Source organism: Chrysoperla carnea, chromosome 1 (genome assembly GCF_905475395.1).
Source record: "Chrysoperla carnea chromosome 1, inChrCarn1.1, whole genome shotgun sequence".
Lineage (NCBI taxonomy): Eukaryota > Metazoa > Arthropoda > Insecta > Neuroptera > Chrysopidae > Chrysoperla > Chrysoperla carnea.
This window is the reverse complement of record NC_058337.1, coordinates 51,064,996-51,137,084: the sequence shown is the minus strand read 5'-3', so window position 1 is coordinate 51,137,084 and position 72,089 is coordinate 51,064,996. Positions and strand designations below refer to the sequence as shown.

Genomic DNA, 72,089 nt, shown 5'->3' with positions numbered 1-72,089 from the left:
AAAAAACGTCCTACAATATTCTAGTTAGTTTTTAGTAAAAAATTGACTCCTTTTTCTGTTCAAAATAGTTTGAAGATATGCATAAAAGAAATAAACATGACATTTTATTATGCGAACTGTAAGTCAATTATTTTTTAATTTTGTAAGCTACAATTTTTGCCATTGCTATTTCCCTCTAAAATATGATCATTTCCAAGAAATTAATTAATTATCGATTTTCATGTAAATTCTCGTCTTAAGTTGGTTTACAGTATTTAGTACACTAGTATGTAGCCCGAATAATGAGTCAAAACTCATCAATTTTTGAAATTTCTAAAAAAAATCAAGCCTACTCCAACAGTTTTTGAAAATCTAAAAATAATTTATAGTTAAATTAATAATTATTAGATATTTAAAAATTCGTATCGATATCGAAAAAAATGTATATATTAAAAATTTAATCTAATCTAATTTAAGGCCCGAATCCGGGCCTTCTTAACAAACCACGTATCGGGCCATCGTACGAAGTCTTATTCAATTATAATAAATTTATGGTAAAAAAGTAATTATCAAATAAAAAAAAGAAACTTTCCGTTCATTCAATGTCCAAATGTTTTGATAATTAAATGTTCTGCTTTTAACCAAATAATTTTAATTATTTTTATTTAATTTTATTTCACATTTGAAGTTATAATAAACATTCACTCACTTTGTTATGTCACTGGAAACTAAAACCCGAGGTTAAATTGGTGGCGTATTTCTGTCCAGGTAGGGTAGTCTTTTTGTCTGTGATAGTTTTTACGCAGGCCTACGAAACATGACATAAATTGATAATTGAAAACTTTTTTTACATGTGGGCTATGGTAGGACCCGGACCATCTTTGGTCGAACTACCTTACAAAGAATTTTGTTTGACCCTAAAATAAATAAAAATTTAATGTTGATATAAACAGCGATCAGAACCAATTTGCGGAAAAATAAAATCATTAAATCGTTATGGCTCGAGATAAACGCGAATGAGAATTGTCGGAGTAGGCTAGAAACGCCTTCTGAAAAAATTACAACAATTTATATGGATTTGCGTCAATACCGACCTATTTTTCTGATTAAATATCGATCTATACCCAATCCTTTATTTATTTAATCGTATAGATAGGTAGTTCTTCACTAATGTTAATAAGGAAATATTAAATAAAAAAAATTAGTAAATAATCAAAATTAAGATATGTTAAAAAATTTCTTACAACATCTAGACAAATTTTTATTATTCATGCATAAAGTAGACACGAGAATAATTGAAAGTTATGATCAAAATCGAAAAGCAAGCAATGAATGATTGAACAAAGGAGGTAAGTAAAATTCAACTGTTTTTCGAACACCATTTTCATGAAAATAAGAAAGTGTTGATTATGTTCAATTTATTTTTATTCGGCTTTTCATTCCTTATTCAAGCACACAGCTTTAAAATTAAGTAGATATGTATTTATCATCAATAATTTTCTAAAAATTTTGTAAATAAAATATCTATCATAACAATCAATTTTGCCGGTTTAGAAAATTTTTTCGAAATAATTTCTATAGTTTTCACGATTTCATTAGGAATACTTCTAAATAAAATAGCGCTTAATAAAACCTTCATTATTAAATACTATTTATTTTGAGAAAAAAAGCGGGCGCATCATAATTGAAAGTCATGAAAATGAGTAAAAACTAATACATTAAATGGAAACTTTATTTTAATAACATTTAAAAAAAATTAATAGTAGGCATTTTCATAACAGTCGGTAATATTTTTCACAGGAAACATTGTAGTTTTGAAAAGTTACCTACAATATCTTACAAAAGTTACGTAAAAGAAAAATTTTGCTTTTTAGTCGAAAAACGGTTCAATTTTTTACCTACCTTTTTTCCACAGTTTATTCACAAATTGCAATCATTAAATAAAATTAATTAAATTACAAAACTTTAAAAAAATTTGAAAAAACTATGATTTGTTAATACTTTACATTTTTTATATTAAAATAAATATTCAAATAACATTATTCACTGTTTTTTTTTTTTTTTAAGTTATGTGTTTGAGTGTACAATTTTGATAAAACTGTACTAAGCATTGTGGAATTTGTCTATTTCTAGGGCTCCAGTTGTTTGTCTAGAGTTCATCTATGCAGTAAATAGTGTAGAGGGTGATGGTAGTCCCCTTTCTCCCTTCTTACACATAAACATCGATCGTTTCCTTTATTTCTAGAATTAATACCTACAACCGTAGAAATTATGTATAACTATAAAAAATATTTATACTGTATTCATTTATGTAGACCTTTACGTCATTTTACCATTTTTGTAGAAATCTGAGGACAAACCTAGATGAAAACTTCTCTAAATACTGTTCAAAAATTGGACTCATGTATTTTTTCAGGTTTTTAAAAGGATAAAATTAATGCATCTTTGAAATTTTTGTAAAAACTTTGTAAAAATAGTCGACCTCTGAGGGGCGTACCTAACTCCCATTTTTGGGGGATCATTAGGGACTATAATCAGTTTTACAAATATAAAAAACCATGCATTAAATAAAAACAAGTTCAAATAAAAGTTCTAGCTGTAGTGTTTGTGCACATTTTCGAATTTTTTGACTTTCTAGCTTCAAAAACCGAGATATGAAAATGTTAAAATGAAATTTTTTGCTCATTCAATCAAACCATATCTCGGTCAATTTTGAAGCTAGAAAGTCGAAAAAAACGAAAATGTGCAAAAATACTTCAGCTAGAACTTTTATTTAAACTTTTTTTGTATTTAATGCATATTTTTTTGTCATTTGTTAAAACCCCTTAACTACCCCCCTTGATTGGAAAGTCCCTAGCTATTGGTGTAAAAAATTGAAGGAAAAATTTTCAAAATTCGTATGCTTGATTTTACATTCTTAAATTATGTATAAGTTATGTTTATGTATAATTTGATTGATCTAGGTCATGTAGCTCTCTGAAAAGTATCTGAATCGTCTCGTATGCATGTAGCTGCAGCCATAATATACCAAAGATGAGCTAACTAAAATATAAAGGCTGAAGATGCATTCTTACGAGAATAATGTGTTGTGAGGCAGCGTGGAGACATATTGAACCAAAATTTTAATTACATTTTTGGGCTAATACATAACTACTTATAGCCATAGGGCTTAGAAAAATGAAACTGTATTTTATGCAGAAAGCAAACCACTTTACCCAGTGATACTTTAAGTGATTGGGGTGTCAATCAATTCTTATTGATACCTCTAATCAAAAGAAAACATACGATTTAAAAAATTAAAGACGGCGGCTGAACATTAACAAAGGTGTGTAATTTTTCAATTAATATTTCATTCTAGTGAAAATAACAACTAAATATCCTACGATATGGTTGTGATTTGGAAAATATATTTTGAAAAAGGTCCGCTATCTTGAATTTCAGTGGATGAAATTTTCGTTTCCTCGGATGAAATCATTCATATTGGTACCTACCTAGTATCACTGGGTAAAGTGGCTTGCATTCTGGATGAAATGCAGCTTCCGATGAAAATACCGCCTTAAGCCCTAAGAATATTAACTATTTGGTCCTGCACAAATGTATATATGGCGCTTTCGACTTAAAATTGCCCAAAGAATACACTCTTAAGAGCTAATTAGGCCAGAAGTCCATCGAGTTAAGGGACATCATGTATATACATATAATAAACATAAAATCTGAAATCTGAAATTATAGCATTACCCAGAAACACCCTTAATTTAACTACAATTTATTAACATTTAAATTCCATTTTGGTTTCGGGATTTTTTCTATTTAATTTTGAAACTAGAGTATTAGGTTTTTATAGAATATTATTGTATGAAATGTATAATATATATGTAATATTTATCTACACTTTACAGATAGAATGAGAATTTTTTTTCTTTTTATGAAGACTGGCTACGCAAAGGTCTTAATCTTACAACTACACTTTAAAAATAATTTTGTTGTAGCTATAACAGCATTTGTTACATTTAATATTATTGTGTACTCCCATTATTATTGTACCAATAGTGAGTTCAAACTGAGTTCCAGATTCCAATGTGTTTGTTGTAAACATAAAGTTTTATAAGGACTTGTAAAATTAAAATTTTATCAGTTAAGTATTTTTGTTTTATTCATGGTTAATTATATTATAATAAATATAAAAAAAGTTAGCTTTGTAAAACGTAAAGTGTCGTATTAAAACTTAAATGTTTTTAAACGATTAAGGATGATCAAAAGTCTTTTAGGGGACCTTATTTAAATAAATAAATGACTTTAAAAGTAGCTTTATTTAACATTAGTCTAATGGGAAAACGGTAGAGTGATAATATGTTTTCATAGATTTCTCCAAAACTAGTAAGTAGAAATTAAAAAAAAACTATTTATTGAAAGCAAAAAAAAACCGTTTGTGCCCGATTAATTAAAGATGTAAAAGCACGGTAGTGGGAACACAAATTTTTAAAAAAAAATATTTTTTTCAATTTTTATTGGTGAATTATATTATAGCTTCATAATATAAGACGAAAAGTAGGAGTAAAATTTTTCGATATCTGGGGTAATTTTCAAAAATCGAAAATTGAATTTTTTTCTTATCTAATTATTTAGCTTTCGATATTTCGTAAACCGAGGCAGATAGTGTAAAATTGTATTATTATTTTTCGTCTACATTCATGAAGTTATAACAAAATTCATCTTCAAAGTTGAAAATAAGGGACAAATAATTTCAATCACAAGTCTAAACTTACTTGGCGCTCGCTACAATCTTAATAATTATTTTTATACTTTGATAATATCTATTAGCAATACTAAAAAAATAAATCCAAAAAAATTGAGAGCTTGGAATTAGAAATGAAAATTGGTATGTTTTAATATTATATGGCGTTCCTCTTTAATGTTCCCCTAATTCCTGTAGTTTTTTTAGGCGACAGCCTAAAACCGATGTTCGGAGTTTTTTGCATTTTATAGCGAAACGATCAAGAATAACAAATATTAGCTTATAAAACAAAATTTTAAAAGATTTAGAAGGCTCAATAATCAATATTCATTTACTTGACATCTTGTCTTTCATTCGTAAAGATCTGTCCAACGATACCTATCCCATAGATCTGTACAAATGGAATATACGTATAAAATTATAATCAGTCCTTCCCCTGCAATTAACAATTTAACCAAAAATATTTTCTGTTGGAAGTATTTAAAATGTAGATACAAGTGTACCCTTGTATCAATTTTTCCTTCGCATGACTGCTACGTCATAAACTGACTAAAATTTTGATTGCTTTTGAGAGTCATATCTGCCGCGATCAAAAGAGAAAATGTCTTTTCTTAAATCATTGATTGACATTATGAAACAATAACAGTTTCATTTTTGCTATTATGATAACGGAACTCAAAAAACTTGATTGCACATTAGTCTGCAAAATTTTATTTTATTTTATTTACCAAAGCTTATGTAACAAAATATATTTATTTATATTTTTATAAATATAAGAAAAACAATATTTGTGGTATCCGACAATATGGCGTCTCAAATGTGTGACTTACTTTTTCTAGATCCCTCACAATTACTGTTCATCATTCAAGGAGATAGGGAACTACCCCAAAAAAAGTATTTTGGCATAATTTGTACATGTGTCTAAAAAAAACTATATAAAATTCGAAGTTGAAGGCTTTAAAATTACGCGGATTGTTTAGAAAGAATTGTGTATTAAATATTCTACAACATATCTGCATATGGGTGCTTCTACGTTAAAATAGGATTATTAAATTATTATATTGGTAGCATATATTTTTGAAAAATAAATCTTATAAGTTATGTTTAATATTTTATAATAATACAGTCGAACCTGAATAAGCGAAAGTTCAAGTGGCCACAATCTCTTTTTCGCATATAGCGGTTTCTCAATTAAACAAGTTAATGGCTTATAGGTACATATGGTACAGGAGTGGTGCACTTATAAAGGTTTAAAAAACATAGCAAATACCTACGCGGTGATAAATATATCTAGTTTAGCAATAAAACTTGAAAGATCCAAGAGAGAAAAACGGCTTTAGCTTTTAAAGGTTCCTATTTATCACTTAGAGATATTTTAGAGCGTTACTAGAATGAGACCTGGCAATTATACTTGTAGAGTTTTCTCGCTGACGCAGGTTTGACTGTATATGAAACACTTTTAGCTAGCCATACAGAACTGATATTCCCATATAATACATACAATATAATTTGCGCCTGATTTACGCCTTCAATGTAAAAAGCGATTTTTATAAAAATTGTTTCAAAAAAAAGTTGTTTATTTTTTATAAGGAACATTTTTTACATTTAATTTTGACAGACAACCAAAAATGGACTTATTAGGTTATTTTATGAACACCTATACCAAAATTTTGCTTGTAACATCAATATTTTCCAGTGTTACAAACTTGGGACTAAACTTTGTATATTTTGATATATATTACGTATATATAAATACATGGATATAATAACAAGTATTTGGACGATAGTTTTTGTTTCTTTGAAATCTGATTTAACAAACGCATCATACAATTTTGTTATTAGAATAGACCGATGTATTGGCAAATACTTAGGTACACGGACATACACAGCCTCTGGACTATAAATTTCATAATTTCAAAGCATTTTGGCATAAACAAATAAATCAAAAGTATGTTAAGGTCCGTGGGGCTGCCTTGAATTACCTCATCTCCGAGCTTAAATTTTGCAATATACTGCAACGGCAATCAATCACAAAGTTCAAAATATTCTAAGAATATTATATTATATTATTTTCTTTATTATGCTTCCCGTCTTAATTTATTTCTTTTGAAAGTAGCCTACTATCCCATGAAGGTAATCCAGAATCCTGGTCGTTATCAACAACTTATCAGTTATAAAAACTAAAACATTAAAATCGTCAAATCTTTTATGTATCTACCATATCTCTTATTATACGTTCGCTCACAGGATTTTACAAATTATTCATCGATAAACACTTTTCTAAATCACCAGAATACATCATTACTACCATACTCGATTTTGAACTTCTTCAGTGATCAAATTGCTTAAAAACGAAAATTTATAGTAAAAATTGCTGTACAATTCTCGCCTCTTTTGAAGTTCAACCACAAATCTGTCTATAGTTACTAAATATACTGTCACCCTGAATATTTCCCGAGCAGATAATGAATTGTAATATCTTTGGCAGATTCATCTGCTATGAGCTTTCTTTTCCGTATCCTCTTTATGTCCTTATATTCTTTTGACTATTGAAAGTTCCAAGGCTTGCTGTTCATTTTTTATTAAAACTTTTCCTTTCCTCAGAAATTGTCTAATTCATATAATTTCTGCGGAAAGGAACGGACTGTAATTTTTTGCATACTTATTTACACAATAGCTTATTCCACTATTTTTGAAAAAGTACTTCAAAATGTTGATTTTGCCAATAAAAAGCCACCAAAAATTTATTTCAGAAAAATACACACGCTTTTTTGCCAAAAACTTAAATTAAATTTTAAACCTTTTTTAAACTATCAAAAACGCGGGCATCCAATTTGATGACGTAATATGGGGGGTATCACTATACGAAATAACACAAATAAGTATGATAGATATATTCATAGACATCTGATTATAGTAAATATAAATACTTATTATCTATGTATATATTATACCCAGCTGTATACACTGAACTAACTCATGGTCTATGACTCATACCGCTATGACATCACAGCAGGGCTTACTCGCGTTTTAGATCACGTGATATACAGTTTAAAAATTACGATTTTTAATTTTAATATTTTAAAAGAAAAAAGTGTTTTTATGACTCGAAATCAGAATATTTAAGTATAATCCCCCGCGCCAGTAGGTGCGTACCTATTTGGCTTTATATAAGTATAACAAATTTACTCCAAAAAAAAGATTTACGCCATGAACATAAAAAATATCTCCTTGCAGCGTAGAATCACCCATATATCAAAAATTAAAACTGTAGTAGTTTTGCAAATATAATTTTTAAATACAAATAGTATGTACAACGTGCAAAATGTTACTTATTAATATGAACGTATTGTAAAATGATTTGCGTGTAAACTAGCCAATGCAATTGCAGAGTACATACATTCTATTATATTATAAGGCGGGGCGCGGTATTCTAATTGCGCATCCATTATTCCCCGTCGCGTCCGTTTACAAATAGTGTACGTACGTAGCGTAGGTATTTAATGTATATTTGCAAAATCATAGTGGAATCATTTTGGTGTAGTGGGGAGATAGTTAGCGGTCTGTCGATAGTTTTGGTGAGCGGACGCACGGACGTATGCTTTTTGTTTAGATCGAGACTAATTTAAACCAATATCACTGACACTAGCTAGTAATTACTAGTTGGCGATAATTTTAATTTCGGTTATTGTTAAATATGTTTTTAATAATTACATAAAACTAAAATTTTGAATTTAAAAAAAATAATATAAAAAGACTAAAATGTAAAGCAAAATTTTTTTAACATCAGACTTACACGGAACAGCTGAATTTTGTTTGAAAAAAACACCTGCATTTTATTTTTAATGTCATAACTCATAACCTATATTTTATCTTGAAATTTATTTTAAAATCAAATTCAGTTTCCAAAATGTTTCAACAATTTTAAAAGTAAAAGTGTCAGGTAATTTAAATATTAAAGATTCAAACTTAAAATTTTTTTGTAAAATATTCAAATTAACAGAATCTTTATATTATACTGGGTTTTCACGTTAATAAAAACCCGAAGGCTAAAGAGCGTATTTCTTAGACGGTTATAAATAAAAAGTGTCTTACACACGTTGTTTGCTTAAAACTCAATAGTCAATAGGAGCAATAAGCAAATTGATTAATGGAATAATGGAATAGTAAATAAATCCGGTAGAAGCTCATGCTACTTTGCTGTTTGTAATTATTTTATCATGAAAAAAAAATGTTAAGAATCTGTTTGAGGCTGGTACCGTGTTCGGAATTAAACGAAATTCATACCTTTGACACACAGTACACATTATCAGTCACAAATACACTGCGCAATCTTATAAGACCAGGCAATAGACCTTTTCATTTCAATTACGATTCAAAGACAACTTCTTGCTATTCATTTTATCATATTGGTTTTTTAACAAACTGTCCGAAACAAAAGGTAACCACTTTTTAAAATGAAATGGTCTATTGAGACTTAAGTCAATAGGACTTTTTATTTCAATTACGATTCATTATTATTTCGGAGAGATAGTAATAAGTTGGACATTTTATCACATTATTTTTTGACATATTGTCCGAAATAAAAGGTAATCACTTTTTAAAATGAAAAGGTCTATTTAATTGTCTTGATTCAACTCCGAAGTAGGTATACTGAGCATACTCTGAAGTTTAGCGGAGTCAACTCCTATGTACATCGAGACCGAACTATAAAAGCCGTGTTAGCAGACGAACGCAGAATGCTCTATATTTTGTTCTGCATACTTTTTTGGCATTTTCAATTTAAAGTTGACCAAAAAATTTATTTAATACGTATCAAGTTGCATGACACAATTATGTTTTTGAGAAAATTTTAAATAGCCATAATAATTTGAAGGTTAAGTATCTCTTTCGTTTTGACAAAACTGAAATAGGTACATAATTTTGCCAGCCACACTCATGCATATCTTATGTGTGGCTCAAATTCCAAACCAGTGAATTAAATTTGAATTATCGACATCTTTTATAATTTACATTACAATTATAGACTAAAAGGAGTTTGATTGTTCTACAGACTACGGTCAACGAAACTTCGCATGTTAAGTCTCACTTCCTTTTAGATCTAAAAGCTTATTTTTACATACCTGTATTAAGTTTAACTTACCTTTAAGTGAAATTTGAAAGATCCAATCCTTCTTTGGGAGTAAATTGACTACATCCATCTCTTCACCTATTATATGTTATAACACTTGTTACACAATGTTCCAAAATGAATTATGAGAAAAATATATGATGTCGGTATTAAGTGATGTTCATTAAATAAGTTGAAATAATCTTTTTAAGACTAGCTTATTAAGATGAACATAACAAATTATACATTGCGGAAAGCTTCAAAAAGGACGATATACTTGAATGAATATGGGTTTTAATTTCTATGTCGTGCATCGTAATTGTGAATTTTATATACAAATCGCTAAGTTTACCTTTCTTTTTGTCCTCAGTAGTCGAGTGTTTGTTTGTTATCTTTAAAAAAATTTATATTGCATAAAATATACCTTAAACGTAATCGAGGGTTTCCTACAAAACCGGTGGCATTATGTAGAGGCCGTAATCTGCCTTGACCAGTTCTTATTAGGACTTAACACTATATCATAAGTTCAAGCGCTGAGTTGATTTTTACGAACTGACAGCAATAAGTTGGACGAAGATAAAGATATTTGTTATTCATTTTATCACATTGGTTATTATCATTTAGTCCGAAACAAAAGTGAATCGTGATTTTAAAATGAAAAGGTCTATTAGGATGCAATGTCACTGTACTTCCGAATATTTCTGACTAAACGAATTATTCAAGTAAATCTTCTTCTAATAGCTCTAATGGATTTTCTATTGAAATCACCGGAATGAATTAGAAATTCAGTTTCTGATTCAATCCTATTCTCAGTCATCCAAAATTTTGAAACAGAAAATATTAATTGTATTTGTCTCTGTATTCTGATTAAAAACTATTCAAAATTTTGAAGCCAAATAATTTCTTCATCAATCCGATTCATAATTTTCCGATTTATTTCAATATGAAATCTATTGGATTATTACTAGGGTCATTCTGAATCAAATAATAAATGTAAATTAAATTTTATTATTATGCAATGTATTGTTTTTGTTGTATATAATGTAAAAAGATATCTATGAAAATTCTTTGCTTTTTTTTATATATGACCACAACGCCTTATCAACTATTTCAACAATTATCATTAACTTTTGTATAACCTTTCTCTTAAAGAAGAGTAAGGGCAATCTACAGGTTGCGTTGAATTTCAAAGTCATTTCCTACCGACCAAAAATGATAGAAAATATTAGTACCTATTCATTATTTTAAAGAATAAATTGAACTTCAGTACAGAAGTGGTCAGTTCCAAGAGGGATCATTTTTTAGGTTACAGTTGAAGAACTTTCTTTTTTTTACTTAACTGGAGGTTTTTTTTCTATTAATTCGTTGGAAAAGAATGGAGGATAGGAAATGAATTTAAAAATGTTTTTTTGGTAATTTAATTACTACCTCCGCCCAATGCGCTAACTGAATTTCATTTCCTTCTTTAGAATTATTATAACTAACAATTTCATTTCAAAGAGTATAGTCTTATACTCTTTGCTTCATTTATTTACGGTTCGGTCGGTTAGAAATGACTGCTCAAAATTCAACGCAAACTCTTGAATCATTCTTTAAACACTAGGTACTTTACAAATTTAAATAACAAATTTTAAATTAGTTATTTATTAATCACACGGTTTTATTCAAATTCATTCTTGGTAAAACATATTAACAAAAGTTTTTTAGCAAATAAAATTATAACTATTAAATATAAACATTTTTTCAAAGAAGTTTCTTTGAGAAGAGAAACAGTTCTTTAACAACATTTGTCAGATGAGAAACGTTTCGATAACTTTATTATATCTTTTTCAAGCTCTACAAAAGAAATCAAACAAATAATGTATTTCTTTAAAGTATATAATACACAACTAGTATTGTTATAAACGTTAAATTTGTTTGGCAGGGAGCATAGTAGGTGTAGCGGACACCTGAGTCGACTGCAGCGCTGTCAACTTAAAAAATTTACACGGTGCCAATTGTATAGCTTGAAATAGATATTATAAAGTTGCCAGACTTTCTCGTTTAACGGATCTTGTTTTAATATTCTGTTCCCTTGTCTTTGATGAAATAATATTGTTTTATAAAATTATTTTTTTTAAACTAAACACATTCAACAGTAATTCATTCAGAATTAAGTACAAAATTTTGGAAGAAACGTGCTTTAGCGGAGGGAATGAATTAGATAAAATTAAGGAAACGTCCCACCGAAGACTTATTCAGCTAGAACATAAAATATTGTTTAAGGGCGAGAGACAAAAGGCGAAAATTTGTGCTACCCAAATTCCTTCAATTTAAACAACTTAAATGCAATAAAAGTTATTTTAAAAAAATTGTTGTTGTGTTAGAAGTTTGTACCTAATGTAGCTTTGTTAATAGTAGTAAAAGTTCCAAATTTCATTTTTTAGTTATAATATTGAGGAACGCACAAACTTAGAGCAAAGTAAGTTTTTTTCAAAAAGAAACCTTTTTTGTCATTAAATACAGGATTATAGTATATGAATAAGTATCCCTCACTTAAGAACTTATTCTCAACATTAAAACATCACAAAAAGTTTATATAAACATTGACCCGGAAAGGATCTCCTTCGAAGCTGCAGCTATTGCAAATTTCGAATCCGTTGGGCTTTCGTGAAAATGGTTCGAACAAAAGCTGTTAGTATTTTTATAAGCAACATTTTGTCATTTAATTCAACATCCAGGTTGCAATCTTTTTCATCGATATGAACTCACTAAAAATTTAACTTTCCAATAGTTCTAACAGGATTATTATATACAACGCACATTGCACGGTTGGGTGACAAGCAAATTGTCCACTAACCTGTTGCTCGTCGCCAGTTGAATTCACTATTGGAGATGGAGCAAATTAAGGTTATAAACGATATCTTTACTCGTTAAATATTATTTTTCAGAACAACTTTATCATCCTCAATCTTTAGTCTATTCAATCGCTTGTCTGTGGAAGTTAAAAAAATATAGCTAGAGCCATAAGAAAAATTTTAATTAACTTAAAACTTAAAAAAAAATTAATTTAATTAATAGAAATATGAAATTCATTATTTACAATCAATAATATTATTATACAGTAATTATTGAGTAAGAAATATAATAAGATATAATAAATAATACATTTAACAAACTAATAATAATATAAAAATGAATATAATTTGTTTCTAATATACATGATTTAAGTATTTTGTCAATAATTGCACTGCTTTTTAATTTCAACAATATATTACAATTTAGAAAAACATTTATAGAAACATGTAGTTCTAGAGCCAGTCGTAGTATTTGCCAGTCATTGAGAATGGCTGGAAATTTGAAAGGTTGTTGTGTATCGACTTTTCGCCTATGAAAATTTCCATTAATAAGTACTTCTCTTTCAGGGGGACTGAAAAATTTTTTCCGCCCGTCCGTATACCTCTCAGAACGATAACTTGAAAACGAAAAGATATCCAGCTGAAATGTTTGCAGCGTACTCAGGACATAAAAAGTGACTTTCACTTGGTAAATGAGGGACATAAGTCTAATGGACCCATCTTGTAAACCGTAAGAAATAGGACAATAGTTTAAATGTAAACAATATTCCTTATAAAAAATTAAACAATTTTTGTTAGAAACATTTTTCCGTAAACATCACTGTTTTCCTGTGAGGGCGTAAATTAAGGTAAAACTTTTATATTCATTTACTCCAAAAAGATAGAGCTTCAACCAGTGAGCTTTATGAAAAAAATTACTAAAAACGAAAAACAAAATTTATAGAAATAGGTAGTTTTGAAAACACTGATGTTCAACACTGGTTAAACAGGGATATTCATCAATTTTTAACTTTCAGAGAAATTAAAAATTTTTCATATCCCCTTTCTTTCCTTTCTGTTAGGCACAGTCAACAAAACAGGTTCTCAAATTTCCAACGGTTCTGAAATGACATATAAATACTACGCCTGGCCCTGGACCTAATAAACTTTTTACATTATACATTTTATGTTTCTATTAAGACAATGTGTACTTTAACATTTTTTAATGATATAAATATGTATTCACAATGAAATGTCTTTAAAATTAAATCGTTTATATTTGAAATCACTGAAAAATTAGATATCCATATATATCCAAAGAAGGATTTTCTCAACCGAGTACAAATGCATTATTTTATATACAGTTTTGTTTTAAAACAAACGAACCAATATATGATAAACTTGACTTCGACACTGTGTGTAGGAATTTTAATATAGTTAACTATAACTAACCATTAATAACTATAATAAAATTCCTACACATACTATCGATATCCGAATTTTTTTTTGTAGATAAGTGCGTTTGTTTTTAAACGAAATATACCTATCTCATTAACAATTCTGGTTGTTCATTTAATTCAAATATGATTGAGTAATATGTATGTATTTAATTTCAAAATAATAACTTTTTATTTAAATTATAAAATAATTCATCATAAAAATAAATTGCAAATGAATTATTACTGTCAACAATAAAACTATTTTTATCCAAAAAATTGTAGGTTTCCATTGAAATGTACAAATTTTATTTTTCTGCTATGTCTAGAAAATAAAAATTAAATTGATATTTCAATAATTCCTATAAAAAATGAATATTTGAGCTGTACAAGTTTTTAGAAAAATATTTACAACTTTTCTGGGAAAATGCGTTACAGTTTTATTATACCATCTGTATTCAACAATCAACGGTTACCATGACCAACAAATACATATATACACACAATAAAAGTATATTAAATAAAAATTTTCATAATTTAATCTAAAATATTCGAAACACGAAACGAGCTACGACATTGGAATTTGATTTAAGAGCCCCTTATCACTATAAAACCATGATAAAAAGTGAGAAAAATTTTTGCTCCCTAAATTAGTAAAAGTATTAAAACTTACATAACGATTCTGTTTCACTTTAATATTCGCAAAATATTTTAAATTTTGAGATTTTCTGACAGAAATTTTTTTTAATGTTGATTGTTTTTGTTTTGTTTATGGTATATTTAGAATTTAAAATTTAATTACAACTATTTCCCCCCGCGAAAGCTTCGAATAACAGTAAAAATTGTTTGAATGAATGTTTTAGTGATGGGACGAATATTCAAATTCGCATTCGCGAATATTCGCGTATTTTTTAACATTCACATTCGCATTCACAAAAAACGATGCGAATGTTTTTGACAAAAAATCATCATCATTTTGTATCATAAATTACAACTTCACTAATATGTACTTTACTCATATTTTTAGATCACAGATAATGCTATGATCTATTAGTAATGTACTGATTTATCAACACCAACCTTTAATGGGAATTTGCATATACTTTTAATAAACGAAAATTTTACAATTAAATTTTTTTCCTACAATTAGTATTTCTTAAATGATGTCAACCGAGAATATAACCACATATAACCTGTCTGCAGCGAATATAAACCGTATATTTATTAAAAAAAATACACATAAATGTAATAATTATATATACATTTTTACTATTTTTATAATCTTTCAGTTAAACAAGTGTGGGATATTTGGAAAAAATGAAAATTTAGTTACAGCTGTAAGTCATAACTAAAGGAAGGTAGCCACCAGATTTATATTACAATTGTTACTTGGTGTGAATCAAATCATTTTACATCATACTTTAAATGGCAACCTAACAATTTTTTGGACACTTTTATTACTATTAACTTCATTGTTGTTAACATGGAAACGCTAGACACATTTTTTAAGATCATAAAGCTCGCCGTTTGTCAATCTTTAAAAAAATTATCTGATTGTGATTTTAATTTGAATTAATCATTTGCAGTAAAATATCCGCCGTAAATGATTTTCATTATCTAAAATTGTCGAAAACACATTTACAGATTTACTCTTTAAGGTAATATCGGTAATAGACTTGGCATTCAGAATTTAATGAAACTTGGCATAGTTGTCCATTATTATATAATAATTAACCAGTTAAATTTTTAGGGGCCTTCAGAGAACTGAAAATCTGAACGTCCAGTTTTGTGAAATAAAATAAAATCTGTGATTTCCCATAAGGATCAATGTTAAAATATCTTTTTTTCAGTTCTCTGAAGGCCCCTAAAAATTTAACTGGTTAATTATGATATAATAATGGACAACTATGCCAAGTTTCATTAAATTCTGAATGCAAGTCTATTACCAATAGTACTACCTTAAGACAAAATTCTTTATAAACAGTATTATTTTCTTTGTAAGAAAAATGTATTTTAGATAATTTTGGAAAATACTTAGGCACTGATATGTATTCCTCGTCGGATACTTTACTTTGTCTTGATGGAATAAAACAACTTGTGCTGTTTATTTTTTACATAATTACAATATTCGTAAAATCGAAATTGTGTGTTTTAAAACACTTATAACGGCTGTTAGAGCTATAATTAATATTCTTTGTTTCATACTGTTTAAAACACTTTTCCTTTGGCGCTTTAAACAAGAGAACAACAATTTTAGTCTACCAAAAAAATTAGCTAAATCAACTTTGGAGAATAATAAAATCTAGAAGTTAATCATTCTAATTTTTGTAAGAGTAGGTAAAAGGATGATTTTTTTTTTAAAGAATGATAAAAATGTAAAAAGCCACACGAACAACTGCTGGAATTCGAACACAGGACCTTTCAAAATAGCAGCGAATGCTTTACTTTTCAGTTATAATTTCTTTGTAGATTATATTAATTATTCATCCTTTTCCACGTCTCTCATATGCATATATAATCTGAGAACATTTCATTATTTTTGCAAACATTCATTTACACAAACCGATTATATTTGCAAAAATACAGGACTTAAGAATTAAGAATTTTCCGCCAAAAATGCGTTTTCTCGGGATCTTAAAAACCAGATTTCTGTTACTCATTTTAACTGTTAAACTCATTTTTTACGCACAAACCTACTCACTTATTTTTATGTAAAAAACCGGTATGTTATTACATATCGATGACATTTTTTTAGGATTAATTTGGAAAATTAATATTCATCAGTTGAAGGTATAAGAAATTTTTCCTGTAAGGAAAATTATTTTTTATCACAATCGAATTTGTTGGCCTATTTGTTGACCTAATTTGTTGGCCAACAAAATCGAATTTGTTGGCCAACAAAATCGAATTTGTTGGCCAACAAAATCGAATTTGTTGGCCTATTGTTTGCTTAGATTATTCAGTGAATTCCTTTTTATGTCAAAAATGAAATGCAACTAATTCGCCAGCAACCAGCAAGTCAGGATATATATATATATATAAAAGTACCCCCAGCGGGGCCCTAACTCTCTTTAATATAAAAAAAGTATACTTAAAAAAAGAAATAAAGTTTGTCATATATTTCGAATAAAAATCGAAATATGATTATTACTATTAGGTTGTCATTTTTGCTGAAATAAATGTCTTAAGGCTTCGATACCTCGAAAACTAAGATAGATTTTACAAACTGTTAATCTTACTTTTCGTCTACTTTCGCAGACATCTAACAGAATTAATCCTCAAATTTGGAACCTAGTCTCAGATATCCTTACACATTTACTTTTGGCGGAACCATCTTAATTAAATCCACGAATTTCAAATTAATCTGACATGCTTCTTAGCCTTTGGTATAAAATAGGCTTAAAAAGTATTTTTTTTAACCTATCAATTAAAAAAGAACCGTTATATATCTGAACACGACCCGATACCATTTAATTTTAAATTAAAAAGAAATTGTATCTATTTAAAACCCATTTAATTTCATCTGATATACCCTTGTTGATTTGTCTGTTGTGTATGATAATAAATATTATTATCTTTAATATTCTTTTGTGTACTATCTGAATTATCTACATTTTCACCCCCACCACCAGCACCACTACTAACAACAATATCTTGTGATTGTTGTTGTATCGTTTCATTTCCCCCACCACTTGTTATTGTACGTTTCACACCACCACCTCCACCGCCACATTGTATTGATTGATTATTATTTTTACAATCTTTTTTATTTAAACGATTTATAATTTTGTTCTCACATTGTGTTGATGGTACCACAACACTGTAAACTGTTTTCTTTTTATGGTGATTAAATGTTTTTTGTTTTTTATTTGTTGGTGGAGATATTGTTGTTGTATTTTGATGATTTATAATGGAATGTTGTTGTTGTTGTTCATTTGTTGTATCAGATGACTGTGAGTCATTATCAGATTTTTTATTACAATTGATAGTTTGAGTTGATAACTGTCGTTTACGATCTTTTACCGTTGTAAATGTCGGTATAGTCATTGTACTGATAAAATTATTGTTACTAGTTGCTACAGCTTGTGATGCCGCTGCAGACACTGTTGTTGTACAATTGTTTTGTTGTATAATCGTACTTGTACTACATTGTTGCTGTTGGTTTTGTTGCTGTTGCTGTGGATGATGATCAATTGTATATGAATTTGTTGTGAGTACATTACAATGTGCAGCGGCCATGGATGTTACTGCACCAGCTGGCATTATAATTGTTTGATGTTGTTGCTGTTGATGTTGTTCTTCAGAAACACGAATTAAATCACGAAACTCTCCACCGTATATTGTTATTTGCGAGGGTTGTGATTGTTGAATCATTTCAGACGATATTAAACGTGATGAAAATGCTGCCATGTCGACTGTTGTGTTTACTGGTGTTAAATTACCTAGACAAATGATTCAGGGTTGAATATCTTTAAAAAAAAATAGAATGTAATGACCAATGCGAAATGTCATAGTAATGAATATTGAGTATAATATGAGCGTTGTTTTACACCCACGTTTAATTAATAAATTCTGATGAATTGAAATTTGTTTAAATACGATCTATAATAAACTACAAATTTTTGTACATATATTTTTAAAATATTAGTTATTTGAACAGGGCGTATAAATAGGCGTTTCTTTGTAAACTGGGAAACTCGTTGTCTCAAGCCGATTTAATAAAAAAATATATAGATTATTAGTTATTTGTGAAAGTTGTCTGTGAAAGTAAATTGTCTAATCTACCTGTGCTTAGCATATAATATCCATTCAAATAAAATATATTATATTACACACGTTTTTAAAGTGATCAAAAAACTATTGCGTAACTGCATGGAATGAATTTCAAACGATCTGAAGTTTGTTTGGTTGCCGCCATTAGCACCCGGAAGACATCTAATTTAGTGCTGCACGAGTGCTCTTCCGTGGAATCCGCGTTGTAACATACAGCTGACAGTCCTTTGACCAGCATTATTATACCCTGTATATATGAAATATATATCAAGGTATACTAAGTTAAGACCCAAGTTTGTAATACTTAAAAATATTGTTGATATGAACAAATTTTTGGTATAGGTGTTCATAAAATCACCTAAATATGCCATTTCCGGTTGTCTATCCGTCTGTCAACAAGATAACTCAAAAACGAAAAGAGATATCAAGCTGAAATTTTTAGAGCGTACTCAGGACAAAAATAGTGAGGTTGAGTTCGTAAATGAGCAACATAGATCAATTGGGTCTTGAAAACCGTTAGAGATAGAATAAAAGTTCAATTTTTGTAAACATCACTGTTTTCCCGTGAGGTCTCTAATTAGATCAAAACTAGAGTGTCCATTTTCTTCAAAACTATAAAAGATAGGGTGTTGAAAATTTGCAAGTAACTTCAAATAGTGGTCTTGTAAAACTTTCTCGAAAAATGAAAAAAATATTATAGAAAACAAATAAATGGCGGCCGAAAGACCATAATTGTTTTAAACTGTTCGAATTCATTAACCCAGAACTAAGCAAAACGTAAAAAAGAGATAATTAAGCTACTTTGGGCATATTATTCTATCAAACAAAAAAAAAAGCTGAATGGATAATTTAAAAATGTGCAGAGTCACGGAAAAACGGAAAATATGGAATAAAGTAATTTTAAATATTCCTTATGTTATGGAACCTCACATACATACAATTTATTAAAAATAATGCAAGCACTAGCATTCAACACTTTGTATACGGGATATTTCAACAATAAACTCAGACAATTGGTAAAATCCCTTGTGCCGATTTTTCAGAAAATGCTCAATAATTTCTAAAGTAATGGAAATATTTTTGGTTCATTTACATCTTATTATTAAATAAGTGGATGTATATTTTCTGAATCAAATTTGTTTAATATATATAGGAAAAAAAATGCCGAGAAAACTTTCTTACAAAAGGCCCAGCTTACAGAAAAACACCCAAATAATTTTTAAGAACATGTTTGAAATTGATTCGCAAAATCGCTGTGATATGGGATTTTGGACGACATCTTAGAAGCTATGCGCCTAATCATCAAATGGCTCCTTTTTTATATTTTATTACACTATATTCCAAAAACAGAGTGCGTACCGATCAACAATAAACTATTTGCAAAATCATAAAAATATTGTTTGTGTTTTGGATAAAAGCTTTGTCTAAAGTAATTAAAACTAAAACAAACACATAAATTCGTTTCATTTTTGGTCTATTTCCAAAAATTTTTAATGTTTCTTTCCGATTTTTTCAGTTTGTGGCCACCTATCCTCCCTAATATTGTAAATCTGAATAATTAGATAAAAATTAGAGCCAGCTAATTTAAACACTACTTAAACATTAAAAGGAAGTGTTTGATAAAAAGAGTCAAGAAAATTTGATAATAACCTGATTCAATTTTTTTCAACATAATATTGCCACCTTCAGTAGTTTTTTGATATATTTTACCGCCATCACTAACAATTCCACTTGTAGTCGTACCACCGTTCCCATCTTGTTCCTCTTTAACTAGCACGTCACATTCCACCATAGGTATAATATATGGATTTGTGTTACTATATATTGTATTTGCATTATTTATAGAAATTGTTGGTATTGTTGATATTAATTCATTTGTGCCAACAATTTGTTTGATTTCACCACCATTAGTATTTCCACCGCCACCACCATTACCAGCAGGACCACCTGTAGTTGTATGATTTGTTTGTCCAACAGATACAAGTGTATTTGAATCAACTGTTACTGATTTGTTATACACGGTAGTACCCACTTGCATTGGTACTAAGTTATTTTCTATGTATTCACGTAACATGGCATCAGTTTTTTCACATTTTAATTTAAATTCGAACGCAATTAACAGCGAACGTAAACATTCTAAACATATTAGTCCAGGAAGTCCATCACCAGACATTACCTATACATAAAAACACACATACTAAACATCACCATTACATTTATTAAATTACAATCATTAAATTAAAAATGATGAAAAAACGTAAAACCAATTTTAAGAGTACTAGCGACCCGCCCCGGCCTCGCACGGATGCAATGCTGATACTAAATACACTACAGAAAAACTGTGAACGTTGTATATAAAAACATAGCGGCCCGCTCTGGCTTCGCACGGGTATAAAATATATAGCCAATGTGATTAAAATCGATCCAGTGGTTTTGATTTATTCATTACTGCCCGTGGCCCGCACGCGTTAAATTTGGAGTAAAACAATCCCCCTTTCCCTATACCATGAAGATTTCCTGCTATCTTTGGAATATCTAAATTCATACACTACATTTTTTACGACATCACATTAGAAACCTCAAAAATAGCAATACTTCTCCACTATTTAATGGATGTTATTATACATATAAACCTTCCTCTTGAATCACTCTATCTATTAAAAAAAACCGCATCAAAATCCGTTGCGTAGTTTCAAAGATTTAAGCATACAAAGGGACATAGGGACAGAGAAAGCGACTTTGTTTTATACTATGTAGTGATAGACAACGTTCGGAAAATCAAGAGTGCGCCAAAATTTAGAACGAAAATTTTCTTACGATTGACTTACTGGAATCATGGAAATGTAAGAAAACGCACATTTTCATATCGAAAAGTGGTCGTTTTTTATTTTTGTAAGGGCAACTAAATCATTCGTTTGAAGTTTTGTGTAGGTAATACTTAATACTGAGGTTGGTGATCTCCAGAAGAGTCCTTACCCAAATTGATCCATTTTCGACACATTGAATACAAACAAGCTTAAAGAATAGAATGTACCTTCCTATTTCTAAGCAGTAAAAACTCTAGGTAGGGATGAAACTGAGTAAGTATAAATTGTTGATATACAATCCTAGAGATCCTAGTGTCCCACCCCAGGACAGCCACTTTAACCTAACCTAGAGTTCTATCGAACCAAAGTGGCACTGAGCAAAAGATTTATATATATCTATACTTTCTCTTGCATAGCGTTCCTTTGGTTTAATAGAACTATATTTTTGAACATTTAATATCAAAAAGGATATAGAGGAATTAGTTAATTTATAGCCCTAACCACAGTACGCAATAAACCAACAGATTTTGTTGTCCAACAAGTATATTGAAGATAAATCTCAAATAAAAGGATTCATATGCTTATGAGGCGAACTCAAAAACTTATAAAAAGCTTTAGGACTGGTAAAATAAACTCCTTCAGTCCTTCGGCAAACTTTTATGAATATGTGGCTGTTGAACCAGAATATCTGGAAAACTCTCAATGGCTACTGAATTGGATGAAGCATAAGTAACGTGGAATTATTCACAACTATATATCTCACCCTAAGGTATTGAAAATCGTTTCGTACTCTAAAATAGCCTTTCAATTTCAGTATGTATTCCATACTGTTTACTTGTAAGATTTTTAAATCCACTATTAGCTTAAGCTTGATTTTTTGCTTACGAATATTGGAACTCTGATAGCTTGAGGGTCTACTACCACAGATCTAAGCGTATGCTCTGGACTAAAATGGTATTATTTCTGTTTGATATTTACATTAAGATTCTTACTTCAGTATCTGTAAGCACAAGTAAGCATTCAGCTACCAATATTTTTGTAAAAATAACTACTGGCAGTTATTTAAATTCACCAAATTATCTTATTAAAATTCATCAGACACCGAAAGAGAGCAGTGAAAAATTATGTTATCGCGAAACTTTGTGGGACAAAGGAAAACATACTTATTCAAAATCACACAAATCGAGTTAAATTACGAATGACTTTACTCAATCCACAAGAAAAGCTAAAATAAGAACTAAGAAAAATTTTGCGAGATTACCAACAAATTAAGCCTTTCTTGGAGATAAATTTGGTTCCAATTGAGTACTATGGAAGCGATTAATGAACGCCGTATGCTCTGATAGGATTACTATATAAAATATGCATACTTATTACATGTTAGGCATTATTTTCAAAACAACTGCAAATATGTTTGCAAAATAATCATAAATACATTTGGAAACAGTTGTTCCTATTTACGATGCCTGTGATGGAACGATATTTTATTATTAATTCGAATACAAAAACGCTAAATGGTTTAAGATTCGAAGTACGAATTAGTTTACTTTGTTATAATACCTATTCGATAAACATTTCATATGATTTCTAAGTAAGCCAAGTTGTAACCACGCAACAAAAGCTTGCAAGAAACAAACGAATAAAACTTAACAAATAACTATCACTTACTAAGCCTATTGCATTTTTAAAATTTGTTGTAGTTTTAATACGATTAATAAGATAAATTTTTAAAACATAATGGATTACGAAACTCGAATGTTCATCAGACTTTTTATTCAGACAAATTTGGACATTGATGAACTAAGTATTGAACATTTCTAACTATTCTGATAAAAATATGGCATATAAAATTTAACAATGTAATTAAAATACTAAATATTGGTTGAAAATAGTAAATTATGTTATAAAAATAAACATATATTCAATAAGTTTTTGTAATGTTTACCTGAACGGATGAACATGCCATCATCATGTCAGATAACGGCATTTGAACACCAGAAGTTTCTGCAGAACTAAATATTGGAACAGCATCACCAGATTCACTTAAACAAGCCCGGCACATTGGCTCTGAATCCATTTTTTAAAAATATTTTCATTAATTTAAATATGTTATGTTAAATTAGTTACAATTTTTACGACAGACTTCAAGCGTCATCCGTCAAATAATTTTTAGTTTATATTTTTGCCACCATACTTAGTTAAAAATATTTTAAAACTTAACGGCGGTTAATTTTGAAAACATTTTTTTATTATAGATATTATAAATGTATTGATATGATTTTACGCAAATAAAACTCGTTAATTCAGTATTAATTAAAATATATTTAAAAGAAATTTATTGAAACCATTTACTTTTCATCTTTTTCCACCATCTAATACAAAATGAACCATAAAAGCATATTATTTGTGAAATTATAACTACGACCCGATGTTTTTTTAATTATAATCTTGATAATACATAGTCAGGCTGTAATAAAAAATAATAATATAAGTTTAATATTGTAAAATATATTTATCGGACAGCACTATGCTTAGTTCGACAATTTCTTCAAAATGAAGAAGTTCCTTACCAGAAGTCTGACGTATACTTGGGTTCTCTCAAAATGAATAATTCTTAATTTTGCTGAGGTTGTCAAACTCAGTTCTAGTCAATATTCAGGAAGTTCGTAATAAAATCAAATAATAAACTAAAATATAAACTGATGCCCCACCTGGGGTAAGTATTTTGTCGGCAGTTGTTTTATTACCACTTGATAAAAAGGAAAACAGACAACACAGGTGATCAACATAATGACTAGCTTACCTCCGAGCTATGATACAAAAATGTCCAGTTAACTGTATGAAATTAAGATTAATTATTAATTTACATGATTCCTTAATTTCTTGGATATTTCTGTATCACACCTGAGACCTCAAAGCTAAGTTAGCCTCCATGCCTGTAGCCTGTACATAAACTTTAAGCTAATAAAGAATTAAAATCATATTTATTTACAGTATTCATGAATTTTTTACGAATATATTTCGGGATATTCATATTATATCCGCGGTATAGGTCTAGTTTATTAGACGTCTATGATTCATGAGTATCATATTTTATTAAAATGGGATGATGCCAATTAAACATAAACGGGATACTCAAAAAATTCTATAATTTATTTAGATTCTTATTTTTAAAAAGTAATATCTCTACTTCAAAGGTAAAATTTTGTTTAACGAGAAATTCCAGAAAAAATATTCTTTATAAGCGAGTATCTAGATAGTAAAAATGTTTTAATTAATTTCAGCTAAAGGCTGCGGATATTTTAACTGTTGCAACTTGGGTTTACAGTACGGAAGCTCAAGCGATTTACTTACTACTCGATCGAATGTGATGCGCTGATATAAACAATATTTTTGAAAAGTAGTGCTAATTAATATTTATACAGTATCATAGAGTCTGGAGGTTTATACCAAATTTAAAGGCACATAGGACTTTAAATGAATGGCACTGCAATCTTACAATAACATTTAGCTATATAATATTATACTAGGAGAACGCGAGGGATCTGCTAGCCTGTAAGTGGATGTGATATGATGAATGAGAGAGAAGACTGGTCAGTCAGTTCCCCTGTGTCCTTGTCATAATCATATGTACATATATACTTGCTTGTCAAATCATCTGAAGTTCATGGTACAAAGTAAGTACCCACTCAGCGAAATTACTTATTATATGTATTAGTAAGTTATAAGTATATGTATTAGACAAGGGCACAGGGGCACTTACTGGCAGTCTTCTCTCTCGCTTCGCCTATCGCATTAACTTACAGGCCAGCGTTCTCTTTGCATTTAGCATAATTGCATGGATTTTGCGAAACATAACCTGTTTATGCTCTTTATTTAAAAAAAAAAACACTACAAGGTTGACCTTGTATAAAGTCTTCAGAAGTAAAAAGTCTTAGAAACTTGGGTTTTGAGATATGAACGTTTAAAGTTCAAAAACAGATAATAATATACACTTTGTGTAGCTGATGTCTGTTGATGTAGTGCATTAGACGTTTATGATTCATGTGAACTTTTTTTTATATACAATACAATTTTCCGTTAGGGAGCTGATAGAATATGAAAACTTTTGTTTGGGGTATTGTTGGACATATTTGGATAGGATAATATGGATTGGATAGTTCTTTAAAAGTATAATAAGCTGCCGAAGATGTGCACTCCGTCCCGTGAAGACTTTTGATTTACTCATCAAGAGCATTAGAAGGAACGAGTTCTTTAATATGGGCTATGGGCTGTCTACTTGTATTGGATATCATACACTTCTTGTCCAATATTTTAATTTATAATCCGCGGATATTATTCTAAATCTATTTTATAACATATGTATACATACACTAACAAACCAATAAGAATTTGGTTTAAATTGCAGCCAATGTAATAAATTCATTTCCGATGCAGGCGAAATTACATGTAAATGTAGGTGATTAATACTTGTTAATGGTGGCCAATGGAAACCTATTAAGGAATCATCCAATTTTCCATTTTCAGAGTTATTTAGCAATTGTTTACCCACATCTACCAAGTGTTCAACTGTAATAAAATCAATGAATATTACGAAGAAAAAAAAATCAAAGACTTAAAATAATGAATAAAACCAATTACCTAATTCTTTATCAGTAGATGCTAATGTTTTGGCATTTTTGATATGTACTCTGGGTACAATTAATAAGTGTGTTTTTGCCACTGGTTTTATATCATGAAAAGCTATCACTTTTTCATCTGAATAGACAATTTCATTATTCTCTAAATTATCACATATACGACAAAATATGCATTTTGCTCGATCACACATTTTTTTTAAAATTTGATTATGTACAAAGTTTACGGTTTGAATACGCATTTAGAATAATTGTATTTGACATATTATTCTTCTTTTTGTTATGTCACTGATATCTATCCAATACGTAAATAGGAAGCTGTAGATAAGAAAGATTATGACTGTCATAAATTTTTACATGTTGGAAGTTCATTCCATTTACATGAAGCGGACTATATTTCTCATAAGTTTGTATAAGTCTATTTAAAACAGAGGGAAATACAAAATTTTAGCAGACTATGAACATTTTTCATTTGAAAGTGAACTCAACAGAAAAAATTTAATCAATAAAATTGAAATATCATCATAATGTACAATAATTGTTATTATAAAAATAACCAAAGTCTGTCTAAAAATCTTAAAAATTAAATAATCACTGTTGTCATCGCAAAAACTGTGATTTTTAAAAAAATTTGCCCTAATTTTTAAAACTGAATCGTACAAAGTCCATGACAATAGCCTTTATTATCATTTGGACGCTTACAAGCTAAAGACTCTTAGGCTTATCCACCAGCCTTTTATGTTTTTTAATCATATGCCTAAACTAAAATGATACTGCACCAAGAGAGAATGTAAAAATGTAAATAAATATTATGTATTTACTGTATACGAAAGTACTCTTACTCTCTCTTGTTCCAGTGATCAGTTCAGTTTGTTTGAACTACCTGTACTAAGTTCATTGGCGTTGCCTTATTAACGACATCATTCATGATCATGATGCCTTCACGAAATGACGTCATCAAAATGATATTAAATGTCATGAAATAGCACGAAAAGTCATACCGTGCAGCATGAATGCAGCGTGCTAGTCACCATGCATTTGCATAGTTGGCAGCAATGCAAGAGTCCGGGAGATTATTCCCACATTTTCTATTTAGGATGTGTGGTGGCATTTTTTTTACGATATGTGGATCAGTATTGACTATCTACCAGTGAGTCTACCGTTGCATATGGTTGAGTGAGTTTTTTTTCGTTGATTTTTATACGTTAAAACCATTAAAATGCTACTTCTTATTCTAAACAACAGGGCCGTAACGAAGGTACTTGGCGCCGGTGGCAAGTATTTAGGTTGCGCCTTATATATATCGAGATCCGCTCTAACCAAGTATGTAATTCTACTAAATTTGGGCCATACTTTTCATATTTGTGGTCAAAATTAACCTAGCCCTAATAGATTTCAAGAATATGGAGTCCTGGTCCCGGACTTAGGTACATAAGTGATAGCTAGCGAAAAACTGACATCGCAGCTGAAAAGAATGACCTAAAATGGGTGGGTTTCAAAAAAAATTCTAGTAAGATAGGATCAAACTTTCCTGTGTTATCAAGAAAATCGATTTTTTCACTTTATGACGTCATCAGAATCCAACAAATTTAATTTTGCTCTATCACCAAATTATGATATTTATAATATTGTTATTTAATGAGCGCCTTTTACATGATTCTTTACTAACTTTTTGTTTTACGAATAAAACATACGTTTTGTTTTGCGCCTCTATTTCCTTTGCGCCGGTGGCGGGTGCCTCCTTTGTCACGCCCTAGTTACGAACCTTCTAAACAATAATTCCTCGAGACCTAGGTCAGTTTAAATTGGCTCTCCACGACACAATTAGGCCTTCTTTTTTTAACAAATATTAAAACAGTAATGACACGCTGTTGGATGCTTTCTTTAAACCTATTGAAGGTTACTAAGAAAAGTATTAGCTATTGAATAAAACAAAATTCACCTGCTACTATTTGCTACTCGAATTTGATATTTTACCGCGGGGGTGCGCCTCTTTGTAACCTTTCGCATGGACGCATATACATTTTGACCTTTAAAACCATGCCTAGAAAGCTTTTATGGGTCGCTTTATGCAAATTTAATACTTAATAAATGAAATTAGAGATTTTCATTCCCAATACTACCCTTAAAGTGGTTTATTTAGTTTTTTTTTTTTTACAAACTTCATTTTGGCCTTATCATAATTTGGGTGATTTTGGATTAGGTTTAGTTAAGTGATTGAATAAAGTTTTCCCTATTTGTAGGGGTTGTATTCAGAGTTGTAATAATAAGGAATCATAAGATTTGATGTTTTCTTTATATCCTATATGTTACAGGAAAAGTTGATCCTCCAGTAAGAGTTGACTCTCTATAAAGTCGACTGTTATTGGTCTTTTCAGAAATAGTTCGTTAAAACTGAAAAGGGCTGAAATTTGATCAACATTTACTAGTCAGAGTTAACTATATAGCTAGGGAAAGTATACTCTCCCTGTCTTGATATAGTTCTTGATATAGTAAAAGTTGACTTTATGCAAGGAAACGGTTTACCAGATAATAATAAAAAAATATAAGAAAGTCAAAACCTTTATTAATAAGTGTTACATAGAAAAGCTAAAAAAAAAACTAATAAAAATTATTCTACGTAGTTTAAATACGTTGACATTGAAAGTTTAAAAAAAAAGCTCATAAAAATTACTATATAATAAAAAAAAAGAATGATTAGCGTTAACAGAATATTATCTAAATTTTTTCAGCTTTTTGCAGATTTTCTGAGGATCAGTGAATCAATCACAGGGTTAACGAAAAGGACCAAATACCCGCAAACTCGTTCTAACTCGACCCCACTAAAGGTGTGGTCAACCCGTGAATCAGTGAATAAACACAATCACAGGGAAAAACCACTCCTTTTTCCTCACAAAACTTCACGGTAATTATCTACTCCAAATTATCTTAACATGAGACTTCCGCAAAAACACACGGTAGTATCCGTATATCCATACCGAAAAAAAACTAATAAACGAAGAAATTTAGACTATATTATTTGTTACAACTAGGAATCTGGCATAATTATTACACTTAAACTAAATTAATTTACGAGCAAAGGAAGGGTATAAAAATTATACGATTTGATGTTTTCTTTATATATTTTGAAAAGAGACTGTGCGCCCTACTGGAAGAATATATTTTTAGAAAAATAAACTAAACTGTAATTTTTGCTCAAAATGTTACATTTTATGTTTCAGTCCAACTTCCCAGTGAATCAACTTTTACTAATTCATAGCAAGCATAGTTAAATTTTCGTAGGAAAAGTTTGTTTACTTATTTTGAATCAACATTGATGTTTTTAGTAATAGTTTACTCTTCCCACTCTGCCTAGGAAAAGTGAAAAATGGAAGCAATGAAATTTTTAGATATATATATTGTGTAATAACATTTAAAACTAAAATAAAATAGAAAAGAAAGTGCTTTTGCTATTACTTTTAGGACATACCATTTAAAACTAAAATACAATAGAAAAGAAAGTGCTTTTGCTATAACTTTTATGTCGCCAAACTTTTGCTCGAAAGTAATTTTTCCTTAAAATGTTTTTGTGTGCAACACTTTGAGCAAAAAATACAGTTGAGCAAAAGTTTGGCGTGAAAAAAGTAATTAGTTACGGTTCTATAAAATATCTACTATATTTTTTCTAGTTTGTGGGCACACATGTTCTTTCTATTCATGAACAATCGAATATTTTCAAATATACCCAAGTGTTCTTATTTTTTTACATTCTTTTTGGGTTTATATTGTACAATAAGGTCCATTAAAACACTCCGTAGACCTTATTAGACCCACAAATAATAGATAAATAATTTGCAATAAAAAAATATTGGGTCTATAAAGTGCACACGGTGTGCAAATCAAATTTAAAATCGGTTCAGTAGTTTAGGAGTCCATCGCGGACAATCAGCGTTACACGTAATTTTTATATATAAAGATTTCAAACAGTGCCAATGGAGGATATCCAACGAATGGTATATAAATTCCATTGGATTTAAGAGCTCATTTGTTTATGTTTAAATATTTGTGTTATGCTCAATTTTTTTTTGAAATTTGGAATGTCTTGGTTATTTGGATGCAATTTAGTGAAATTCATTCGGTATCCACACTTTTCGCTTCCACCCACACATATCAATAGAATGGTATATTTGGATTAGAGAACCATTAAAACGTGAAGATCCGTTGAAAATTCATAATCGATTATCGATTTTCGGGTAAAACAATACCCTTCCTATATGAATATTGAATACTAAGTAAACAGAGTAAGGATATATCAATATTGTTCAATAAATATATTTTTTATAAAACAGGTTTTTTACAAAGATTTTTCCGAAAAAATCATATATTTAAATTACTTTGTTCAATCGAGTTAATATTTGACTATAATATATACCTGTACGTGTATTTCTAACATAATAATCAACATGATAACAAGACTCTAAAATATTGCAAATAATTCCACAAGATTTTTATTATAATTTTGAATGGTTTTCTTCCGTACAAATATTTTTGGCCTTATTGCTGCCCCAAAAGTTTAGAACTTTGACTTTCAAAATGTGTTTTGTGGATTTAGCCCAAAAATTTTCTGTAAAAATTCATTTCAACGATTGTAGACTTCAACACTATTGTCCATAAATAATAATTTTTGGTTTTGTTTCTCAGATTTCACTCCCTTAATATATAACTGTCGTGTTTCGATAAAAGGGTGTACCTCTGAAAAAGTTTTAATTATTTTCAACTTCCTATCCATGAAGAATGTAGAACAGGAGAACGATCGCTATAGAAAATATTGTCCCCAAAATATGTATAAAATAAGTGAGGCGCTGCGATCAATATGTAGTATCAATAAAAGCGGGCTGTTGTGCGCTAATTTCAAATGATATATCAATTTGTACATTATGCTAACAACAACAGCTAACTTCACAGATACTACTTCTTGTTGACAGCGCGACTGGTGGCTGAAAAATGAACTATAAATTATACAAATTTTTAGGGACAGGTACGCTAATGCTTTAGTACATAGCGATCTTTCTCCTGTTCTACATTCTTCATGTTCCTATCATTGCATAAAACAATGATATAGAGTTGAGAAATGATTATCAGATGGGGCTATTTTTTAATCGGTAATTTTATTTCCTACTAATAGAGGAAACTGCCTGGTTGGTATTGGAACCGTTATAAGCCATATTTAATAAATAACTAGTAATTAATCATAAAAATTAAAATATGATATTGCCTCATGTAATAAACTATAGTATGAAGCTATTCGCACCATGCATGAGTTTTATTTCAGGCGTTTCCATGGTAACTATACACTACTTTATTAATATAATTGTATGGGTGGGCATATAAGAGTCTATGGTTTGTATATATGGTTTACATAGAAATTTAATACTATTTTCGACAAATTTTAATAAGTAATTATGTTAATTATCATTTAAAAAATATTAATTATGCAATTTCATCTGTTATTTTCACAATTTCTGATGCAACCAAGTTTAATTAATTGTTATTTTTAATTTGATATTGACTATACCATTTACATGTAAACAATTGAAAACTGCGCTGGCTTCCAGTCTGATTCTTCCTATTATGACTACGCATAGAGTCAATAAATATTGTAACAAGTTTGGTATCATCGGCCGCTGTAGAAAGATCTTTTCTGGAAAGCAATGAAATTAAGTCTGGCATTTAAGGTAGCTCTGGAAGTAACACAAATAGAACATGTTTCTATAGAAACGACACGAGTGTGATGTGGATATAACGGTCAGTTGACATGAATATATTTGAAAAGTCAATATTAAACAGTAAAATATATCAAAGTTTTCAAAGAATTCACCCCATGTTAGTTTTTTTCTGCACTAATTACCTAATAAAGTAACAACTTAACTGACGGTAAATTGGCCACTTGTTAGGAAACAATAAAATCAACAGGGATGAAAATTTGAATAGCTCTTTGGGGCCGTACCGATGATATTTTTTGCTATTAAACCTTTAATATTATCGAACGAGGTTGATAAAGAATATATTTCTATATACAGTAGAATCTCGATAAGTTAAACCTCGGTAACATAAAAACCTTAGTTACTTCAAAAAATACTACGTTCCCTTCCCATCAGAGCCCAAAACCTCTATAGCTTAAAATACGCAACCTCTATAACTTAAATAAATAATTTCTGTTAGGCCCTCAGTAACTAAAAGAAATGTTTCCACAACCTCTATAACATAAAATTGTGTGAATGAGTCATTTTGAAAGAGTGTCAAAACAACTGTACGATCATTTATAGAGCAGTGTAGCAACATAGAAGATAATGTATTCTCCTCTCTATTTGTCATTGAAAATCAAATCGATTTAGAAACAGTGAATTTTTTAAAACAAAAGAAAATCACAGATTTTTATAAGTAGACTAAACCTTTAGTTGTTGTTTTATTTTTATGTAATGTAAGTAATGTGAATAAATATGATTACATATGTATTTTATTTTCAGTATTTTATTGAACCCATCCTTCTGATGCATTCAATAACATAGACCCTTGATAACTAAAAACCTCTATAACTTAAAATATTTTTTGTTTCCCTTGGACTTTAACTTATCGAGATTCTACTGTACCAACAAATCAAAGCCATCACATAGCAATGTGCAACCTTCTATCTCTTATAGAAAATCTCCAGAATTTTTTCGCAATTACGAATTAGACGAACTTTTAAGCGCAAAACCCTAAATTTTGGGAAGAATTTAAAATTTTTTCCAACACGATTACAATAGCTTCCATTATAACATTTTTGCAGAATAAAAGCCAATCAACTCCTACAAGGCTACTTACTTAAATCACCTGAATATACTGTTGTAATAAAGGTGAATTTATATACCGTACTGGTATACCCATTTCATGACGATTTAAAAGTTATATCATGGAATTGAATGACTCAGTCAGGTAGACCCATGATCGTCATACATACAGCTAAAAAGTAATCAAACAACCACGTAAAGTTATTAAGTCAAATGCGTGATACAAAGGCGCTATAGCATACAACAACAGCACCTGTTGCAAACAGGTACCATATTTTTGTTAGAGATGTGATAATTTTTTGTATACATTTTTTTTTAGTGTGTGTTATGTGGAAAATTTAATTTAATTTTCATAATATCAAAATGTTAATAAAATTGATATTTAATGTTTTATTATTAATTTTGGTTTATAATCAAAATATTATTGTGAGTGCGCAAAATGGCATTTGTAAAAATTTACATTGTAAACCTGATGAGTTTTGTTCACCATCACATAATTTATGTTTTAAATGTTCAGAAATTTGTAAAGTAGGACATGAATTAAAGGACGAATGTGAACATGGGTGTGCTGGTAATAATTATTTTTTTATTCATTTATTTGAAAATTAATCAATTTTATACCAATGCAATTGATTGGAAATATTCAATAATAGTACCTAGGTAATTGTATAACAGTATTTATAATATAACATGTATTTTACATTTACTGTAATAAAGTGGGCGATAAACATTTAATAAAAACAGAAAATAATTATTTAGGAAAAGGTTTCTTTCTTTTGAAACATCAAAAATCATCATTGATTTAGGCAATTATGATAAATTATTACTGATTCTATACAAACAGGATATAAATTTCATATAGAAACTTAGTTAATTTCTAATAATAATTATTAGAGTAACAATGGTAATTGAAATTTAAAACAAATCAAAATGCCTTTGGGGGTAATTAAGACCTTGAATTTCTAAGCATAGTAAATTAAAAATGAAGATGTAATCAGTCGAAATTAGTTGAAAGACTTAGTAATTTGTTGGAATCTCCAAATAACATATACAGGGTGGTTCAAGTTATAATAGAAGAACTTCAGCAAATGGTAAATAGAATTATAATAATGATAATTTCTGAACACACTTATCCAGAAAAGCCCTGTTTTCTAGATACAGAGGGTTTAAATTTTCGGAAAAAATTTATATTTTTGGAAGTATTACCTGCAAACCGAGCGCTAAGAAAAATTGAAATTTTCGCACACAAAATCCAAGATCCTTCATGATTTAAAGCAATTATTGTGATCAATTTCGAAAACCAGTAGTGAAAATTTGGGCGTGGCATAGCCCTGTATCGAAAAACGTCACTGACGAATACTTAACGATATTGTTTTTGCAATGAAGTCAGTGGTGTTAGAAATTTTTTCGAAATTATGTGTATAGCTTAAATTATCAAGGATCCTTTGAGTTAGTTCATACTGTGTGTAAAGTTTTCAATTTTTGTAAACAGCAGTTTACACAATACGCAATGAATTTCTTCAAAATTTCTGCCCTCTTTATCTAGGAAAACTATCATTAATTTAACGTTATCTATTATTTGATGAAATCCTGCTGTTATAACTTGAGCCATCCTGTATATCTAAGAATATATCAACCATATAAAGTATAATAGCCTTTAAATAGGTATAGGTATTTATTAGATATGGCAACTTATGCGCAATATAAAAAAGGCGCAATATGTATATGGCATAAAGCCCGCGTACATTTTTTGTAGTTATTTGTAATAAGTAAAAAATTTATGTGGTCGTAGTCATTGGATAGTCCAACAACGCTGAGCAAATACGCTATTTAGAGGTTTCGAAAACTAAAAGCGTCACGTGCTTAATATTGATAAATATTCGGTTTTTTATTTATTCCAATATGAAAATAGTTAAATAATAAATACAAAAACTGTATATCCGAAAAAATGGTCTTTTGATTAATTCTTGTAGGGAAATAACTTAAGTTGTTGATTAATCAATTAAGGGATCATTTTCTCATAGAACTCCTAAGTAAAAATTAAAAAATGATCGAACCGTTTGCTCTGAATAAAAGGCTCTACCATGCGACAAAAAGCTGGCGAGTATGCAAAAATGTTATTTTTGCATTGTGGATGATATCTGAAAACTTAAACATATCAAATCATTAAATTTTTGTTTTTTGGGGTGAAAATAAAATTAATAAAATTTTAGCTAATAGATTACGAATAGACAAAATAAATATTAGATGATGTTTAATACTTAAGGATGTTCCAGCATGGTATTTGCAGTTTCTATGTTAAAGCAATGGTACAATTTTTTTTTCGACAGAATTTAACGAAAAATTAAATTTAAGAATTTAATAATGCTTACTATTAATTCCCAAAGTTTCAGAAATTTTGACCGTTTAAAATGGGAAATAATTATGCCAACGTCCCAATTTCGATCAATTTACGTCAAAATTAATATCTCGAAAGTGAAAATTAATTTTTAAATTTTTTTTTAGAATTGTATTGTATAAACATTTTTTTCTACTTTTTCTTCAATATATAATAATATCATAAAAAATAGTTGGAGAGACCGGACATTTTACATGCTTTAAAAGGGACATGACCCTCAAAATCGCGAACTTTGTCTTTAAATATCTCGCGATCTAAACGGTCAAAAATTATGAAATTTTAGGAATTCATAAATAAAGCTATTATAAACCCGAGAAAAAAAATTCGGCCAAATCTGTCGAAAAGTGATTTTATGCTGGTACTACCTTAATGTAATAAATAGGATATGTAGGTACCTACTTTCTATTCTTTCAACGAAATCAACCTCTGTATACAGAATTCATAGACGTTTATATTAGAATTTGATAACCTGCACTTATAACAATCGGCAGAGAATCTTAAACTCCAAATTGTTTGTTTACGCATCGATTTAAGTACGAGGAGTTACCGAATGCTCTGCGCAAGCAGTTCAACACTTGGCACTATTAATTGTAATTACGTCAAGAAAATAGTTTTAATTCTAAATTATTTTTAGGAACCAACTAGAAATAAGTGAAAATTATTTAAATAAATTAGGTACTTTGTAAGTTGTATACATTTTTCATAATATTTTTCTGAGACGCCGAAAATTCTCTAGTTTGTAAAACTACCCATATTGCGTAGGCGTCCTGTTACATGATAATTAGATTAGCATTTATGTACCTGCTTCAAATATTTTTGAAATAAAAATCATTGTTCAGGAAAACTGAATTGACAAATTTTTTGTGTTTAATTTATAAATTTTTTCCAGAAAAACAACAATATAAATAAAAAAATGATATCATGTAAAAAAAATTGTTTATCTTGTAACTATACATGCATACAATAGGTGGAATTCAAAATAAGGCGAGGCCGTTCTTTTGCATAATTATCTCGTCTTTTTTTCCAGTGCTTTAAGCAAACTTTTATGAGATTTTTTTACTAAAAGTAGTATGCCCGTAAACCTATTTTTTTACAGAATGAAATAAAATTTTGAATAGATGTTATGAATAATTGGCTAACTCAAAACTTTTCGCTGGCCAATTAAAAAGGTATTCGCTAACAAAGTTTGAACTTTTTTCATAGGTTAAATTGGCTAAAAGTGACACATTTTACATCATAACTTTAAATATTTGCTACTGATTTTTTCCAAAAACAGCTAATTATTAAAACATTTTTTGATTCTAAGAAAACGGTTCTTGCCCCTCTCTTATTGATAAAAAAAAACAACTTAAGTACACAGTTGCGAGAGTATAGAGTATGCATACACATACTATGTCTAAGTATTATGTACACTAACATGACTGTTGTCAAAAATAGTGCACGTATATGAGCTTGTTTATATGAACTTGTCCATGATGGGCATATAGTAAGAATTGAATTTTAAAACTTAAAATAAAAAACAAGATTATAATTCCTAAAATATTTCTTTGATTAAAAAATTTTCAAAGAAAAGCATTGTGGAGATTATTTAAATTTCTCCATGTATTAGATTATTATATTAGTTATTATATACTAATCGTTCAGTTAACATCTAGGCATAGACGTCTACCACGAGTATGACATAGTACATGCGTTAAGCAATGTATCTAAGTAAGAGGTATTATAGATGTTATATGATATTGCAAAGTATGTCTTACAACTCCAAGCGTCTTACAACTAACTCAACGCCTATCGAAGCTGTCTATAACACCTCTTGCTTAGATGGATTGCTTAACGCATTTATTCTGTCATACTAGTGGTAGGCCTATGCCCAGATGTAAATTGAACACTAGGTATATTGCTATAACGCATCTAGTACCAGTTTGTGTATGGAGGTCAAAGTAATTATAAGAATAATACCTATATTCATTCTTATCATGTATCAGTAAATATGGTAATTAGCAAATAATATTTGTATTTTGTTATAGATACAGAAACTTATTTATTATAATATGTAATGTTATACGAGTAGCATAGGATATCTGGGTGCTCTCAAACACTTTTGATGTTTTAACAAGCACAGGGTGTCTCGTAATGAACCGGATTCGTATCATACGGTGATAATCTACGCACAATATCTTCTTAGAGAGGAATAGAAAAGTTTTTCAATCTAATCTACCATAATTATAGTTTTTAATTTAGAAATTTTCTGATCGTATGACATATACCCAAATGTGAGTCTTCAAGATAAAATATGACTTCAGATCTGCTGAAACTCAGAACTGCTCAGAACTTCAGATCTGCTGAAAAAATGATTCTAGAAAATACCGGATTCTTGTAAAAAAAATTACTTTAAAAAAAATTATTGATCAAATTACATCTATACCTAAAATTAGTAGAATTTAGTGAGTCAGAAATTTTAAAATTTACTGTCAAAAATTTTTAATCAAAATACTTACCTAGATGACTCAACATAAAAATTTTCCTATATTCAGTAGAAGGAAAAACTTTTTAAATAAAAATGTTTGCGGTACTATAAAATTAAATATAGGTACCCTAATATTTCAATAGTAATGGGGGTTCCGTCCCGAATCCCAAATTTTTCCCTTGTAAAAAATTAAATGTTTTAAGTCAATATGTCGATTTTAGATCTACAAAAGTTTGGATAAAAATAATTTTGTTGGATTTTGGCGGACACACAGTATACCTATAACTTAAGAAGTTCTTATTTTAGTTTTGTATAATTATTGTTAAATTTAAAATTGTAGTCACTGGTTTATATTCTGAATTTTTGTATAAAATTTTATAACATGAACATAAAAACAAACATTTTAAACACGTATATAATTACTTTGCACAATATAAATAATAAATATATTTTAATCTTTTCAAATTGATAAGAATGTTTCTTTTGTTGAAAAAATTATATAGACACATTTTTCAACCCTTTGAGCACCAAGAGCTAATTTATTAGCACTCGAATCAGCCAGAGAAAATAGTATCCAGCGGCTAACCCCATACATTGGTTATCCTTTGCGAACACATTTTTGAATAAATGAATATATTTTAAAATCATAAGTGAAAATAAACAATTGATTTAGTAAACTGATGGAATACCCTGTATACACAGTGTTGAATTCCCGACCATGCTAATTAAAAAAAAATTAGACAAGTTTTCGGACACTTTTCTCTTTGATCCTCTTAATATAATCCGATAGATTTTGTATGCAATTAAAATCAATACTCACTATTTGAAGATACTTACCAATTTTCAACATTCTATTCTGTGTAGAAAATGGAAACTTAAATTTTGCCCTTATTTTATTCCTAACGGGAAAACTAGTATGTTTAAAAAAATATATTTTAAAAGTTGATTATTTTTTCTATCTTTTATGGTTAAATTTTGTGGGTAGCATGAATATTTCTAAGCGTTACAATACACACACACACACACACACACACTTACTTCTCTAAATTGGTGTTATTGCCGCCTTGCCTGATCATGAAACGTATAGATATGTTAAAAATTTCGATTTCGAAAATCGGACCCAATACAATAACTTAAAAAAATGAATCATTTATTATAATTATTATAAATTATGCAGAAGTTATAAATTTTATTCTACACTAATACTAGTGCTTGCCTTGCACAGACAATCTCTTAATAAACCACCGACACACAAAGGGTTAAAAATTAATTATGTAATAATTTAAATTTTGAATTTAATTATGGATATGATCAAAAGTATGATTCATATTTGTAACTAATGATTTAAAGGTTGAAAAATAAATTCAGAACATTTTTTTAAATTTGAATTTTTTATTCCAGTTTTGTAATTTATTACAAATGATTTTCACATTGGTTATCAAAAATTTTACGACAAGAGAACGTTCAAGTAGTACGGTAGGTGTTTTCCATAACTCACTTTTTAACACTTGTTTGATTTGCTTTTTAAACCATGCATATATGAAATATATCAAGGTATATTAAGTTCAGTCCCAAGTTTGTACCAACAAAATTTTGGTATGGGTGTTCATAAAATCACCTAATTAGTTCATTTTCGGTTATCTGTTCGTCCGTCCATCCTTCCAACACGTTAACTCAAAAACGAAAAGAGATATCAAGCTGAAATTTTCATAGCGTGAAAAACTGAAATTTCATAGTAGAATTTACAGGACCCAATTTGCTGTATATTAGTCATTATTAGGTATACTTATTGGTTTAAATTATATAAATTTAATTGTTTTAATAAACCGGGTACTTAAAAAGCCTCTTTATCGATCTGTGAGGGGAATTGAATAGAGGGAGCACAAACGTACGTCAGTATTTTTTTCTTGCACTATATCTTGTAAATAAAAATAAGTTCGATCTTAGATTGAATAAAGAAACAAAATATTTCGAATTTTTCGGTTAAAATTATTAAAAAGAAAATTGTTATCATTAGTAAAGTCTTGGAAAAAAATTTCACTATAATTTTATCACCTCATCAATTTTCTAGACGTTTATAAAAATGTAGTCATGTACACTCTCTGTCACAAAAAAATGCACATTTCAGTATAATATATCTCTATGTAAATCCGTGCGATTTTTGTGACACAAAGGGTATATAAATACGAGTTTATAATAACAACAATAACGATTCACAGTATGAGTTTTATTGTTGCCATGGTAATTAGTTATACACAAATTATTACGATCTGAGATGGGCATAATTTATATTGTTGTACTTTGTGCTTTATCGAAGAAACTACGCTTAGACTACGGAGATAAGAAATCGATAATAAAAAGTATATGAAGGTTTACTATTTACAAAAATGTTTATATCGATGACGCTCAAATGTAATATTATTCATCCAGAATTTTTTGTATGATTAAAAGATTGATTTTACATGAATATGCATTTTAATTTTGACGTAAGAGAAATTTTTTTTAAATTTTGATTTATTGTATAAAATTTCATTTATTTATTATGCTATATATTTATAGTTCTAGAGCTATTAAACAAATTAGTTTATGAGACGGTATAAGGTTGATCTTCACTCATCTGATAACCAGATGAGATTCCGATCTGTTATCCCAACGAAATTGGTATCAGAATAAAGATAATTTAATTACGAAAACAATGATACCTATAGGCTTGTCTGCAAAATACTACTCATGGAGAAAATTGATTATAATTAATTTACTTATAAGTGAAATTTACAAAATTTAAAAAACTTGGGCAATGGTAAAAAATGCCGCCCTAAGTTTCTTCAGCTAGTTCTGATAAAATAAAATACATATAAAATTTGAACTGAAGAGAAAAATTCCACGCAAACTATTTTTATCGATACTATATGCTTAAGAATTCGGCATTATTTTAGACCTTTCGATCAATTTGCCGTCTCCGAAATTTAGGGCCTTGGCCCATGTGGCTCAATATGTAAATCTAGGCCTATACATGCCATCATTTTGCTGTGACTCTTCAAGGGTTTTTATACCATGTATATGAAATATACCAAGGTATACTAAGTTTAGTCCCAAGTTTATAACGCTTAAAAATATTGATACTATGAACAAAATTTTGGTATAGGTGTTCATAAAACCATCTAATTAGTCCATTTCTGATTGTCTGTCTGTCTGTCGTCTGTCTGTCCGTCTGTCATCACGATTACTCAAAAACGAAAAGAGATATCAAGCTTTAATTTGTATAGCGTGCTTAGGACGTAAAAAGTGAGGTCGAGTTCTTAAATGAACAACATAGGTAAACCGTTACATGTAGAACAAAAGTTTAAATGTAAAAAATATTCCTTATAAAAAAATTAACGACTTTTGTTTGAAACATTTTTTCGTAAACATCACTGTTTATCCGTGAGAGCCTAAATTGTATAGTATGTATTATGTGGGAATAGTTATATATGTGTGACATGTATGTATGTGTAATGTGATAGAGTAAAGTTAATTGTTTGTTTTCACTTGTTATAGCTATGACAAAGATAAACCAAGATGGGCAGTATGTAGGCTTATATTTAGGAACAGACATAAAATTACTGAAAAGAGCTTTGATGTATTTGTTTATATTTATATGATAGCTCCAGAACTATTAAATAATAGTAAATGCAGTTAAAATTATGATATACTTATACCTAATTTTTATGCTTTGTTAGGTAAAAAAAAATCAATTTTTAGAGGTAAACATCCTATTATTGTAAAAATTATTTTAATTAGAATTAGTTTATTCATTGGTATGAAAATGATTAATACGTTTTTATATATAATTTATTATGATGAATTTAAAAAGTAAAATTAATTCTATTTTTTCTTCTCCCAATGAAGCTTACATTTTGGAGCAAAATAAAACTCAACAATATTTGGAAATACGTGATTTAAAAGGTATGTGAGTTATTTAAATAATTTATTGATAATAGTAAAAAATTGAATTAAAATTATAAATAAAATGAAGATAAGAGTTTGAATTTTAATATATTTTGAAAAACGAATAACTTATTTTTTGTTATTCGTATTGTACCTTATTTATGATTTTTAATTTAATTTTTAATATAATTTATAAAATAAAATTAATAGTTAATTAATTAACTTTATAAATAGAAATTTTAATACCATGTAAATGTGCAAAATCTTTAATTTTCTGAAATTTTCATTTCATTTTCATGTTGATAAAATGGCATCGTAATAAGATTTGTGTATAAAAATCGTTTTCGAGAAAATTTCATTGGTAACCTTTTTTTTGAACAGAATTGCTGATGTTAATATAAATTTCATTAAAATAAAAATATATTAAAATATCATTTAGAATTTTTTTGAAAAAAAACATGAATAACTTTTTCAATATTCAAACAAAAAAATTGGAAAAGTTGAGAATTTGTTATAGATGTAACAGTTATCATTTCTCCGTTCCACCTTAAATTTTGTATGCTTTTTAAATTTTGAAATTGCAACTTATTAGTGTTAATTAAATAAATATTAAAATTAATACAAAAAAAGTTACAAAATGGAATTTTTAGCCCAATAAACACTTCTCTGGAATAAAAATTTTTCAGTTCAATTGAAATTTTCTTTAGCATGTTCGATTTATTTGTGATTATAATCACCATCAATTACTTCAAAAACAATTTTCTCGAAAATGATGTCCTAAAACAATGTTTATACGAAATAAACTAAATAAGCCTAAATTATTATTGTTTTTCAGAAAATGTCAAGAATTTACAATCATTGGTAAAAATTTCCTTCATTCTTAGTGGTGTATCAATTTTAATTATCAGTTTCATGATTTTGATTATGACATATAAATGGTGCCAACGAAAAGGATTTTCTTTACCAAAACTTTTCCATAAAAAATCAGAAAAAAAGGTACGTTTTTAAATTATACCCATTAGTTTATAAGCTAGGCGTTTAAAAGCAGACATTAATTTTTGATCACATTAAATGAGAGATATGAGTTTTTAAAATTCTTCAGTGTTCATATCGAGGAAAAGCGAAAATTTACTGTAAAAATTGCTGTACAATTAATTCTCTTTGAAGTTCAACAACAAGTATGTCTCACACACTGACACTCTGAATGTATCTCGACCAGATAGATAATGAAGAAGTAATATCTTTGACCGATTCATCTTCTGTGTCCTTTGTATACCCTTTGTCTATTGAGTTACAAGGTTTGCTGTTCATTTTTATTAAAATTTTCTCTTTCAGCAGAAATTATATGAATTAGGTTGTCATACATTTGACTAACTGTAAAAATGTCAATATCAACGGTCTGTAATTTTTTGCATACTTGCACGCTTTGCACAACTAATTTTATGTTTCTTTAAGAACTTCCACTCGTGCGCCTGTTTTAGTCTCGCACCCGTAGGCACGTGCCTACTTTGCCTTATGGATAATCCTCCTCTGCGTGCGTATATTAAAACAAAACAAAAAACAGAATTATCTGCGATTCGTATCTTTATGGATATATTGTATCTTAATCGACATTATACCTATTAGCTTTTCACTTTTGGTATACCAAAGTGTGTGTTTTTTAATAGTTTTTATAAATCTTTTTTACAGATGCCATCGAATTCAATTCGAGAGCCTGATTCTACTTTAACCGATATCAAGATTCCAACAATTAGTAGAAATGGTGATTTACAATTAAAAGTAACAGAAAATTCGTTAAATGGTGGTGATACTGTTGTTGATAGTCCTACAACGATGACAACAACAATCAGCCGACGTGGGGCACCATCTGAAAGTCGTGGATTCGATTATACCTATGATAATCCAGCTATGAGTACTCAGGGCACACAAGGATCTCGAGATACTGAATTTTAATCAATTTTATAATTGTTTCATTATCTTCAAAAGTATTTAGTTATTGATATTATACCAGCGGTTTAGGAAGAACATTTCCTAATGAATTAAAGGAAATTCTATCTATGGTATCGCCTTATTTAGGAAATTATAAATAATTTTCTTATAACAGGGGGTATGGGATTGCTTCTTCATTAAAATGGGAAGTTAGGCTTTTCCTTTCACTCAAACTCAAGCTTCTTTAAATAGCGGTTCGTTCGAAGAATAACCATTTTTATTTTTGCTCAATATTTTGTTTTAACAAAAACCTAATGTAAATATCTTGTGTTGCAAAAACAAAAAAATACACGACCCCCATTCTGAAAACCGCTGGACTATTATGATTCGACAAGTGTTTGCTCAAATCTGTGGAAAACTTCAGAAGACTTCAGTGCTTTTATTTTCGATATGTAACATGCAGTTTCGTGTTTACAAAGGTAAACATTGAGTTTTCTTCTTAATTTTAAAATTATTATCGTAAACTATATGCAAAGTACTCATTTTTGATTTATTAGCTACTTAAAATTAAAATTTCTCGATAAAAAAAAAAGTGGTGTGATGCTACTTTTTGTAGGTACTACAATAAACTTATACTTTTTGGAAATTAAATCTGTAGTCGCAGAAACGAAGCTCTGAAGTTCGAAAAATTTGAACAGAAAGACAGATTTGAATGCGGTTTTCTGCTTTCAATTTGTTAAAGCGTCAGGAAATTTGGTGACCTAAATTGATTTATTAGAAATTAAAAATATGCAATTTGCATACAAAAACTTGTTACTCGGAAGTTTTTGGGGTTGTGAACTCGAATATCGCAATAAAATTGGTCTCCGAAATACCTGGTGCCCAAGGTGAACAGTATCCTCGTCGTCACCTGGAGTTTTTGAGAAATTAGTATTAACGTTCAATTTAAAATGCAAATTGCATATTTTTAACTTTTTATAAATCAATTGTATGTCACAAAGTTTCCTAAAGCTCTTACGAATCAAATACAGAAAACCGCATTCAAGTCTATCTTTTGTTAAGATTTTTCGATCTTTGACCGTTTTTAGTGTTCCGTTTCTGCGGCTATTGAGGGTATTAACAGATATTATTGGATCATCCTGACAGTGTTCGTTGCTCTTCTCACTTAATGCTAATGATGTATATGCATCCGTCCAGATAATGTTGCACAAGATTTATCATTTAGTAGGAAGTGATTAGGGCAGATAACACGGCATATGGGCAAGTGAAACTAATGCTCAATAATCGCAACCAATTCTCTTTTTAATCTCTCACACTTAATCGAAAGATGGGGACAGACGGATATTAACCGCAAACTTAGACTTTTCGGAAAGGTAAACATTTTTTCGCTTCAGGATTATATTTCATTAATTAAAGTCTTTGATTGTCTCTCGTTTTAATTAGTTTACCAATGCAAACAATTGTTCTCCACTCTTTTAAGTTTTGGCTAGTCGTAGCAATAAATATCTACCTAAATAAGTGAATTTTTTGTAATGATGCGGCAATAATTAGATTTAAAAAATAACTAATGCATATTCGAATTTAAGTATAAATAGGTATATTACAAAAAGAGTGCGTGTATTAGGTGCGTCACATCATGCAGGTATCTTTTGCGGGATAAAATATCTATCGCTCGTGTGAGTACATTACCAGGCCGATTGACACGACGACCAATAAAAACGTATTTGATATTTTGATAACAAACTGTTTTATTTATGGGGGCTTGCACAATTAATTTTTTTGAGCAAAAGTGTAAGTTTATATTTTAAGGTTACCAGAAAGCAAAAAATGGAATGGATCTTTAACTCGAGATACCAGCTGAGATCCCAGCTAATTTTAACAGTACTTATTTACGTACTTTACATTACCCTTTATCTTAGTTTTGTAAGCATCTGGCCACTAATAAAAAGTGGAAGTGCTGAGACGAGTAAAATATATGAATTTATTATATCGGTTATTATAAAATGTATTGTTCTAAGAAGTATAGAAAACAAGTAAGGTTTTATACATAAAAAAATCCACCAAGCACATTGCGGAGTAACCAGTCAATTTTTTTTTCAACCAAAGAGCTTGTAGCGTATAATTCATATGTGATCAGTGTTCTAAAACTTATTTTAATTTAATTAACCCCCGAACTAAAAAAAGGGGTGTTATAAGTTCGGCCGCTATGTGTGTGTGTCTGTCTGTCTCGTAGCGCCTAAACGGATGAACCGATTTAAATTTTTTTGGGGGTTCCGTACGCGAAAAAAAAGGTAATTTAATTGAGACAGTTCTTATATATTTTTCGAGTGCGAGTTTAGGGTTCGGTACCCCAAAAATTTGTCCTAAGCACTACTACAATAAAAATACATAATTTTAAAAAGCTACAGCTGTTTTATAACCGAGCTTTGTAAAATTACACTTACGTAAGAATTATCAATCTTTGCAAGGCCCCTATGTTATATCCGTCTAAATATATTATATTGGTATTCAAGCATAAATAAATTGTGATAATTATTATTAAATAATCTTTTTTTAGGTAAAATTTAGATAGGTAATAAATATTAAATAAAGCAACGATTTTGAATCAATGGTGGAACGTACTTATACAATTTATTGTAAAAAATGAATGTAAAAATAATTACAGACAAAAAACTAATGAATCTATTTCGGAATAAAAATTTTTGAAATTAAAATTCTATAGTTTTAAGTTAATTGTTAGCCCTACTTGAATGAAAAGTCTAGTTGATTTTTTTATTCAAAACCAGGGACGTAAATGTTTATATTTCGAACTAATACATTCTAGAGAAAATAAAGTATTTAAAAATTACTTTATTCCCGAAATAAAAGTAGCTATTTCATTTTTTTGTCTGTGCTTATTTGAAACATCTTAGATAGTAAAGTCTCTCACAGAGGACATTAGAACGTTGAACTAATCCTTACAAGAACTTTCACATAATTTAAAAGAAATTAAAATAGGAATCATTAAGGCAGGTACGAGCACCAAGGCAATTCAATAACCCCCCCTCTTCCCTAAAATTTTCAGAATTAATTTTGACTTAGGCCAACTTTATATAAACAAAAATCAAGCTTTTTACTTAAAATTGCCTAGATGCTTCGACTATAAATAAGCCGATTTAAGACGAAACTAGTTTTCTATTACGCACATTGATATTTTTACGAATTTTTTTATGAAGTTTTTGTTGGATTCTTTGAATTTTTTAGAATTTTGGCTTCAGCACTCTCAACCCCCTCCTTGATCATGCTTGTTTAATTTTTATGTACTTACCATTCTTTTCTTTTTTAATATTTGATCTAAAATAATGTTTGGTATATTTTTTTAACATCGAATTCAGTTTTCTGACTTTTAATTTGGCATAATTTTTAATGATACTGTCTGTTTTGAAATATATTTTCTATTCAATACTTATTGTGGCCAAATTTGTCAATCTGTCTTGGATCGCAGTTTATCGTAAATTGTTATTTATGATTTTTAATTTTGAAACAGCTCTTTCACTTTTGATACTCTCACAGGAAGTGTTTAATAAATGCGTAAGGATGTTGAAAACTTAAGAAACAAAGGACATTATTGGAATAAATATAATTTATTAGATCGAATGGAGTTGTGTTTTTATTTATAAAAAATAAAGGTAGTAAATCCAACTGATTAAAAAGTTCCCCAATCAATATCCGATCTATTTTCAACTGTTGGTGCCAAAACAATATGGGTGCCTATTATAAATGCATGTTCGGTCATTTCTAAAACTAGCAGAGTACGCATGGAATACGTATACAACAATCGATTTGCTAGTTCCATGCTCTCGAGCGCCATGCTCCCTTGCATCCTCGGTTGTTAAGAAGGCTTCTAAAATGTTTGAGGTACAGATTTAATTTATCTTTTGTTTTATAAATGTGTAAAATGGTACAAAATAGTAACCTGTCAGTATTTTAAAAGCATTTTCGTAAGAATTAGTTCCATCTCTATTCAACGACTTTACTATTATAAAATTTATATTTTAATGGTTAAAAATCGTTGTAATTTAAAATCCATACTAAAAACATTCCCTTAATTTTAAAAAGTATTAAAATTGTTAATAAAAAGCAATATAATTATTAATTTTTATAGTATTTCTACCATAATTGTACTTAGTCTGTTAATAAGATAGATATAAGTAAGTTTGTAGCCCTTAAGAAATCCGTCCAATATATTGTATATAAAAATAAAGTATATTCGTTTATTGAAAATACTTATTGTTATACACTTTAAGTAATTAAATATTAAGATAAAATATATTTTATTATTTCGAAAATATTTCGAACAATTGTTACTTATTAATTTTAAATTATTGATTTCCAATTTTATATAGAATGTATATAATGCAATAAAATATAGCAATAAACATTTATTGATACTCATTATTGATTTTTTCATTATATTTTAATATTATTATCTAGTTATAGATAAATAACATTATTTAGAACGTGGGGTAATTGGCACCATCTAAGGAATATTGATAATAAAACTCATAATTTCTATAAATTAAATTTGCATTTGGCATGAACGTAAGTTGTACTTATCTGGTTACCAGGAAATTATAGAAACATCTTTAGCTTAAGTAACATTTGGCGAAAATTAAAAAAATTCTGATTTGTGTCTTTCGCTCCAATTACCCGTACGTTCGGGAAATAGGAGCCAATAAATGTCCTATTAGTCGAATATTTGGTGCCAAAATGGTCTCGTTTGTCCAACCATTATGGGAGCAGGTGTAGACTTTGAAAATTCACTACTGGAATTGTCAACAGAGTGAGAACCACGTCTCAAAGTAGATTGACAAGGATAATAAATGCCGAGGCATGGTCATAATACGCATGTATTAATATACAAAATAATATCCTGGCGCGTATTTAAAATAAGATTATACTACTTTTAAATAAAGTTAAAACAGTATAATTTGTACAAATTACCATTTTACCATTAAAAAAAATTTTTATCTTAAAATTAACGCAAAATTATCTAACAATGTTACTCGTGAAGCACAAATATAAAAATAAACACATCATTGAAGCAGCTGATTCCGGCCATACGATCATGCGCATTGAATACTAGGCCTCCAAAATGGTGTTTTCTCTGTCAGCTGTTTGAATATTGTATTTTCATCTTTGTTAATCTACTCTGTGACGACAAAATATACATACTTAGTATACGCTGGGCTTATCTATTTAAAATATATGATCTAAGGGTGTAGATAGTTCCCGGCGGTCCATCTTTTTCAAGCTGAGGCGAGTGGCGTTGACTTGGAAAAATAAATGAAAGTGGGATGAACATGGATCACTCATGGCACATATTACCATCATATTTTTTTCCTATTTCCCACGAAACTACAAATTATTATAGGTACGAAGAATAAAAAATCCTGCGATGGGGTAACCTTCCGCTTAACCTTCAATCGAACAAATAAAATTTCAAAATTACATCTCGTAAACTATCAAAATTTCAACAGTCATACCTTAAAAGAGATTGATTTAGAAATGTAATTAACGTAAATACTATATTAAACGTATGTATTTTAATGCTGACCTGGGACGTTATTCTTTTGTAATTTTTATAACAGTGCAGCAAAAAACAAACAATCATCTCGTACAACTGAATGAGGGCAACTATGTCATTGTGCGCTTTGGGCTAGCTCTACCAAACATAAACAAAGATACTCGAACTTCATTTACATAATTACGGGCATTAGGGAAGTCCATTTTGGACTCGCTCCCATTACCCGCAGGCTCTCATTACCCCATGTTCCAAATACGGTAAAGCAATTCATATTATTCATATTTATTCATAAATTAATTGTTATTGGCAAAGGCGCTTCTAGAAATTGACGTATGGTTTAGTTATGCTTAGTCTAATAACTTTTTTATCTAAGAAATTTTTGTAATTGGGGCGTTCTCTTTCACGCAGCTCCGATACTTTTTTATCACGTGCGTACAAGCTTCAATTTGATGTATTATTTTATTGATATCCGTTGCTTTTGAAATGCAATAATAGATGTTCGTTATCCGATTACTTGAAAATTACAAATTTCTGCAATTTTCAAGCTTTCGCACAACCGACAATTTATTTTTATTAAGCCTTAGACAAAGCCAGAAGAGGCTTCAGAAATTTCACCCGTCTAAGCAGTCTTTTTTTAGGTCTTTACTTTCAAAATCGTATTGGCTGTTCAAGGGGCAGTTCAATAATGACGTAGATAGATACATTCATAAAAAAAGGACTTTTCTAAATCTTCAGAATACATCGTTAGTTGCATACTTGTTCTATTTCGAACTTCTTCAGTGTTCAAACTGATCAATTGCTTAAAAAGAAAATTTACTGTAAAAATTGCAGAACAATTCTCCTTGCAGTACAAGGTTAGAAAATAGTGGTGAAATATTCATTAACAAAAAAAATCGGAGGCAGTCATGAGGACTGCCGACAGAAGTAAAAACTTGAAGTTTGAAAAAGTGCTTCAAGTCTATGATAAGATTGCATTAGGTTACAAGAAACTTGATTTATTTTAAAACATTAACTATTTCAGAAATAAATGGACGAAATTATTATAGAGAAATTTGATGGATGCTTGGAATGGTTTTGGTTTTTTGGAAAAATTTAAATAATACAAAAGGAAGTTTAAATTAAACTACGATTTAATTTTTTCAACTTTATCATTATCCGTTGTTGTAGATTCATGCTTTGTAGAATTAATTGTAACTTTTTTCATAGCCAACGAACCATCATCAGATTTTTTTGTAAGTATACAACTGCGAATAATTGGGCTGAATAATGATTTTTCCATTTTATGTATATCATTAAAGCCAGTTAAAAAGCTTATAAATAAACCAGTTGAAATTGTAAACAACATTCCTATTACTACGTAATACAAGTATGATACGCGATACAAGAAGAAGGGTGGATTTCTGAAAGATTTGATAAATAAAATTAGATAAATTTAAAAAAAAGGAAGCAACCATGAATCTCACAAACTTACAATTGCTCTATTATGGGGGAGGTTGTATTAAATTGCATATATAAATTCTCAATACATCCATCAATTGATACTGGTTTGGGAATGTTACGTATCGAGCCCATGGCCATAGCAGCTTGTGTGCCTATAGAAATCCATGCTGTTAAACATAGACCAAAAACACCACCAATAAATGCACCCTAAAAAACAATAAATTCGTCGCATTAAAAAATAAAAAAGAGTAAGATTAGGTTGGTATACGATTTTATGAGATTATTTTATACATATCTTCGAAATCTGTAGATAGCTACCAAATAAAAAACTTACTGTAGAATTTGCCCAAGGGAAAAACATTCCTAATATAAATATTCCAAGTAATGGTCCAGCTGTAATCGAGCTCATACTTTTTGCTGCTTGTGTTAAAGTACCCATTTTTTCGACCACAAATACTAAACCAACACATATTGTACCAAATATTACAACAATTATTTTCATAATAGTACTAGCTGTCTTTTCAGTAACATTTTTACTTAAATTCGGCTTAATCATATCTTCAAATATGACTCCTGCCACAGAATTCATACCCGTGGACATTGTACTAAAATGAAGAACAAAACAAAACAAATTAATAGCAAGAAATGAGTAGTAAGAAAATGTTGGTTGTGGAACAGTAACCTTGACCTAGAAATGTATAAAAATTAACTGCTTTAAATCAGTTTGAATAATCCTATATCGAAGGTAAGTACTATAACCTTAAGGACGTTCCTTGGTTAGTGACAAAATTATTCGAGACTTCCGTTTCAAATTTTCAGAGTGGATTCTGTTAGAACTTGGGAAAATTAGACAAAAATTAAGCTTTTAACTAATGAATATTAGTTTTCCAAATTAATATTAAGAAAATTAACCTTGCTACATAATGAACCATACATTTAAAAACTCCAATAAGGATTTACATGCTACAAACGCAAACTTTAACAGCAACAATTTAGCACCGTAAAAGGAGTATTAAAAATTTATCTGCTTATAAAGGGCATTAATGAGAATGCATATCCAAGATATTTATAGATGATCCTATAAGAAAACGTGATTTTTTTGTCTTTCCGAGGAACGTCCTTAATATGAACCCCCTTCACGTATTATGTGAGCACTTTTTATACCCTGTGTATATGTTTGTAACGCCTAAAAATATTGATGCTACAAACAATCTTTTAGTATAGGTCTTCATAAAATCGCCTAATTAATCCATTTCCGGTTGTATTTCCGTCTGTCCGTGGACACAATAACTCAAAAACGAAATGAGATATCAAGCTGAAATTTTTATAGTGTGTTCAAGACCTAAAAAATGAGGATAAGTTCGTAAATGAGCAACATATCTTAATTGGAATCTTGTAAACCGTTAGAGATAGAAGACAAGTTTAAATATAAAAAATATTCCCTATAAAATAATAAACAATTTTTGTTTGAAATACTTTTTCGTAAAAGTCGCTGTTTATCCCTGAGGACGCAAATTAAGACAAAACTTTCGTGTCCATTTTCTCCAAAACTATAAAAGATAGAGAGTTGAAAATTTGCAAGTAGCTTCAACTAGTGGTCTTGTGACACTATCTCGAAAAAAGAAAAAAAATTCCTTTCGAAAACCAAATAAATGTGTTGGTTATTTAGGATATTTCAACAATTAACTCAGTCAATTGTTTATTTTCACTTCTTAAAACGAATATTAGGTAAATCTTATTAAATTATGGTATTATTGGCATTATAATACAAAATTATTAACTAAACAAACCTAAGAGCTGCACTAAAAACACCGCTTAAAAATAGACCAGGTAATCCAGGTATCCATTCAGCAATATTCATCACAAAGTATGGTAATAATTGATCTGGCTTTTTAATTTGTTTTGTAGTAATTGGATCGCAGTCATAAAATAATGCATAAATCACTAAGCCCGTATAGCATGACATAGACACAATTGCAATAATACCAAATGCTAATATCAATGCTGTTTTATTGGCCATTTTTAATGTGGGCATTGATAAGCATCGTTGAACCATTGCTTGATTTACCGAACAATATGATAGCCAACTTACAAAACTCCCAATACAAACAGTCCAAAATGTATGCCGAACAGTAGGATCCAAATCAAAACTGAAAATTAAAATCAATCATTGTAAGAAGGCTCACTCACTATCAAACATTTCATCTGTTTTTCAAGCGCGTTAACAAACAATTTGTGTGATGTTTATGCCGTTTATCAAACCTATTGGACAAACAATTTGTTTGTCAATTGGTAGAAAATACTATAAATATTTGATGAAATTGTTTATCAAACGCGTTTCCCTTTAAAATTTTATTTACTTAAAGAATTCAAGACGGTCAGATTGCTGATTCCGTTCAATAACTGTTCCAAAACCACCAACTTTAATCGTTCCTAAAACCATAACCACAAGACTCGCACCGTACATTACCAGTACTTGTATTGTATCCGTCCAAACAACAGCTTTCATTCCACCCTATACCGAAAAAAAAGATTAAATATTTTAATATACTCATTCAAACTTTACTAGCTAGAGAAATGGAAATATCTATAAGCGAAAATTTTGTTGCCAAAAGTTTTTTATGTTTTATTGTATGTATTTTAAAAAAATAAAAAAATAAAAGATAAGGTAAATGTACCATATTACGGGATGTTTAGGCATAATCCACTTTGAAGCCGATTATTGAAATAAATATAAATATTTTCACTATAAAAATTGATTTGTTGTATAAAATGATTTATTGAGAATTAGTTTTGATCATTTTTTCATCCCAAAGTCTTTAATTTATAGTATTAAACGTTAATTTTCTGGACTTCGAGTTTGTCTCTAATTCCGTGATAAAATTTTGCTTTGAACCTGATTCCGGGAATGAAAGTACATAATTCCGGGATACACACTTAACATAGGTAAATTAAAAAATTGTTTTGTTTAATGTAAATAATATTATTGAGTATTATCATATAAAATTTGATTGAAAAATAAAAATTTTTAATTTTTAATTAATTTTTAAAAAATCATAACATATTGCGAAATAGTAATGACAATAAATAACTGGTATTGTAAATATTATCGTTATTAAATTAATGAAGTTAATAGAATTGTTATTTTCTCAAATTCTTTTAATAATAATAAAAGTTATTTTACCATTAATAATCATCAAAAATTAATTTAAATAACAAAATAAAATCAAGTTTCAATTTTCTCCTTTATAATGTGATACTCCCGGAATTGTATACATAAGTAAAAACTCTGCTCATTATTCCGGGAGTTGAAAACACATTATACTTATCATAAAAAGCAAGTATTTAAGCATAAATTATGCCAAATTAAAAAAAAAAAAACATATCCCGTAATTACCTCACAAAAATCTACGGTATCTACTGCTTCAATCAGTAAAAAATATTTTAATAATTATAACACCAATTTTAAATGAGAGTTAAAAATAATTACTTCTTATTTTCCCTAATTACGGTAGACTCCCGTAATATGGTTCACTATCACTGATTTAAGAACATAATTCCGGGATTCATAATTTAAAGAAAATAATTAATTAAAATAATTTGAAAAAGCTTTAAAACGATTTATTTATTCATTCTAATCAATATTTTTACATATTCAAAAATGATAAACTTACCAGTAAACTAAAAAAAGCTTAACAATCTGACACTGTCATCTTACGTTCAAAGACAACATATTATTTATAAAACCAGATGTTAACCGATCGATCACTTTTTCGATTGATATGAGTATTTAAGAGTGATTTGATTTGTTCAAAAGTTGATTTTTTTTGTTCATATTTTAGTGCTACAGGCTCTGTTATTTTTTAAAATTAAAAATTTATTTAGTGTTTCTTATTTTTTGATTAAAAGAAAAAACTCCCGGAATAACGAACTAACCCGTAATAATGTACATTTACCTTATACTTAAATCTGAACAATCAATAATCAGTTCAGATGAAAATTTCTTCAACAACTGGTTTTTAGAAAAAATAATCAAAGAAAACTTTTTCTATTCGAAGAGATACCTACACTTAACAGAAAACTTAAGTTTGACCTTTAATTGAAAATGAAAATCGACGAATGTTCGATGTTCATAATACTAATATAAATAGAGAGAAATTTTAAACTAGAAAGTTATTCTTTCAAATATAAACAAACATTATTGTGCAGAAAAAAATTTCTCGTTAACTTTATAAACTCGGTTGAAATCGAAACCTGAAATCTATCTATAGTCTATACTTAATACTTATATGAAAGTGTGATTGATGGCCTCAATTTTTAGTAATAGTTAGAGATCGAGAGAAAAATTATAAATAACAAAATTTGCCTCTATAGAAAACCAACAACTTTCGTCGAAAAAAATTTATTTGAAAATCCACTGAACTTTGTAGAAGCCCAAAGGAAAAGCAAGACTTGCAAAAACTTGTTTCCAACCAAAATTGTTTGGTATTTTATAAGGAATAACTTTATAATTTAAATGTTTTTTCAATTTTGAATTGATTTTTAAAATACCTTACAGGTTAAGGTTAAATATAAGGCTTTGTGAGTTGTGAGATGCCCCTTACGTGTAGAACCACTGTTACTTGCCATTTTTTTCATAAAACCCTTCGTTAAAGAAATTTTCAGCTAGATTGTTTAAAATAGGAAACTTAGTACATCCAGCAGAGATAAGTGTATAGAAAACAAATACATATAATCTTAATAAGAGCCTCACTACAAAGAATTTGTTTAACGAATTCAATTATACGTTATAGTTTTCCAAGTTTGTGTTGAATTAAACATGAAAATTATCAATGAAAAATTTCGTAAATAATTGACAACAGTATATTTTGTACAATAAAAGATGGAAATTACTTTTATAATATCTTTTAAGAAGAATTATTATTAATTTATTTTAAGAAGAATTAATTATTCTCATCAGGGGAATATCAATTTTTTAAACGAAAACTTATACTTTTTATAGAAACTTCGTTTTCTTTACCTAAAATATGATAGTTTTGATTGAAACATTCTGACCCTTGCTTGACTTGCAATTTCTTTCAAATTTTTTAATCATATTTTCTGCGTGAGATATAAATCCGTTTTATGGCTCTTAGTATGATATTTTTTGGGCTTTGAGGATGTAATATATTTGGGAGGACACATACGTTTTATCTTTTATCTTCTATTCATACTAGCCCGAAGAAAAATGAACAAAACTGTATCTTACCAAGGTTGTATAAAATATACAAATTATACAGGTAATTGGTGTAATTAAGTGTAAATTAAATCCAGTCACTGAAAAGAAAAATGAACATAAATGATAAATTAAATATAAATAGCTAAAACGAGTAAGATTTTCGATAAAAATATTGGTGAAAATCCTATTCTTCTAGCTAACATGTGTACAACAGAAAAACGTTAATTTGGGGGATGTTTTTTTTCGATATTCCGAAGGGCTGAGATGTGGTTTATGAAATTTTTCAAAGTATTCGGTTATTTTAACTTTATCTTTCTAGCATGTATAGAACAGAAAAAAGTAATTTTTGGTAGTATCAATTTTCCGCGGGGGTAGCAATGACAAAGTTGAAGTTTTTCGTTCGCGTCGAATGCAAAAAAACTAGATCTTTCTAGTATATCTACAAGTGTCTTAGAATTTGTATATTCAAAAGTGCGTGATGAATCAGTTAGCATCACTTTGGGAATTTGCAACAGTCTGGTTAACATTTAAACTCGACTGTATGATTTGGCTTTCTGATTTTTTAATTCCTTAAATACCTAACTTTAGAATATAAAAATTTCAAAATGCCTCAAAAACATTTTTTAATAACGAAATTTTCCTTCAAAAAAGTTAAGGTCTGGTAGGGTGCCGCTACTCTTCAGTCAGACTTCGACTATCTTATCTAGGAGTACTTCAACGACAATTAAAAAATGACAACGACAATTAAATAATTTCCGTGGTGCCTCAAGTATATACTCCAAATCATGCAACGATTTATGTAACGGCCGGCGACAAAAGTTTTTGTTAGTATAGTCCGGGAGCGGACTGCAAAATCACTTGACCCATCGGTAACCGGCCCAAACTTTGTAATAAAGCGGCAATCAAACCCATAAGAACAATGGGCTATGGTAACCCTACCAATTTTTAATGCCATATTGTGATACCAACTTTACCCATAAGATTACCGGATAATTTTCACAAGAAGTTATAGCTTTCAATCTACCTTTCCAAGAAATAATAGGTTGCCAGGATAACTTTGTGGATAAAGTATTCCATACTTTTCTTCTGACCTGACAAACTATTATTTCTTGAAAAGGGTAAATAGCGAAAAATTAACCGGTTACCTTACGGGTAAAGTTGGTATCCCAATATGGCATTACAAATTTCCTTCCTCCTCACCCGGTCTGGTCGGGTTGCCATAGCCCATTGTTTTGTCGGGTTTGATTGCCGCTATATAACTAAGTTTGAGCCGGTTACCGATGGGTCAAGTGATTTTGCAGCCCGCTCTCGGACCAGTAGAAAAGCAGCCATGAATAAAATAGTTTTTTTTTTTTTGTTCTTAATAAATAGGTGTATGAATAAAAACTGAAAATGAATTTTTTTGGGAGCTGAGTTCTGAAAATGAGTTTTGCTTTGTTACTAAATTAAACTTCTTATAAGAATAACAAAAAATCACATATTCATTGTCACTTTACTACTAACTTAAAAATTTCCAAGGGCTATATAATTATCATGCTGTTATTTCAAAAATCCTTGACACCTTATTATACAAAGAAATTAGGTAATCATTTTTGTGTAACATTTAACTTGATCATTTCAATGACTAAATTATTCCTAATTAATAATTAGGCTCTTATATTTACTTAAAGTCATGTAATGAATACATCCGCCTTTATGAACGCGCTCGTTTTATATTATATTCAGTGTAATATGAGACGAAATAATCAACTAAATCAAATGCATGAACATATAATAAATATATAATTCAAAACAAATAAACCTTTATTAAACCATATTATTTTTGTTTGTACAAAATTTTGTATTCGTTGTGTGCGTAGTCATGGTAGGGACAGTAAAAACGATGCTAACGCTTCCAGTGAAAAATTTTGGCGATAAAGGACCCTGTTATGACTAATTTGCAATTCTTTACATGTTAATGTTATAGAAAATGTCAAATTAAAATTATTGAAAAACACTAATTAATTAAACTTAATGCACTAAAAATTGTGAAAATAAGAAATCAAATTGCACAAATATTATTTTTCAAATGTAAATTATCATAATTATTTATTTAAATTTGTGAGACAATAATATTAAATTTTCAATGTAAGTCTTAAATGCAATCTATACAATTATATATGCATCCATACAATTCTATAAATAAAGTAGTGTATCGTTACCATGGAAATGCCTTCAATAAAACTCACGCACGGTGCGAATAGGTACAACATTAATATACATCATACACAATAAACATCAAGAGTCTTTGTCTCCTTGACTATTAATAATATTTTTAATTTAAACTGGGGGTTTTTGTGCGTTATAATATAAATTTAAAATATCAAATTAAAGGGCTGCAACCACTGACACTACCCTTAAATTAGGGTGGTTTATAAACCATATCCAGGATTATTGCGTTGGCTTAAATTGAATTTGATTTAAAAAATTATGCTTAGAAAGTTTTGTGGGTCGAATTTAATGTTTAAAATCTTCGAAATTCGAGCCTAGGATTTCCAACTCCTCGTAATCCCACAAAAATAGGCTGTTATATTATTTTTAACAACATTTTGGCCTTAAAAACCTTGCCGAATAATATAATCCACTTACAGATGGTGAAACTAAAGTTAGCAATATACCTTAATCATTTTCGATGATATGTGCTTACCGAAATTGAGAATATCCCCAAAGACATATCTGACAATTGACTTGATAGTGATTAATGTATGAAAAACGAGTCTCTAATCTAGTCGTGAATATTAGTGAACATTAATGAATACAAAATTGAATGAATGCTCGAAGGTACTCACCTTGACTAAAGGCTAAAGCTGGTACATATATAACAATTGGAATATATAATAATATTTTTACAACAAAAATTATTGAACCAAATAATCGTACTCTCGAATTAAATCTTAATTTCAAATACTAAAACAATTGTTTAAATTTTTGAAATGAATTTCTTCTTCCCATGGATATTACTGCTTATCATATATTATTTCCAATTAAAACCGTTAAGATTATTCGATCTCTAACAATGAATAAAAATAAATATTTTTAAATATATTACATTTAAAAAATTAAGTAAAAAGTGAAGATAACAACTAATTTAGCTAATTGCTTAAATACCCTTATATGCTTTTTAAAGGAGCTTTTTTGTATTTAAACTATTCTTCCTAATGGTTTAAAAGTTGGGTCTCATGAACCGATGCTCCAAATGTGTGATTCACGAACTGAAAATTACCTTTTAGGTCCAGGACATGCTATAAACGCTTCAGTTCGCTGTCTTAATTTCACTTTGAGTTCCATATTGGCAAACAGATAATTATGGACAGACGGGCATGGATTAAATAGATGATTTTATGAACACTCATTCCAAAATTTTGTTTCTTCCATTAATAGTTTAACAATAAGCGTTATAATCCTTAACCTATATATGCCTATATAAAAATACCTCTTAAGGTACAAACTTTTATGGCAGTAAAAACTCTTTTTTAATATCAGAATATGTTGGAAGCATAGGGAAAATGAAAATAGTTTTCAAGTTTAACGATGCTCCCACAATACTTTTTATTGGAGATAGATACAGTCAAAACCATTTCAGCCATTTGAAAATATTTACTGATAAAATTATTTATGCCAGTATAAGTAGATATATGGAAAAAACACGGGAAATATATCTAATTTCTTTTAACAATCGAAAATTTTATTTAGTGTTTTCTAATCGAATAATCTTTAATTAAATATTAAATTCGTTCTAAAGATTAAGAAATTTTTTATTATAGTTAATTTTTAAAAATGAGGACATCTTTAAATTTAATTAAAAAAATTTTTTTTGATTTCATATTCATAATTTTTAGAACGTCTAAAGTAATACATATATACGTATCTATTCTAATTGAATTTAATTTCTTTAAAAACAAATTTTAAATCTCAAATTATAATTAAAATAAAATACCTCGTATGTGGACGTAATTTGTAATTCATAAAATACTGGTAAAAAAAAGTATGACATAGTAAGTGTTGAAAAAATTTCTGGTAGAATTTGTATCCATAATTGTGTACCATAAACGTACATTTCAGCTGGTACACCCAATATTGTAATTCCGGAAATATAACTAAAAGTGATTTTTTACAAAACAAATCCACTATAAAATATTTAAAACCGAAAAAATTACCTGGCTATTAATGACATTGAAACTGGAAAAATTCCCATTGTTTTACCACCCATTAAATACTCTTTTGTTGTATTTTGTTTAGTTTTTGCAAAAAATGCGAAATACACTCCAATTAATGCTGATATGAATAACATAATAGCGAAAATTATATAATCAAAAAATGTAAAATATTTGGATAAATTTGAATCCATTGTTTTATAAATAAAACTATAAAACTTGGTACAAAATATAATAAATTGTGTGTTTGTTTATTTCGTGTTACATTTAGTGTCTATTTTAACAAATGGATTTAAATTATTGCGATCGCGAACATGAAAATCTTGTCTGATTAATTGATTAATAGCTTTTTATTTCATTAATTTCAAAGTCTTTTATTATATCACTTAAGGGTAATAGAAGTTGCCACTATTATTTAACATTTGTTCCTACGTTATGTCTAGGTATAGCCACACGTGTGACAAACATCAAACAAATATTTACTTTTAGACCATAAGTACCACACTAAACCCTCGTAAATGGGATTTTACGAGCCACGAATTTTGTTGTTGCTGAGGTCGATTTCGCTGTTTCTTCCACCTACTATGCTCCCTGCCAATCAGTGCCAGACCCAGAGGGGCGAGCCGGGCAACCTACCGGAGCGGCAAATTCTTAAGATATTATATACAGTAATCTCGATAATCATAACTCAATAAGACCAGGGCTATTCTGAAAACTGGGATTGTATGGAAAAATTCATTTTAATTTTTAAATAAAATAAAATACTGAAAAGCACCATTGGAATCTATGTTTTTAAGCCAGACTGTACATATAGTACATATACCCAGGGTATCTTTTTATACCATGTATATGAAATATACCAAGGTATACAAAGTTTAGTCCCAAGCTTGTAACGCTTAAAAATATTGATACTAAGAACAAAATTTTGGTATAGGTGTTCATAAAATCACCTAATTAGACCATTTTCGGTTGTCTGTTTGTCTGTCTGTTGTCTGTCTGCCCGTCTGTCATCACGATTCCTCAAAACCGAAAAGAGATATCAAGCTGAAATTTTTATTGCGTGCTGAGGACGTAAAAAGTGAGATCGAGTTAGTAAATGAGCAACATAGGCCAATTGGATCTTGTGTCCGTAGGAACCATCTTGTAAACCGTAAACCATTATCTTGTTTACCCGTGAGAGCGAAAATTATGCGCAAATTGTATAGTATGTATTGCATGGGAATATCAGTTATATATGTGTGACATGTATGTATGTGTAATGTGACAGAGTAAGCAACACGTACTGTTTATACATGGTATTTCAACAAGTAGCTCATTGAATTGTTTGTTTTCACTTGTTTTAAGTTTACATATGCTTGAAATGCTTCAAACAAAAAATGTTGGGTGTGTAGGCGCACATCTTACGCAGACATTAAACGTGACCTAGGTATTTCAAGGTCACTCTACTCCAAAACTGGTAAGCAATAGATGAACACTTTAAATTAGAAAGTTTTAATTGATTAAAAAAGTAAAATTTTTTGTTCGAAACATTTTTCCGCAAACCGTATAGTACAGTTTCCACAAAAACGGACAAACAAATTTTCCCAAAATTTTTTTTCGTTCAAAATTGTTATTTTGTATAGTTGGTTTTGCAAAATCTAGACACTCTTCGAAAAAAATTTCCAATAAATCCAAAAAAGTGGTTTGTTTTCCTATAAAGTCATTTTGTTCAAGTTGAATGAACAAACGCACAAAAAGCTAGATATTTGCTACCAATTACTGTCTAAACTATTCGGTTTACAAAAAGATGTTTCCCTATTTATAAAGAACAACTTTCTAATTTATAGCGTTCATCTGTTTGCCAGTTATGAATCAAATTGATGTTTTAATTGAAGCTGAAAACTTAGATCGAGTTCGATGTCGGTATAAGATATTTCCCTTTGAATCTAATATCTCGATTAAATTTATTTATCAAGTTTCAAGCATATGTCAACTTAAAAAAGCATTCTGTACCTATATGGGTTTTGTGTAAAGGACGGCAAATATTAATTTTTGCCCGGATCGGCTAAATAGCTAGATCGTGCCCTGCTTCCAATACCTTAGTCTCCAGATATATTACAATTAACAGAGTTAATTTTTTTAATGTCCAGTATATAAATAGATCAGTAAACTGTGCCATTCATTATTCATATCGTCACTCTAACTCTAAAAGTTCGTCAAAATTCCAAGTTCACTTTTAACTGACTCTATTTATGACTTTTTCGTTCTCCGTGAGGTTTTCGTAATCAATTATGAGATATAATAGATCTCTTAGTGACCTAAGATGCTATTTGGGTGTTCGAGGAGCAAAAACAGCCATAAATAGAATCAATAAAAAAAAATTTTCCAGTTTGGACGTACGACCTTTTTAAAATTACAGTGACGATATAGTGATACGTCCAACTGCTGTCTTTATTTATTGCAATTATATCATCGACATTGTTTCTGGTTGCCACTGCATTACATTTTTTAATAGATTAATTTTATTGAATCATCAATGAAACAAGAAGAGAAAACAATTGGTAAATCAATTATTTAAATAGCTTATAATTCCTATCAATTATTTAAAGACATTCCGTTACCTTTAGTGTACGAGTGTTCGAATTCCGAAACAATGCAATGAATAAATCTATTTATGTTAATAGTAATACTGTTTACTAATAGTGATTGTTGTATAACTTTCATTACATCACTGATTATTATAATAATCAATGTTGAATAATCAGTGTTGTAATGGAGGATACACGATAAATAATTTTCTTATGCGAAAACCGAAGGATTTTAATAGAACGCGAAAAAAGACTTAAACTAGATTTCAGCAGGATTTGAATAAATAGATAAAGATTAAAAAACCATAGTAATTTACAACAAAACTGTTCAAATGTATGAATGAACTTAGTCTTAGTTGTTATAGTCCACCCATTTTATGGTATCAGAGGCTTGCAATGGCCTACAGCAATAACGCTATGGCGTAGGGTCGGCAACCGAGACATTCAACCAAAGAAATATTTCTTATTCTCCCCAGCGTAATAGCTTTATAAGATCAGACGTTCTAAGATCAGACGTTCGGTATTCGAAATTTTTGTATAAATTTCTGGCTAGCGCGTCACGGAACAGTACATCTTATAAGTGATGCGGTGTTCGTAGCATACATGCCAATTTTTTTCACTAGAAATGATATTTTAGGTAGCATAGTTATCAGTTCTGTAATCGTAAAATTAGCAAAAGATGTATGGTATTCCGATCGTAAAAATAAGCGTTTATATCTACGCTATCTATCAGGAACGAGTTAGCATGGGGTGTACGCTAATTTGCCCCATTGAACCATAACGTACACTTATGCCGTATACTGGCCGTCTTGGTGGGAAAATCACTGATCACACCAAGCAGTCAATGTGCCAGCCATAGGCAGGCTAAAATCATAAAAAACAACAGTGGTCTATGGCAAGACCATTGACGAATTTAGCCTTCGTAAATTTACCAGCAACTCTTTTGGCATACACGGAATCTTCTATTAATATTTTTATAATTTAACAATCCTCCTCAAACTCATAATTGAGGTTGAGTTGACTCAGGGCCGGATTTAAACTTCTGCCGCCCTTGGGCACTGAAAAAAATGCCGCCCCATGATTGAAATATCACAAAAAAGTTATGTAGTTTTGATATCTTTTTTTTTTAAATTATTCAATTTTTAAGAAAATCATTGATTAATTAAAATTTATTTTTTTTAAATGCATAAATAGCTCAAAAGCTTTCTTAATTTTTCCAAATTTAAATTTTATGATTCCAGCATGCTGCAGCAAGTTAAAAAATCAAATATTACCATTTCAAATCTTCCAAAAAAAAAAAAAAAAAAAATTAATTAAACTATTTCGAAGATAAATTTTCATTTAAGGTGTCAAAATTATGATTTACAATATTTCGATTTGACAAATATTGTATGAGTCGAATTTCTTAAATTATCTATTAAATGATGTGATGACAAAAACAAAATTTTTTTCCACTTTCTAAATTTTGCCGCCCTGGGCACTAGCCCCGACTGCCCCTAGTGTAAATCCACCGTTGATGTTGACTTAACAAAACTTAAGCCTGAACGGGTTGGCATTATTTTGGAAACTAGCGTTAAAAGAGTGGTGTTTTCGTATTTGTATAATATTTGATAATTTCAATCCCTCTAATAAGGTAAATCTCAAAAAGATCCACGAATAGAAAGAAATGAAAAGTTCATAATAAAACATTAATTATAAAAATAATAGAAACTTCAACAAAATTTGTATTAAAATCTCAAAAAATTTGGTGCAAACATATAAATATGAACACAAAATAAATTTATCTCGACATTCAAAGGGAATTTAAATTATGTGCGCAAATACAAATAAGTACATAAACAAAACTAGAGAGGTCACTAGCTCTCACATCTTTCTCGTAGGCACAGACTAACTAAATATAGACTGCTAACGTGTACCGAAATATTTTAAAAATTGCTTTTTCTTTATAACTAGCAGAAAATAAACGCGATATTGCAACGCATAGCAACAATAAACTAATACTAATAAATTTACATTTAAGATCGGCTAAAATATTAAAATATCAAACCTGGCAATATTCTCGATTGAAAATGATGTTGAGCAATTTATACCAAAAAAAATTTTTAATTGCGAATTTTGCCTCTGCGAAAACAAGAATAGTAAATTTTGTATGAAAAAATTTAAACTATGATCGATAGAACGTACATGATATCCTGTTTTTTTTCTTTTTTTAAATTATATTATTACAATTCATAAAAATGGTGAGAGATTTTATTTTTTAGACTGACTGAGTATTTAGGAACACTACACTAACATATACACCAAATATACAACCAAATTTAATTGTAAGGCTGTAATTAATACCAAATACGACCTTTTGATATATAATGTAAATACAACTAATTTAATTGTACATAGCCGTAGGGTTTTTATTTATGTTAATAATTTAATTTAACTTAAATTCAAACAGCGTTGCTTGTTGAAATAAAAGTTAATTTTTGAAAAAGTTGATAATTACTATTTATTTAACATGAAATAAAATGTTGTTTGTAGTGTCCGACCGAAGCTCGATTTTTGAAGCCGAGCCGAAGCCGAAGGTTTAAAAACATGATTTTAAAACTTTAATATTAAAGTTGATCTCTAGAAGTTGATTTAGAGGTTATGATCTTGAGAAGTTGATTTAGAGGTTATGATCTTGAGAAGTTGATCTGGAAGTCAATCTAAAGATGATTAAAAAAATTACCTTGAAATTTATTAATAACATTTAGAACAATTCGTTCAATTCCGACGTTTGCTAAGAACCTTCGGCCAAAGCTTCGGCTTCGGCCTGAATTCAGGCCGAAGCCGAATGTTTGACCGAAGGTGGTTTTTTTGGCCGAAGGTGGCTGAAGCCGAAGCCGAAGCTTCGGTCGGACACTAGTTGTTTGAGAACGTAGCAAGCTATATTTACGTCAAAGTTAATTGCTTACAAATCGTTAGTTATTTTGCGATTACTTTTGTTTTTTTTTATTCATCTATTATTTATTTTTGATATATTGGGATAAAAGCGGCTTGCTGACTTAATACTCAGTACCATTGAAGCTGTAAATAAAATCCTTAAGTCAACTCAACACTCACAGGCCAGTATGTGCTTACTATCGCTGGAGTAGAGCTTTTACGTTTACCGAAAACGACAGATACTAGCATTGGCGAAATTATGCATTACTTATTAGTCTATTTTAAATGTAGGTCTGTAGAAATGACACAAATAAGGTTGATTTATATAAATAGTCTCTGTTTATATGAATTAGTAAAACCCGATAAGTAAAGGCCTCTCCTTTATTATATCAAATTATTTTAATATAATTATACTTATAATTTCTTTTTAAATTATTCAAATAATCTGTCAGTGTGTGTTAAAAAATTTGATATTGGAAAATTATTGTAATAAGTTTTTAATAAAGTAGAATTTAAATAATTTTAATGTCAAAAACGGGATTGTATTAGTATAAGTTGAACCGACTGAAAAATTATGAGTACCCAACAAAGTCCGGCGAATAATCAACCGGCTGTTGATAGAGAAAAAGTTTATCAATGGATTAAAGAGTTGGCCAATCCTGATACACGAGAAAATGCTTTACTTGAATTGAGGTTCGTAAAATCTGTACAAGAATCAAAAGATAATTTATGGAAGTTTTCCAAACATTTGTTTCATTACAATGCTTAGAATGAATCTCTTTAATCGTCCTTTTGAACATTGTTAATTTATTGAAACCGTATTGTTTTAGTAAAAAACGTGAAGTTGTCCCAGATCTTGCACCAATGTTATGGCATAGTTTTGGTACCACGGCAGCTCTTTTGCAGGAAATATTGAATATTTATCCAGCTATAAATCCACCAACACTCACAGCACATCAATCAAATCGGTAAAATTATTTACAAATTATCTGCTTTAATGATAAATTTTGATAATGTATTCTGTTAAAACTTAAAAGTTGAAGGTTTGAGTGTCTATGGGAGTACATGAGGAAAACAAAACATAAAGAATATATTAGTTCGGAAAATAAATGAGAAATCGAAAAAAAAATATTAAGGATCAACATATATTGAAATAGAATGTTATGACATAAAAACCCAACCCAGCTCATAAACTATTTGGGCTCTAATTTCAGTGTGTTAATCTGTGTAGAGTCAAAAAATAACAGATTAATATGCCTTGTCCAATATTTTATTACTAATTATAATTTTTGGCCTACCACCGAGCTAGACGGTCGAATTTTATAGCATTTGGGTCGGTTTTTTGATAAAAATTGGACGGTTCAAACTTACGAATTACATTTAGTATGTATATTGATTTTTATAACTTAGCTTATAATTTCTGAAAAATATAATAATTTTTTTAGAGACGGCTTAATTTCCTATATCAGATTATTTCATATTGATTTTAAAAATTAATGGGTGAATGGCAATTTTTTTAATTTTTTGTTATTGCCTAGCCTATTTTAAGAAAAATCGTAGGCAGACCTCATTTTTAGACCAAAAAACCAGTTTGAAGAGTAGAGACAAATGAAGGATAAAATTTCAGATATTCTTAGAATATATTCGGCTATTCCTTGTTAACTTTAAAATATTTCGGTGAATGTAAAATTTAATATCTCTTAATAGTGAAATGCTTAAGTCGGATTGATTTAACATGCCAAATTCACATAAGTAAGAGGAGATAAAGTAATACTTGAAAATAGAAAGTTTTTTCTTACAAAAAGTTTAAAAAAATTTTATTTAAAATTTTTTGTTTGTTTTGGTAAATTAAAAAATTTATTATGAAAATCTATTTACTCGTATTATATTTTATTCCTGTGAGAACAAATATGTATATAAACAGAATCTTTAAATATTATAAAGCTTGGCTCTATAATGAAACATACAATTTTTCGAAAACTTACTAAATTATGCACAAATCAAGTGCAAAAACCTGTATAGGTAAAATTTTGCATTCTATTTGTGTGTGTTGGTTTTACCAGGAACCAACTTTTGATTTCTCTTATATTATGTAGACAGTCTCCCTTTTTTCATTTCTCTATTTTTTCTAGCTGAGTTTTTGAACAGGTCTCATTATTAAAATTTGTTCTAGAAATAACAGTGCTATAATTTAGTAGTTTATTTTAAATTTGTTTTAGTGTATGTAATGCACTCGCATTATTACAATGCGTTGCATCACATCCGGATACCCGATCTGCGTTTTTGGTAGCCCACGTTCCATTATTTTTGTATCCCTTTTTACATACAGTTAGTAAAACCCGACCATTTGAGTATTTAAGATTAACATCCTTAGGTGTAATTGGAGCTCTTGTAAAGGTAAATAATCTCGTAATTTATTAATCTTTAAGTGATCATTTTATGATAGTAATTTAATTTTATATGCAGACAGATGAACAAGAAGTTATTACATTTTTGTTAACAACAGAAATTATACCACTGTGCTTACGGATAATGGAAACGGGAAGTGAATTAAGTAAAACGGTAGCAACGTTTATATTACAAAAAATATTGTTGGATGAAAGTGGTTTATCGTATATTTGTCAGACTTACGATCGTTTTAGTCATGTAGCAATGATATTGGTAAGTTTTAAAGAGCCGAAAATTAAATCTTCCGTTTACTTATTCTATCTATTTTTAGGGAAAAATGGTTTTGCAACTGGCTAAAGATCCATCAGCGCGACTATTAAAACATGTAGTTCGATGTTACTTAAGACTGTCAGATAATCCAAGGTACTTATATTTAGTAAAACTAAAACACTTGAGAGCAGAAAAATCTATTCGGAAATATTTATGCACTTTGAAATAATAGATTTAATTAATATCCTGTAGCGTAATATCATACCTGAGAAATATCTATGCCGGACCCTTTCGGGATTGCAAAGGCATCGATGTATTGATGTTTCTTGTTCTTGTATTACCGAATTACTCTCCCAATTTTCTCTTGAAGGTATGTGTACATTAGTCACTTTACTCAAGGTTATTTTTAACGATCATACAATTCATTGGTCGGATCAAAAATCTTGGGTCTTGAAAGCTTTTCATTTTTTCTATTTCCGTTAATATCCTTGATTCGTATTTGGCTCTTTACTACAAATTCGTTTTCCTGAAATGGATTATAATAGAGAGGTCAGTTTTTTCGAGCTCGAGACATGTGTCTCTGCCTTTGGCAGACTGTTCAATTGTTGCCAATGATAAATGATCCCTTAACTTAGATTCAGGTGTTCTAAGGCGTTAAATTACATACATTATAACACAAAACTAAGGAATTATTTGGAAATTAAAATTTAATTTCGTTTTCTTAAGTAATAATTATTCATCAAAAATTTAGCAATTCAAGTTTGTTTAAAATTTTAGTCGATTTATTTGCTCTCCAGTTTAAGTTTACAAATTTAGAAAGTAGTAACAATTTGAATCTTATGTTAAATAGGGCTCGTGAAGCATTACGACAATGCTTACCCGATCAATTACGAGATGGCACGTTTAGTGCTTGTTTACAAGAAGATAAATCAACAAAACATTGGTTAACACAATTGATCAAAAATTTAGAAACACATCCATCAGTGGATCAATCAGTTGGTATGTCACCACTCACGCCACAAGAAACAATTCGAGTAAATATTAATTAAGTATATTAGAAATCTATATAAAATAATTTTAAACAAAATAAAAAATCAATCTCGATGAATATAATGTATTTATTTTTGTTTATTAATTCGAAATAAAAAAAATCATTTATAAATTTTGGTTAAAATATACTTAATAAATGCCCTTAGTGTATCAAATCAATAAGTTTAGACAGTAAATAGATCCGTTAAAAAACACTAAAAAAGTGTTTACGAACTACATGAAAAATACCCGATTTTTATATATATTTTTCTATTTATAATATTTATTTCTATTTATAATATAAATAGGTTAATGCTCTAGCTAAATATCGAAGCTGGGGGATTTGAAAGAGAGGTGTGAAATGGGAAACTTTTATTTTTAACACCCAAACCAAAAAGAGAGTTTGACTGTTATGTCTGTGTGTCTGTGAGCTCCTAAACGGATGAACCGTTTATAATTATTTTTTTTGAAATGTAATTTAATGCAAAATTAAAAGTTCATAAATTAAAATATTTTATGAATATAAATTTTAAATTATTGACATTCGCAGTTTTAAATTTTGTTGTCAATGGTAGCAGATACAAATAATACCATTTTCTAGTCTCGTCATGGGCAAAATTAAAATGAAGGTATGGTTTAACTAAAATGTTGATTGATTATAATAGTGTGTGAGCTCATAGTGTATGAGTAAAATTTCAAACATCCCAATTTCTAGACAAGTTTATGTATTGTAAATATGTATTTCTATGTAATCATTAGTATGAACTAGCGGTGAGTACAAATCTACCTAACGAATAATTGATAACTACTGATGAAAACTACGTTATAGTCAAAATACTTATTTTTAAGTACAAAAATTGATCTAGAAAAAAATGAAGTTTTATTATTAATAAGTTATATACTCTTGAAATTATACAAAAATATATAATCGTAAAGACTAATATGGAGTATACAAGACGAATCGAAAAATATCGGAGAGGATGCTGCAAAGAAAAGGATAGTTGAGACAAAAATCAAGGGAAGAACAGTTCGTAGAAATTCGCTCTAAATAATACAAGAAGAAGAGGTTTTTCTTAAAAAGCAAGTCGCATAATTACAAGAATTCAATATGAGTAGTATAACGTAGAAAAATTTAATACTGCAGCTAAGGGAGGCATCCAAATTGCGCTAGGAATTTAAAGCATTTCGATGAGTATATTTAACTTTGAAAAAGCACAAAGAATTTGTCACTCGAGCAATCGAATGTACATCAAGCGCCTTAAACAGTTGTTTATTAAGGATTGTAACGCGTTCAGAAGTCTAAGTTCTTATAATTCATGTTTTATATGGGCAATGAATTGAGTTGAAAATTAACATTCTAGGTTATGGCTACCACTTAAAGAAGAAACATTACAACAATGACTTTGTCGTAGTAGTATAATGCAGAGTAGTGTTTCGCCACATTCATATCAGCTTTCGGATTCTCAACTTGGTTATCTTCTTGTGGCCAAAATCATAGTCATCTTTCGTTTGCACAAACATTCCATGTTTAACATAATATTCATAAGCGATGAAGATAAGTAAAAAAATCGAATTTAATGTCAATCATTTTATTATTTGTCAAGTCATTTAGCACGCAGTCATATACCTGAACTAAAATCAACCTACAGATGGTAACCTTGAAACAATCAAAGTTAGTTATCAAAGCATATAATGAAATAATTAAATTATTTAATTGGTTCGCACTTCCCACAGCGTGATTACGACTACGTTCATTTGTTTTTAATCAAATTGAAGTTTTTGTAATTAATAAATTAAAATTATAACTTTTTTATCGGGCTACCAATCAAAATATACCCCTAAGCTTATTTAATTAAAAGTATGTTGGCTAATTTTTTTAAAAATTATTTTGTTAGTATTATCTTTAATAAAAAATTTTATTTCTGAATTAAGACCGCAATAACGTATTTTAATAAATTACAAATCAAATTAAAGCTATTTTTTGAATACACAGTAAAATATGGTATAAATGCTGATCATATAAGAGTTATAGATCATGGAGGTTATAAAGGAGAACGATCGCAATAGAAAATATTGTCCCCAAAATATGGACAAAATAAGTGAGGCGCTGGGATCGCTAAGTTGTCTCATTAAATGCGGGCTGTTGTGCGCTAATATACTACTTACCGACAACGCGGCTGGTGGCTGAAAAATGAACTATAAATTCTACAAATTTTCAGGGGCAGGTGCGCTAATGCTTTAGTACATAGCGATCGTTCTCCTTCTTTATCACCTCCATGGTTATAGATGGTACATTTTTTAATTGGATTAAAAACATAAAGATGTATGATATCAAGATGATATCTTTTTATATTTTGAGCATTGGATCATGGCGTTTTTATTCAAAAATTATTTCATGTAAATGAAATACTCTAATACTATAGACTTTTTCGATATATAAACGTTTGAAAAAATAAAATAAAACAATTGTAAACAAGTGAAAAATTGTTGAAGAACCCTGTTTAGATAATGTTGAATTTGAGTGTTCTTGCATTATTTTTAATAAATTAGATAAATTTAAAAAACCAACCAAAAACCAAATTTATAGCGGCCAGAAGGCCGAAATTTGCCCTAGCAAAAATATTTTTTATTTGTAAAAAATTCAAAATTTTGTATTATGCGCAAACCATTTCTTTCGGA

At 29.1% G+C, this 72,089-nt stretch overlaps 5 protein-coding genes across 6 annotated transcripts; 2 read left to right on the top strand and 3 right to left on the bottom strand.

Annotated features, from left to right (window-relative positions):
- Positions 1-17,131: 17,131 nt before the first annotated feature.
- LOC123305217 (putative uncharacterized protein DDB_G0286901) lies at positions 17,132-23,799 on the bottom strand. Its single transcript, XM_044886872.1, has 3 exons — positions 23,602-23,799; positions 20,500-21,025; positions 17,132-18,518 (listed from the first exon to the last, which is right to left on the bottom strand). The coding sequence occupies exons 1-3, from the start codon at positions 23,731-23,733 to the stop codon at positions 17,596-17,598; spliced, it is 1,581 nt and encodes a 526-aa protein (XP_044742807.1). The 5' UTR covers positions 23,734-23,799; the 3' UTR covers positions 17,132-17,595.
- Positions 23,800-23,958: 159 nt separating this feature from the next.
- LOC123305470 (histidine triad nucleotide-binding protein 3-like) lies at positions 23,959-26,617 on the bottom strand. 2 transcript variants are annotated; one of them, XM_044887189.1, is made up of 3 exons: positions 26,298-26,616; positions 26,029-26,225; positions 23,959-24,123 (listed from the first exon to the last, which is right to left on the bottom strand). In XM_044887189.1, exons 1-3 carry the CDS (start codon positions 26,533-26,535, stop codon positions 24,097-24,099), a joined length of 462 nt encoding a protein of 153 aa, XP_044743124.1. In that variant the 5' UTR covers positions 26,536-26,616; the 3' UTR covers positions 23,959-24,096. The 2 variants fall into 2 exon arrangements, with proteins under 2 accessions (XP_044743124.1, XP_044743123.1); XM_044887188.1 differs by lacking the exon at positions 23,959-24,123 and adding an exon at positions 24,249-24,599 and having other exon boundaries at positions 26,298-26,617.
- Positions 26,618-33,526: 6,909 nt separating this feature from the next.
- LOC123305613 lies at positions 33,527-46,497 on the top strand. The gene is made up of 4 exons (XM_044887382.1): positions 33,527-33,673; positions 41,856-41,912; positions 42,730-42,890; positions 43,584-46,497. The coding sequence occupies exons 3-4, from the start codon at positions 42,807-42,809 to the stop codon at positions 43,845-43,847; spliced, it is 348 nt and encodes a 115-aa protein (XP_044743317.1). The 5' UTR covers positions 33,527-33,673; positions 41,856-41,912; positions 42,730-42,806; the 3' UTR covers positions 43,848-46,497.
- A 4,015-nt stretch (positions 46,498-50,512) lies between these two features.
- Positions 50,513-60,419, bottom strand: LOC123305609 (sodium-coupled monocarboxylate transporter 2-like). Its single transcript, XM_044887383.1, has 9 exons — positions 60,244-60,419; positions 60,024-60,183; positions 58,876-58,993; positions 56,078-56,145; positions 53,190-53,344; positions 52,620-52,979; positions 51,164-51,434; positions 50,861-51,036; positions 50,513-50,789 (listed from the first exon to the last, which is right to left on the bottom strand). Exons 1-9 carry the CDS (start codon positions 60,375-60,377, stop codon positions 50,513-50,515), a joined length of 1,719 nt encoding a protein of 572 aa, XP_044743318.1. The 5' UTR covers positions 60,378-60,419.
- A 5,763-nt stretch (positions 60,420-66,182) lies between these two features.
- On the top strand, positions 66,183-69,464 carry LOC123304961 (CCR4-NOT transcription complex subunit 9). The gene is made up of 6 exons (XM_044886530.1): positions 66,183-66,416; positions 66,554-66,691; positions 67,943-68,120; positions 68,190-68,384; positions 68,443-68,534; positions 69,232-69,464. Exons 1-6 carry the CDS (start codon positions 66,298-66,300, stop codon positions 69,428-69,430), a joined length of 921 nt encoding a protein of 306 aa, XP_044742465.1. The 5' UTR covers positions 66,183-66,297; the 3' UTR covers positions 69,431-69,464.
- The last annotated feature ends 2,625 nt before the right edge of the window (positions 69,465-72,089 follow it).

Coding starts and splice junctions, on each gene's coding strand:
- LOC123305217 (XM_044886872.1), bottom strand. CDS start 23,733: ATGGATTCAGAGCCAATGTGCCGGGCTTGTTTAAGTGAATCTGGTGAT. Junction 21,026..23,601: donor TGGCATGTTCATCCGTTCAG/GTAAACATTACA, acceptor TTTTATGTATAG/GTAATGTCTGGTGATGGACT. Junction 18,519..20,499: donor GTTGAAAAAAATTGAATCAG/GTTATTATCAAA, acceptor TCATTTGTCTAG/GTAATTTAACACCAGTAAAC.
- LOC123305470 (XM_044887188.1), bottom strand. CDS start 26,535: ATGCGTATTCAAACCGTAAACTTTGTACATAATCAAATTTTAAAAAAA. Junction 26,226..26,297: donor ATCTACTGATAAAGAATTAG/GTAATTGGTTTT, acceptor ATTTTATTACAG/TTGAACACTTGGTAGATGTG. Junction 24,600..26,028: donor ATTCTTATTGGTTTGTTAGT/GTATGTATACAT, acceptor GTTTATGTACAG/GCTACAGGCATGGAGGCTAA.
- LOC123305609 (XM_044887383.1), bottom strand. CDS start 60,377: ATGTTATTCATATCAGCATTAATTGGAGTGTATTTCGCATTTTTTGCA. Junction 60,184..60,243: donor TCAATGTCATTAATAGCCAG/GTAATTTTTTCG, acceptor AATCACTTTTAG/TTATATTTCCGGAATTACAA. Junction 51,435..52,619: donor GTTTTTAGTGCAGCTCTTAG/GTTTGTTTAGTT, acceptor TCTTCATTTTAG/TACAATGTCCACGGGTATGA.
- LOC123304961 (XM_044886530.1), top strand. CDS start 66,298: ATGAGTACCCAACAAAGTCCGGCGAATAATCAACCGGCTGTTGATAGA. Junction 66,417..66,553: donor AATGCTTTACTTGAATTGAG/GTTCGTAAAATC, acceptor GTATTGTTTTAG/TAAAAAACGTGAAGTTGTCC. Junction 68,121..68,189: donor TAATTGGAGCTCTTGTAAAG/GTAAATAATCTC, acceptor TTTTATATGCAG/ACAGATGAACAAGAAGTTAT.
- LOC123305613 (XM_044887382.1), top strand. CDS start 42,807: ATGATTTTGATTATGACATATAAATGGTGCCAACGAAAAGGATTTTCT. Junction 42,891..43,583: donor ATAAAAAATCAGAAAAAAAG/GTACGTTTTTAA, acceptor TCTTTTTTACAG/ATGCCATCGAATTCAATTCG.